The sequence below is a fragment of the Amblyomma americanum genome, chromosome 1 (genome assembly GCF_052857255.1).
Source record: "Amblyomma americanum isolate KBUSLIRL-KWMA chromosome 1, ASM5285725v1, whole genome shotgun sequence".
NCBI classification, from domain to species: domain Eukaryota; kingdom Metazoa; phylum Arthropoda; class Arachnida; order Ixodida; family Ixodidae; genus Amblyomma; species Amblyomma americanum.
In genome coordinates this window covers 357,059,205-357,131,293 of record NC_135497.1, presented here as the reverse complement: position 1 = coordinate 357,131,293, position 72,089 = coordinate 357,059,205, and the positions used below count along the sequence as shown (strand labels likewise).

At 45.4% G+C, this 72,089-nt stretch overlaps 1 protein-coding gene and 1 long non-coding RNA gene across 2 annotated transcripts; one reads left to right on the top strand and one right to left on the bottom strand.

The window, feature by feature from the left end:
• Window positions 1-15,779: 15,779 nt before the first annotated feature.
• LOC144115595 (uncharacterized) lies at window positions 15,780-18,411 on the top strand. Its single transcript, XR_013311466.1, has 2 exons — window positions 15,780-15,966; window positions 16,437-18,411. It is a non-coding gene; the product is annotated as an uncharacterized LOC144115595 (long non-coding RNA).
• A 12,231-nt stretch (window positions 18,412-30,642) lies between these two features.
• Window positions 30,643-65,384, bottom strand: LOC144115594 (syntaxin-6-like). The gene is made up of 7 exons (XM_077650013.1): window positions 65,151-65,384; window positions 63,967-64,136; window positions 59,520-59,614; window positions 54,598-54,660; window positions 50,954-51,055; window positions 32,568-32,769; window positions 30,643-31,053 (listed from the first exon to the last, which is right to left on the bottom strand). The coding sequence occupies exons 1-7, from the start codon at window positions 65,183-65,185 to the stop codon at window positions 30,977-30,979; spliced, it is 744 nt and encodes a 247-aa protein (XP_077506139.1). The 5' UTR covers window positions 65,186-65,384; the 3' UTR covers window positions 30,643-30,976.
• Between the last annotated feature and the right edge of the window lie 6,705 nt (window positions 65,385-72,089).

Genomic DNA, 72,089 nt, shown 5'->3' with positions numbered 1-72,089 from the left:
TGGGAGAGTTCTTAACGAGCTCTGCCCAGCTCACCTTTTTGTCCGTGGCCTTGGCTTGCTCGTGGTGTTGCCGGCTAATTTTCTTTTTTTGCTTGGGTGCAGGGGAAGGAGGGGTTGACAGGTTGGTGGAGATGGATCTCGATCTGCTCCTACTGCTGCAGCTTTGCCTGGATGACTCGTCGTCCGTGCTGAACCAGCGCGGCGTCCGTGTTCGGGCCTGGTTGTCTTTCCTGGACCGGTGTTGTTTCTTGATGGGTGGGGTGGAGGATCGTACGGATGGTGGCCTTTGCTTGAGTGGTTTGAACCGATTGGGGCGCTCCTTGCTGCCGGTTTCGTGTGTTCCTCCGCACAGAGCACACTTTGGCAGGCACTGATGTCCGTGAGGAGGATTTTGGGCCCCACATTTCCTGCAGGCCGCCAGGTCTGGTGTGGGGCACACATCGGAGCGCACTAGTCGTCTACGCATTCTACTGTGAGTGAATGTGGAGAGATGGACGTCCACCTCGAACAGCGTGTAAACATAAATATATGTGTGAAGCTTGGCAAGACAGCCACACAGACGTATATGAGCTCGTTCGTGACGCTTACGGCAACGAGACATTATCGCAGGTGCGAGTTTTCGAGTGGCACAAGAGCTTCGTTTCGGGGAGAACGTCGGTGGAAGACGACACAAGGCAGGGTGCTCTTCAACCTCACGGATTGAAAACAACGTGGCTCGGATCAGAGAAGTCGTACACCAAGACCACACCATTACAGTCCGCATGCTATCAGATGCTCTTGACATTAGTAGGACAACATGCCACCAAATTTCGCGTGAGAACTTGGAGAAACGAAAGCTGAATGCCAGACTTGTGCCGCACTCCCTCACACGGGACCAAAAGGACACGTGGGCATCAGTGAGCGCTGATTTGCTCTACGAGGCAGAGAAGGATGCTGCATTCGTCGACAGCATCACTGCTGAAGACGAAGCATGGTGTTTTCAATAAGATCCTTTTCGAGGCAACAACAACAACAATACAATCCTCAAACAAAGAGGCAGAGCGCCGAATGGCGGTCCACAAGCTCTCTGGCGTCGAGAAAGGTGCGGCGACAGAAGACCAAAACAAAGACGATGCTGATAGTTTTTTTTTTCGATGCCAGAGGTGTCATTCACCACGAGTTCGTCCCAAAAGGGCAGATAGTGAATCAGGAGTTTTATATCCGCGTGCTCCATCACATGCGTGATGCGCTGCGACGCCGTCGCCCTGACTTATGGGCATCTGGACACTGGAGCCTTCTCCACGATAACGCAAGGCCGCACACTGCTCTCAGCGTGGCATGATTTCTCGCCAAGCACAGCATTGCTGTACTTCCCCATCCGCAATAGTTGCCTGACCTCTCCCCATGCGATTTTTTCCTGTTTCCTCGTGTGAAGAGAGCCCTAAAATGTCGCCGGATGGGAAGTGTGGAGGCCATTCAAGACGCCACGACAAAAGAGCTAACAGCCCTGCCAAAAGAAGCGTTTTCCAACTGTTTCCAAGACCTCAAGAAGCGTTGGAAGCTTTGTATAGACGGCCAGGTAGACTATTTCGAATGGGTGCTGCACAAATGATTTCAATCTTAAACGCATTTTTTTAACGGACTTAGTCTCGGAACTTTACTGACAAATGGTGTAGACTGCATGCAAAGCCACGAAACTTCATCATAAAACTGCTTATTACCTATACACCACTACCAATTAAATGACACACCCTTTCTGGCTGGCTATAATAGCATGAGAATATGGCATGCGTTCGAAGCTGTGTGTATGAGTCGCATGTATTAGCTGCAATTGTTGTGTTCAAGTGTAACCCTCGTTTCCTCGCTCAATTGAAATTACGATTAAGTTGTGTATACTAACAATCGATTGGTTTCTTTGCTCTTTTAGCGAGAAATTGCTTAGATGTCGTTTAAATGTTTAACTAAGATTAGGCAAACATTATTTCAATGTTTGTATGTAATGTTCCAGAAACTCTACAAAAAAAGGACATTAAAAAGGATGTATTAACATCTGATCAAAACAAACATTATCCCAACTTTCCGATGCTGCCAGGGACGAATATGTAAGCTCTTCGTTAAGCATCGCTACCTATTCACTTTGTCAAGCACAAAAGTGGCATGCAGCACTCAGCTAGTTCTTCTGTCGCCAGCAGCGTACAACAAAAACCGATGCACCGAGACGGCGAAAATAACCGCGTGCGCTTGCGCTTTTACTCTTGGTCAAACATCCTTTTTTTTGTCGTCTGCCGCCTCGACATAGCTTTGAAAGCTAAAATGGTGCATTTCAACGCTTAATACAGGTCGGCATGAAAGGCCATACAGCCGGTAGTTACAAAAGAAAATGCCTAAAATATGCTTTGCAGTGGCAACTGGCATTCGAGCAGCAGCATGCGAACTGTAGCTTCAATAGGGAGGGAGAGTATAGATCAGCATGCCACCGGAGACGGCAAAATCCAGCCCACCATTTACGGTATGTGCCTCTTCGGTTTATGCGTTGCGCGACGCTCCGTGCTGTGCCCAGCAGATCGTATCGGAGAGAGAGAGAGGGATAGAAATAAAGAGAGGGAGAGAGGTGTGCGGTGGGACTCTGCGCAACATCCGTTACGATAGCCGCGTTCTCATGTTCTATTTCCCGGTTGCCTAACACGTACACTGCAGGTGACACCAATAACGCGCCGCGCTCGCTTTGTGCGCCTGTCCTCGGACGCCAGCGGCGCCTCACCCTCATGAAGTGGTACAGGCTGCGTATGCGTGGCGTCTGATCTGACTCGATATACCCACGCGACGAGCTCTAACGCGTAGATAGCGTTTTAATGCGAATATAAGTGCTTTAAGCACCCCCGCGCTGTTCTCGGGGAAAAAAAAATGGGCACATTACTGAACCTAAGCCCGCACTGGTCCTGATTAGACAGACATTTTGAGGGTTTACGAATTCGGAAAACGAAAAAGTAAAAAACAGTGGTTCAATTCGCAGTGATTAAACACAGTTGAAAACCGGTGCGCCCGAGTAAAAAGAAAGTGCCGTTAAACAAAAAATTATTAAACTAAAAATTGTTTAACTAAGGCGGTAAACTAAAATTTTTGCGAATATATTTCAAAAACTCATATCTCTGCATATACGCTCAGCTCGACCGTTGCAGTGGGATCTCAGTTTGCGCTCTTACACCACGTAAGCGAGGCATTTGTCTGGTCCCGCCAGAGAGAAAATAACTGTTCAGTGCAGCGCCTGCAGGTGGGTGCGGTGGAACGCTCAGGCTGATGACGAACAGTCTCCGCGCCATGACTCACCGCGTCTCGAACCAGGCAAGCACTGCCGCCAGATCTCCTACGTATCTGGGATAGATGATCCGGCATTTTATTGACTATCCCATATTTGGCAAGAAAAATTCTTACATCTTGGCGACAGTGCCCACTTGCGTTTCCTATTTTAATTTTAACATTAAGGGTTGTTTTGTTATTTTGTGACGCTTTCATTTGCCGTGCTCAACGTCTCGCGTCAGGTTTGTTTCTCCAGAAATTCGCTAAACCCATTCTGAGACACGAAAATTATGTTTGGCGAACAGATCGCTGCGACTGTCAAGACCAGCTTTGCCTTGCATTTCGGCATATGACTAGATTAAATGCTTCGGCAAGGTGGGCATCTCCGCTTATTTCTGGTTTTTAGGCTGACCTCCCCGTTAGAACTTTCTCCTCCCCAAAAATTTCATTTCTTCGTTCCTTTTTTACAGGGGTGTTGGTTCGTTTTTTTTTTTTACAGAAATACTACTGATAACATTTCCATATGCAAACTATTTCAAGAAAACTTTTACTGGATGCTAGAATGATAGTAAAGTTTCTTTGGACATTTGGCATTCTCTAATTAAAGACATCTAAAATATCAAAATTTCAAGCCAAGTGTCTCTTCTATAAATAATCACTTGCCATGTGTCAACAAAGAAAAGTTAGCTACACAGTCTGATTAATACATCGACCTGTCAAAAATAACATTGGAATAATTCTGTTATCCAACATATACCACTTAGATAAAATTAAGATGATAAAAACAGCTTTGTTAAAGGCTACAACCAACGTTGCCAGAACTAAGACCTCATAAAAAGCAGTAGCACTTGCTCCGCTCCTTCACATTGGTGATCCGCCCAATCCGATCGAATGAAGCCAAGCACTCCCCCGCCGCGGTGGCTCAGTGGTTAGGGCGCTCGACTACTGATCCGGAGTACCCGCGTTCGAACCTGACCGCGGCGGCAGCGTTTCGACGGAGGAGAAACGCAAAGGCGCCCGTGTGCTGCGCGATGTCAGTGCACGTTAAAGATCCCCAGGTGGTCGAAATTATTCCGGAGCCCTCCACTACGGCACCTATTCGTCTTTTCTTCTTTCACTCCCTCCTTTATCGCTTCCCTTACGGCGCGGTTCAGGTGTCCAAAGATATATGAGACCGATACTGCGCCATTTCCTTTCCCCAAAAACCAATTATTATTATTAAGCCAAGCACTCCAGTGGGAAGGGGAAGAGTATGGAAAATAAGGAAAATATGGCAGCGTTCCATGCTTATAGAATCTGTTGATCAAGTGTTAAGTGCGGGAAAAGAGTGAATCATTTTATTAACTAGCACATATCAAACGTTCAGTACACCCTGCGCCTGGATGTCACATTACACGGGATTCCCCAGAAAATGAAAGCGTGACAAAAAATAAACCTCGAAGCGCCACTCTGTACTGCTGCCAATAAGTGAAGTAAGAATTTTTCAAGCTAAATACTTGATGATCGAAAAAATTAAAAATTGGATAACTTGGTATCTCTAGAAAAAATTCTAATAGCAGGAATAAGCATATTTGCTTAATGACAACTAATAGACACACCCGCCGCGGTGGCTCAGTGGTTAGGACGCTCGGCTACTGATCCGGAGTACCCGCGTTCGAACCCGACCGCGGCGGCAGCGTTTCGACGGAGGAGAAACGCAAAGGCGCCCGTGTGCTGCGCGATGTCAGTGCACGTTAAAGATCCCCAGGTGGTCGAAATTATTCCGGAGCCCTCCACTACGGCACCTCTTTCTTCCTTTCTTCTTTCACTCCCTCCTTTATCCCTTCCCTTACGCCGCAGTTCAGGTGCCCGCCGATATACGAGACAGATACTGCGTCATTTCCTTTCCCCAAGAAACCAATTATTATTAACTAATAGTCAATAATGGCAGAGAGGTAAGCCTCAGGGTGCTTGCCAACGTTTCGACAGAAGGACTTGTCTTCGTCTATGCAAAGCGTTCATCATTGGCACGGTTTAAATAGGGCAATCACTCTGAGGAGGAAGGCGCAGTGAGGGTGAGGAGGGTGTGCAGTGGGCATGTTGTTAGGATGGGCAGGGTTAATCTTGTCCAGGCACGATGGCTGCTAACGTTGAATAACCGGTTGACCTGCAAAACTGTGAAAAGCAGAAAGGAATCCGGGGGTGTGGAGTGTGGAGAGATGGCGAGTGTGGGCTTGATAGGCTGTGTCCAGCTGCGACAGATGCCTTGGTATGGCTGGCTGTGTTGACCTGAAAAACTCACACCCTCCTCCCCCTCATGGGGCCTTCCTCCTTGGAGGTATGACCCCATTTAAACCACGCCAATGATGAACGCTTTGCCCAGATGAAGACAAGCTCTCTTGTCCAAACGTTGGCAAGCACCCTGAGGCTTTCCCTCCCTTAACGTTCACCTTGCGATTAACAGGAAAATGGTCTAATAAGATATGCATCAAACAAAAAAATCTGTTAGGCTGTATATTAGATTTCCTGAGGCTGCCCACTGAACATCAATCATGTTACTGGACAGATATAAGGCGTGTCGCCAAGGTAAACAAGTCGTGTTATAGACGTCTTGACAAGATGTGCAAAGTACACAGGGTGTTTCACCGAAGTCCTTATACAATTTTTAAAATTAGGCTGGGTTAGAAGAGCGCTTTTATCGGCACAGCATTATCAACGGTGTAGTACATCAGAATACAGCTAAGACGTGCTAACTAGCAGGTTGGTTAATCGCTACTGAATAGTTAACTTTTTAACTATTACTGTTTGTCTCCTTAATTATTGAGAGGCGTGTAGCCCACCGTAGCTAATATCCATATAAGTTAATAGAATTTCGAAAACGTGGTTACCCTCGGCACTGTGGCCAAACAAATTTCGCCCATTTCGACGAGTTACGTGCACTGGAGAAGTTGCTTTGCCTGCAAGCTTCTCGAGAGCGCGTGTAATTTGGCGCGATGTAGCCAAAATTTCCATACGCCAAGGGTAACCCCATTTTCGAAATTCTAAAAACTGATATGGATATAACTCACGATGGGTTACACGCCTCTCAATAATTAAGGAGTCTAATGGGAATAGTTAAAAAATTAACTATTCAATATTAGTTAACCAGCCTGCTAGTTAGCACAGATTAGCTGTATTCTGATGTAGGAAAAGCGCTCTTCTGACACAAAAAAAGGATATTTCTAAAAATTGTGTAAAGTGTTAGGTCGCACGCCCTGTATTGCAAGCTGCTTGCAAGGTCACTCTAGCCATCTTGATGCATTTTGTAGCTACCTTCTGGATCTGCTAATGCTCTCTCTCTTAGCTGCAAGGCGTTTTGCAAGATATTCTGTAGAAAACTCACAAGCGAATTCTACATGACTGCAAAGAGTTCTGAAATCTCCTGCAGCTGTTCAAAATTATTAGTTTATTCGTTCTCTCGATCAAAATTGTATCTCAAATAGCTCGTGTATTTGTAGTTGTTGTCAACACCACTACACTACCAAACATGAAATTAAATGTAAAACATATCTGGTAGTAGTGGGCTTTTTATTAAAATAATAGTAAAAAGGAAGGAAAAGATTTTTGCTAGCCCCGGCATCTGCCATCGATACGGAAGCACCTGAGCTGGGGCAGCGGAAATAAAGGATAGCAGGCAGAATGGAGAAATTAAATGAAAGATGTGAGGGGACAGGAAGGGAGGATAGGGGGAGAAGTAATATATACAAACTATTTACACAATAAGAAATGTGTCCAGGTTGAGCGCGTGATTAGTTCATGTTGGAGGAATTTAATAACACACGCGTACAGCACTGTGTTGGCTACAACTGGAGTGGGGCGTCCAGTTATTAATCGTTCAAGGTAGAAGTCGCGGAGCGTTCGGTCACTGCGTGTAACTACCTGACGGAGAACAGACGGGACGTCAAGCCCGTGTGTTCGAGGAATGCACAGAGGCTCACCAAGGTTCGCTCACGAGTGCGCGCACTGCCCTGCGGCCACAATAGCGTCTTGAGGCAGTCTGGTAGTATGCCCAGCGCCATATATGCCGCAAGCATATCGCGACGAGCATCGGTGAACGCGGCACAGTGAAGCAGCACGTGTTCTAGTGTTTCCAATGCACCGCATCCGTCACACACATCACTCGTCGCGATTCCGTGACGCTCCCGTCGTTCCCCGGGCCACACGCAGCCAATGCGCGCGCGGAGGATCATTACACGTTGCGACCGTGTAAGTGCGCGACAGCCGGTGATACTGTCGATGCGCTCACCTCCTGCGATGCGTGGGTCGGGGTGCTGCTTTCGGAGATGGTCGTGGATGACCGCACCCACGTCCTCCAGCACAAGGGGCAGATCGCTGGCAGGTAGTTGATATGCAGCGGTCGCGAGGTCGTCAGCTTCTTCGTTGCCGGTGATGCCGCAGTGACCGGGCACCACTGTGCACGCACGGCACATCTTCTCTGCGCGAGGCGCTCGATTCGCGAGCGAATTTCCCGCACTAGTAGGGTATCGCGGCCGTTAGATTACAGGCGGCTGTGGGCGGCGCGGGAGTCGCACAGCAGAGCACTCCTGGGTGGCGGACGGCCGAGGGTGAGCAGCAGGTCCAGCCCGAGCCGGATCCCCATCAACTCCGCCGTGGTGGAGGAGCCCAGGAAGGTTGCGTGTTGCTGGCTGTGCAGTCGCAGGGCGGGGATGGTAGCCGCCGCTGCAAGGGAGCAGCTGTCGCAGGCCACTGAGCCGTCGGTGTACACGAGGAGATGGTCCTGGAGCTCATGTATGACGGCTCTGGCCAGCTGCTGCACATCACAGAGGGGTGTGCTCCGCTTTCCCGCGATGCCGACGATCTCTCGCTGTACCTCGTAGGCAGCAGGCCAGGGCGCGCAGGAGCCGTAGGGGGGTGGGCCTTGAGTCAATTGTTCATACTCGAGCAGCGCCGCGCCCATTCGAGAGCGCGGGTGCGAGCGCATACGCTGCAGCAGCGAGCCGCCGTCCGGTGCGCGGTGAAGCCGGTCGATGTGATTCAGTGCCCTGCGCGCTGCTTGGAGCTCAAGTGGCCACGCTCCAAGATATTTCTTAGCCTCATGGCCCTCACTCCCACTGAACACTGCTACGTCTATTAGACATCAAGAATATACCTTGATGAAAAATACGAGACGTATTTATGACACTTAGCTGGCGTCAAAGGCAGCTACCAAATACCTATAAGCAGTTCTGTGAAAAGTCCAGTGCACATCTTGTCAATCCCATTCAAGAAAGTAATTAGGTGCGTATCGTCTCACAGCTGGGCTAATGTTCCGTTCAATATGGACATTCAAGAAAGTAAATATGTGTGTATCGTCTCACAGCTGGACTAATGTTCCGTTCAATATGGATAAGAAGACATGTTGCAAGATGTTTTGCAAACATTTTAAAAGCATTTCTGTTAGACCTGTTGAGCAAGATTTGTTGTGGATGTACTCCAGAATTGAAAATTGTTTTTTGAGGAAAGGAAATGGCGCGGTAATTGTCTCACATCTCGGTTGACACCCGAACCGCACCGTAAGGGAAGGGAGGAAGGTGGGAGTGAAAGAAAAAAGAGAGAAAGAGGTGCCGTAGTGAAGGGCTCCGGCATAATTTCGACCACCTGGGGATCTTTAACGTGCACTGACACCGCGCAGCACACGGCCGCCTTTCTCGTTTCGCCTCCATCGAAACACGGCCGCCGCAGTCGGGTTCGAACCCTGGTACGCCGGCTCAGTAGCCGAGCGCCCTGAGCCAACGCGACTGGTCATGTACTCGATCTTCATTTACTATCTTAAGTCTAAACTAGCTCTGAGTAACAAAGACCGCCACAGAGTTGCCCATGTAAACATACGAAACATTAAAGGGACTATGCAATAAATTAATTGAGATTACGTAAAGAAGACGAGAGATAGGCATTGACGATTAAAAAATACGCTCCTCCTATCCCCCCTCAACTCGTACACGCGGGGTACCAGACAAAAAAAAAAGAAAACAGGTCTGGGACTGGGCCCCGCCTTTGAATACGTCATCAGATGACGTTCGCTTTGCAACTTCCGGTGGTCTCTCCTAGCCCCCCAGCAGCAGCGTCGGCGGCGTGGCGGCATCTCTCCGGTCTCTCCGCCTTCCTGGATTGCGGCGCGCGTCGGGTTTCTTTGCTTGTCGTCTGTTGTAGTTAGCAGTAATAAACCCGGACCTCGAGGTGCGACTGCTCACTCTTACGGCCGTGATGGGCATCGAGCCCTATGCGTGCCCACGAAGAGCCGTGCGAGTGGCTCCGGAACTCCCGACAGGAGGCGGCAGAGGGAAATTGAAACCATATGCGCTACGGCAATGCCCCGGCTCGCGCTTGCCCGAGAGGGCCGCGCGGCGGCACGAGCAGACGATTTTCACGGCTACCGGAAGTGTGCCCGTGACGTCGTGGCTGCTGTGGCTCCAGCGAATGACAGCGTGTGGTGGCCTGGCGACGTCATGGTACAGTGACGTCTTTCTTCCACGATTTTAGTTCCAAAATCGGTCGCTACAAGCACACCAATCGGCCTGCGAATTAAAAAAAAACACGTTTTTTTAATTTTTAATAAATTGCCGGCTCAGTTACGAAGACTTATGCTTGGTGTGAATGCTCATTAGCATCATTTCTAAACATAGAAAACATTTACAAGCGATTTTGAATTCTTTGCATAGTCCCTTTAAGGAATACAAACCCTGCCCTCACCTTACTCCACCAGGAAACCTTCGCTCATCCTTATATACGCACCTCAACGGTCTCCACAACGTCCACGATGAGAACTGCCGGTCAACAAAGTTATGTAATGTATTTTTGTGGCTGTTAATTGAAAATTTTCTTGGTGCATAAGAATTATTCAGGCCTAGATGCGACGTTCTGGTACTTGAAAGTATTGATTCCTACCAGATCGCAAAATATGAACTCAAAAGAGAAAGTTACTCTATGGATACGCAGTGCGTAAAATATCTAAGAGAAACATAGTGTAGACGTCAGGAAAAGATGCCATATTTTTGTCGAAAAATTTCTCATGTGCACACCTTGTGCAGCTTTATATGTTTTAGATCACTTTAGAGTTTCTGCATGAGACGTATGTTGATGAAAATCATGTTGATGTTGATGAAAAGAAAAGTAGCGGCCCAGATGACATTCCTAATGGTTTTCTAAAACGTTATGCCGAGCCTTGTAGCAAATATCTTTGTCTTCTCTTCCAGAAATCAATTCGTGAATGTTGTATTCCCTCTGAATGGAAAATCGCCAAAGAAATCCCTGTCCACAAATCAGGTGACAAACACTCCCCGAATAATTATCGACCAATATCTCTGACATGTACATGTGGGAAAATTCTGGAACACATTATCCTAAAATTTCTGACTCAATACGTAGAGGCTAAAAAGCTAATTCAGCCTTGCCAGCACGAGTTTAGGAATGAACTATTCGCTATAACACAACTTGTTGAGTTCGTGCATGATCTTGCGCAAGGTATTAACAATCAGTCGCAATTCGATATAATTTTCCTTGACTTTTCCAAAGCGTTCGACCGAGTGTCGCACCAAAAATTGATGTATAAACTCAAGCATTTAATTGGTGATGGTCCCGTCGCAAAATGGATCAGCAGTTTTTTGTCTGAACGTTGTCAATTTGTCCAATTTGACGGACGTACCGCCGACATTATTCCCGTGGTATCTGGTGTCCCCCAAGGATCTGTACTGCCGCCTCTTTTATTTTTGCTATTTATTAATGATAATACTAACCAAAATGAAGTACAAATGAGACTTTTTGCAGACGATTGCGTTCTTTATCATGAAATTAAACATCAGTCTGACCAGATCAAACTAAATAGCGCTTTGAATAAAGTTTTTCAGTGGTGTCATGACTGGAGTATGGTCATTAACAAAGACAAGACTGTTTCTATGCCCGTCACAAAGAAAAAAATCCGCTTAAGTTCACTTATGGTTCTGACAACACTGCGCTACGAACTGTTACGGAATACCGATATCTGGGCATCCTTATCTCATCCGACCTGAACTGGACAACGCACGTTCAGTATGTAGCAAATAAGGCAATGAACAAGCTGTTTTTCCTCAAACGTGCCTTGAAAAACTCGCCTCCCGAGATAAAGCTTCTGGCATACACTACACTTATACGCCCGGTATTAGAATATGCATATTCTAATACCGGGCGTATAAGTTAGCATGCTAACATTACATGGTTCCCGTATACAGGCACTAGCGTAGCCGCACTGGAAAGTGTGCAGCGAAAAGCTGCGCGATTTATCTATAACCCGTACAGGCGCACAGATTCACCTATACTGAACTTTTGCATCGCACAGGACTTCAGCCTTTATCTATCCGATCGAAACTGCACCGCTTGAAATTCCTATACTTACTTCTGCACAATTCATTTAAGCTTAACTCTGAAGACTTCGTCATTATAAGGCACTCCAGAATCACCCGCCGCAAACATCCTCTTACACTTGAAGAATTTTTCCTTTTTTCCGCGAGCAGTGCGCGAATGGAATGCCCTTGACGCTTCGATTGTAATGTAGCCGACAGTCCTCAAATTTTTGGAGCTTGCCGAGCTGAGTATGCTGCCACAAAACTGACTAAATATTCTTAAAATGTTCGTGATATATACTGTGTTCTGTATAACTGATTACCCCGAATTGTTTTGTTCTTGTATTGATTTAAGTAGACCCATCCTTATTATTGTACAACTGCTTACTGTTCTATAATTGTTTTTATCTGGAAGATGGGTATTTTTTGACATCGGCCCACCCCTGTAAAAACCCTGGTTGGGGTTGACAGTATGTTGAAAAAAATAAAAATAAAAATAATTGTGCTCAGTGGGAGGCTAGGTAGCACTTTCATGGAGAGCCCAAAATGAGTGGCTGAGACTTCTGATTGTCATGCATATGCATGCATGTGGCGCAGGAATTGAAATGCCACGTCCAGACCAATAAAATATGCCTGCCCTAGGCAGCTAGCACGTGGGTGCGCATTTGTGAATTTAGCTTTTTCTGTTATTTTTTAAATGGTCACACGACGCTGTAGCTTTCCTCCTGCTTTAAGTGCAAAGGTTGCGCTGCAGCCCCATATACGGCCAAGTAGCCGAAGCCATCTTGCGAGGAAGCCCTCTAGACTTGGATGTTTGGAAGGCGACTTGCTTCAGCCGACTTAGCGTCTTGCGTCGCTAAAGACATAAAAATTTTTCTAAAGGCAACTTCCAACTTTTTGGGTCTATGTCTTCTAGAAACATATCAAACTGCGTCTTGAAGATATATTTTGTAGTCCGAGATATCCGTGATTATTATAGACGTTCCAAGACATCTACGAGACATTACATGCTTAGTGGGCGCAAAATTGGATTTCTAAGGGCATCACCCTGACAGAAGACTTAATTTAAAGCACACTTGCTTCACGTTCCTTGAGAACTCCTCGACACCACAAGGACATGCAGAGCACAAAACCTGTACGCTTACTGTATATAATTAGACACCATCTTCGGGGCCTTTAGCCCCCTGAGCTATGTGTACTGGTAGTAAGCTGCTGATCGGCGAAGCTGTCTAAATTATTTTGACCAGATATTCATTTCGTGTAGTGCAAAACTGAGCCGGTTTGACTGTGATGTTCCGTTAACTATAATTACTGACGTCAAAGAAGTTATATATGCTGTTTCGAATTGTACGTGTTGCTGTCTCAAGACTGAGGCAAACCATATCGGACTAATAATGGACCTATACAGCAAATACAGGAATGTGTTAGACTAATACACAGTTGAACTAGAATTTTCGCGAGGAACGCCAAGCATGCCTCATTGTGAAACCTTTCACCAAAGTGAACTTGCAAGAGTGTCGAGCTTAACAGCGTAAACAACCGCGCGCTTCATGAGAAAAAGCTTTTAGATTCGGCCTAGTTTAACGTCACATCGGGTCGTTATTGTGATTATTGCGACCATGGCTCTGAATTGTGCCTTCTACATCTGTGACTCAGCGCCTGTACCTGCTCCCAATGAGCTCATGGTTTTCCGTTACAGCCCGTAACAGACATCTCATATGTAAAAACCAATGCCTCCTGAAGATCATGCCTGAAGCCCCTGAGATCGCCAGCTTATTGCGCAGACTGGCCGTTAGGCGGCGCTAAAAGACGACCCTCAATTTCGGTTTCAATGGCTGGGAGACTGTGACGCGCGGCGCCCGATCGTGCTGTTTCATCATTTTTCCAGGTTTTGAGCAACGAATTTTATTTTATTAATGACAAAAACTTGTTTTTCAGGGTCGTAGAGTGCAGCAAATGCTTAAGAAGCGTGATCTGACTTCTACATAATACTGAAAGAGGATCATCAGTTTCGATTTCGAAATCTGAAAGCGTGCTGCGCACGCCGTTCTATCATGCCGTGAGGACCTTTTTGTCTGCTGCATAACCAGTAACTTTTGGACGGTTTACAACAAAAGGAACATGTTCGAAACATCCATATTGCAACAAGGGCTTGAAGTGGCTAGAAATGCCGCAAAATAAGTAATTACACTGCATAGTACATGGTTGTATAATTGTACTGCTGCCAATGGCAAGAAATCAATAACTACTTCGGACAAGCAAAAAGGGAAAATAATGCATGAGATAGAATGAGGACAGGGGGAAGTCCGGAATTACCTGAGCTCTCAACTGTAGCCAGGTGACCAGTGGGAAAGGAGGACTGCATGGCGCTCAATGGAGGAGACGTCGCGGTAAACTGTCTGGGGAGTTGTTGGCCCGCAGGGGGCACATCCCTCATATCTAATGTTCTTAGAACTTTTCGAAGCGCGCGTCTGTTACAATCTTGCTGCGGAGCATTGCGAGAGATGTTTCGATCGGGTGAAGCAGATCTTGGAAGGCCCAGTCTGCGCTGTTTCTGGTCATTTTTCCGACGAGCTTTCGCCGAACGGTACCTCCTTGAATAAGGTTGACAAATTTCAAATAAACCCATGCCCCTCTACTCTATTCTTTCCGCAAGAAACACAGCTCACTAGGTTCCTGTGTCATGCACACGCGCACAGTGACTTTGGAAGAAACAGCGGGCCTGACTGACCGGATTTCTCCAAATGACAAGCACGTGCGTTGATGAAATGACATGGAACAAAGGGAGTATCAGACATTGCAAGCGACTTGTGAACATACGAAATAAAACTTCGCTTGAAGGCATAGACACGTACGTGCGGACTTACAAGGAAAAATGGCATGCGTCGGTGCGATGAAGGCGGCGGAAATCGTTTCTTACTGCAGTTTCAAGAATTTTTGAGAAACAGGTTTCTTGTTGTACATCTTCGCAACTGCGTTCTTGTTGTTATGTCAAGTGCGTGGTTTGTTAGCAACGGTTTGATTAACTTGTAGCAGATGATATGCAGTGGTGCTTCCCTGTGGCCGCTATCCTTGTTCTCACAGGTCAGGACAGGCAGACCCGAGATTTTATTCACACTAATTGTAGGGCAAGCATGTGTCCAGTGGCCTTTGAAGATGCGTTCGGTCTTTGAGCATGATATCGACGAACTTCTTGAGGTCATGTAGCACTCTTAGGAGCGCTGACGTCGGGTAAAAGAGTTCACCCCTGTCTTGGTGGGCAGTCAAACTGGCTAGAGTAGCATTTCCTTGGCTGGAAATGCCAGCTACAAACTGCAGAATAATTTGATGTTGTGTTTGGCTGCCAGTTCTTTCTTCGAATTACCTTTAGCCGTCTTTCCCGGAGTTCTAAGTCGGCAGGAATTTTATGAAACGAAACACCGGGCTTCTTGTTTCGCTGACTGGACATGCAAAACGGAACGCAACAGCAACGCATTTTCGCTCGCTACTCCCTCCAGCAACTGCAGTCATCGACGCGTCACTTCTCGAAAACGGTAACACTAAACACACCACACAAATAATATAAGAAACAGAGCACCAGAAGGCATACTTTTTGCTGCAATGGTGGTGGTGGTGGTAGTGGTTTTATTAAAAATAATAGTATAAAGGAAGGAAAAGATTTTTGCTAGCCCCGGCATCTGCCATCGATACTGAAGCACCTGAGCTGGGGCAGCGGAAATACAGTCACAAGAAAATTCTGTGCTGCCTGCGTGTCGTCTGCTAGAGGGTCATCTGACAGCGCCGCCACACGGCGCACGCGCGGTCTACGGTGGGCAGAAAAACCACTGACGCTTCAGGCATGTCCTTCAGGAGGCATTGGTAAAAACATATAGAAAACAATAAACAGCCGGTGTCATTATCTCATTATATAATACAAAGCGTAAAATAGAGAGAGAAAAAAAGCAGATTTTCTTTTAAACGGCAGCGTGCCGGCTCCAAGAGTGGTAAGTTCGGGTTTCGGTTATAAGCATTTACCACAACAAGACAATATTATTTATAAATTAACCATGCTTCTTTTGCGTAGTATTGTCAATGTGGTTCTAACAAGAAATATTGTCCTAATGTTTGGAACAACCATGTATCATTTTGATATTTGAAGTCTTTTTGTTTCGCGGATATAGGTAAAATGCCGGCAACGATGGTCATAATGGCTGCAGACGCCAATGTGTTGTGCCCATTTAGCACATTTTAGAAAATTTTCGGCATGCTTTTATTGTTAATCTGCGCACATACATACGCGCAAACGCTTATCAAAATAAGTAGAACTTAAGTGAAAGGTGTGCTTCTGCAGCACACTGGATGCGGACGAAAAGAATAAGTATGTTTTGATTTTCTGTCTCCGGAGTGCTTGGTTATAATGCTTAGTGACAGCGTGTGCTCGCGTTTTCAGTGTCAGTTCCTACTTTATTCATTCGCTTTAAATATGTGCTGCTATCCGCCATTATTTGCTTGCTCTGAATGACATCGGCTGCAAACATCAGGATGTCTGATAGCCAAAGGGGATCCTGCTTTTTGCGACAAGCCGTGTCAGTCACCGTTGAATGTGCTACTGTTTGATAAGTAAAGTACACAAGCCTTGACTCACGCATCTGCACAACACACAACGAGAGTATTAAACTTATGCCTGTCACCACCTGCACTTGTCACGGCGTTAGCTTCGTGAACTTGCTCCCATCGCTCAAGGCGTCGCCCATGTAGCAGGTCTATCGGTCCGCCCCACTATTCAGAAGTTGTGGATATACGAGCGCTGCCGGTTCAACAAGCTTCATCAGGTGGTTCGTTTTTCAGGAGCTGTCTCCCAGTAGTACCAGAGGGAATGAACAAGGCGGCCCCAATTCCTGGCATTGCTGAATCTGTGGGAGATATCAAAAAGCGCTATGAAGACACGGCGCAAGTGCTGTTCCAGGAGCGTCGGGAGAAGCAGCGGCCTTCGAGTTTCCTTTCCTATGGGGAGACCAAGAAGTGCTACGCGTACAGCGGCACTGGGAAACCTTATATTGACGTAGCGGACGGAGTTCGTGCGGACCAGCAGTCGTTTCAAAGCCAGATTTGCAGCATTATGTAGTGCTGTATTTGTGTTGCACCCTGCACTGTGACCAAAAAATTTAGGCACGAAGGCAGCAGAGCTTCTAATTTTTTTTTTTTTCCGAAACGGAAGCATGCTACCGAAACAGTTCCGCCCAGTGTGATCTATGGCCAGCTGCTTTTAGCCGGCCTAATCTAGTCTTTCTTGGAACTGTTCATTTGATAGATGCTTTAGGATCACTGGCCCATCTGCGCGACTATGTTTACAGAGGCCCCGAATGGGTGTCAGCGGATGCATGGTAATCTTACTGCTACAAAGATTATCCATTGCTGCTACATTGTTTATGGTGTAGGGAAGTATCACCTGCATAAGACCTAGCACTGCTTCGTTTTTGTGTGTGTATAGAATCTTGTTCTCAGCACCCTTTTTCGGTTTTGTGCACAGGATGTAGTTTTGTTCTGTAACAGTGGAAACAGTGGCGACTATACTTCTTAGTGTTTTCATTCTTAATGCATGTACTGCTGGGTAGGGAAGACAGTATGTCCTTTGTTGCGTTTTACCGTGTTCAATGTGACCATGCCCATCTGTTCTCTGTGTACTGAGCTGCAACCACCATCTTTCATGCATTATGATATGACACTAGGGGGATTTGACTTCTCTGTGCTCACATTGTTTGTGTCATGCTTGAGGGCGTTAAACACTACAGTGCCTGGCACTGTTTTGGTATGTAGGAATGGGTCCTGGATACTTGTCTATTTGTCCAGGGTGCAGTGGTGAAAAATTTTCCAGACCTGATTTAAATTTCATATTGTTTAGCAATACTCAAATGCCCATGTGTAAACGTTGTTGCTGCAGACAGTGGAACAAGATGCCTCAGCCTTGCTGAAAGCAGAGAGTGTGTTGTTTTGTCTTCTTCCATTTCATCCAGAGATTGTCCTTTGAATAGTGTGCCAAGAAATGCATGGAAAAAGCAGCACTCATGCAGTTGTAAAATTATAATTCAAACACTGGCTGTTCAGTGACTGTACACCAGTTTGGTCACATTCATAATAATTTGCTAGCCGATCTTTACTGAAAGTAATATCCTCGAGACGGCACTTAGCTTCATTGTAGTGTGAAAAACTGGCATTGTCTGGCCGCCGTACAGAAAGGCAGTGTAGAAGTCTGACTTGTAATAGTGAGGAATGAGGTGCCGTGTCATTGTAGAAAGCCCATTGAACTTCTATAGTGATGCTGTGCTGTCGGACACACTGTCAGCTTTATAAGCGTGTAACTGTTGATTGTTGCATGTCTGTGTGGACATTTCATCTAGTGCATCTTCTTGGTATGTCAGATCTGTGGCTGTTCCTATACTGGCTTTAGCTTCCTCTAGAGGGTATATTTTCTGCACCAGTTTAGTTATCTGCAACTTTCCTCTTACAACCTGCACGTGAATCATTACTGAATGACAGTAGCGTTCTGTTGTTATGCATGCAACATGCACGCCTGTGATTTTTTTCCCTGTTGGACCTAAATGTATTGTACAGTTACTGTCGGAACCTGCTTCTCTAATATTGCATATAGGCACTGCAGTGGTAATTTCAGTTTTATGTTATGAGGAATTATCAGTCATTTATAGCTCAGCCCATTTAAATAGAAAATTGTGGTCGTTGGTGGTAGGAGGAACCTTTCCTGCACATTTTTGCATGGTCTTCTACTCTCCTCATTGTGGACGTATTAAAGGATATGGAAAAAGAATCCCCTGAAGTCTAGCAAGAGCCAATTCGCCTGCCACAACCTCTAATTGGTGCAATATCTGTGCCAAACAGTTTGTTACTAGTAGTATGGAAAATAGGGAACTAAATATGGAAGATGTGCTCCAACCATTTAGAAATAGTACACGCGTAACATTCATTAAAGGGACTAAGAAATGATACTTTCCGAAGTTGTAAAGCAAGTGAGCGATGGGCATTCCACCACACGTCTCCCCAGCACGAATTTTTGAGCTAGCTTCATTAAGACTGAAGATGTCGGCGATTAAAATCGCGTTCCTCCTCTCCCACTACAACTCATCCGATACACCAGACAAAATAAACAAAACGGCTTGAGGGCTGCACCCTGCCCATGAAAGCGTCATTGGTTGACGCTTGGTTTATTGACTTCCGGTTATCGCACCCATTTTCACCCATGTGGGTCTTTGCCTCCTTGGTCTTCCCGCACATACTTCAGTCATTGCTGCTCACTTTTTTCTCATATGTCGTCAAAAATAATGGACTCAGAGTGGACACGGCGGATGACTTTGAAACCACCGGCAGAAAGATGTGGCAGTGGCAAATCAGAACCTTGTACGTGAAGGCATTGGGATCGCGGAGCAGCATGAGCAGACAACTTTTGCGGGATACCGGAAGAGTACCTATGACGTCATGGCTGTCGTGGCTGCAGCGAATTGCACTGTGGTGACCTGTCACTCACCATGACATCACCATACTAGTTACGTAGAACTCCTAGAAGAATAGTTTCAAAAGCCATCACTTCGCGTGGGCCAATCAGCCTGCGAATTTTTAAAAACGCTTTTTTAAAAATTATTAAAAAATTGCCAACTGCAATCCAAGGACTCATAACTTAGTGCAAATACTCAAAGCATTCGTTCTACACATCAAACTCATTTACCAGCATTCTTCGAACCCACTTTCTAGTCTAGTCCCTTTAAAAGTGCCTGTTCACTACACTTATAATTGCCTATTGTGCATGTAGAGGCAGTGAACTTGAACCTGACAAAAATCACAGAATGCGCAGTGGGAGCAAGAGGAAAGGCAGCTAGACGACACTAGCAGACTCTATGAGAAAGCAGGATCCGATAAAAAAAAATCGGCTTGAACTATGAAAATCGCAGATGCCAAAGACAAAGCAGTGGCAGCAGAGCAGGCGACATTTGGAAGTATTACAAAGAGAGTGTGGAGGGAGCCGAGGAATTGTGTAAGCAGCCAGGAGGAAACTAGGCTCTTGCAGAAGTCACGTGCACAGGTGCAGCCATGAGTTGACTATGTTTTAATTTGCAATCGCGCATTTCTAAGACACGCATGTCCATGAAGAATTGTACCAATGGTGATTGAATATAATGCGTGTACCACACCTAATTTTTCATGGACAACAAGCGAATTGGACTAAAGGTCATAGCGTTGCAATTTACATCCATTTGCACCTATCGCAGTAAAAGACGTGTGTGGCAGTGCCACTTGCAATATAGGCAAGATGGGTAGCAGAAGAGGTCTTTACTGAGTTGTAATCGTTGAGCCAACCAGAGACGTTTACCTGGAAAGAAGATGTAGAAATTGGCAGCAGCTGAAAAAGTGAAGAAAGCCATAAAAACTAGGAATAGCAATGGGTAGGGTAAAGTACCTGTATATATTCTGAAGAACAGAAATGCAGTTCTCAAGCTGGCATCCCAGTAGAGGCAGAACACTAATATTGTACCAAATCATAAAAAAAGTTAATACCAAGGATAGACAAGGGAATGCAAAAAGGTTCTCATTACGACATACATGACGGAAGCCAACAGTCACTGAAACCAAGAGCATAAGGAATTTTTTTTAATTTGTGGTTTTTCATCAACCAGAAGTTAAAAAAAAAAATCCCTTATGCTCCTTGGTTTTGGTGACTGTTGGCTTCCATCATGAATATCAAGGATAGGTAGCTTATGAACAATCACATACAGGACATTTACCGAGGTAACTGCAACCTGAATTGAACTTTATGCAGTCTAGGGAACAAGCAGGTTCTTGAAAGCGGTACCCAACAATGAGGCAACAGTCGTGTCATCAATCACATTGTAAAGAAACTTGAAGCACTCCTATACAGGGCCTTCATAGACTTCGAAGCATTGTATTCAGTACAAACAACAGCAGTCATGAAGCCATTGCACAACTGAGGCACCAAGCAGCCATGCGAAATTTGCTAGAAAATATTTACCAATGACTGCACATTGACCTGGGTACTACGTATTAGAATCGAGAAAATACCAATTGAAAGCGGATGCTGGACAGGGAGACACGACGTCTCTGTTGTTATCCACTACATGTTGCAGGTACTATTTAAATAAAGAGGAAGAGTGAAGAATTCTGTTTAAGGACTAATTGATAACCTTTCATTTACCAACAGGAACCTCTGAGTTACTAACAGTGATGTCCTGGTAAGCAAGTTGCGGCGAATGATAGAGGACCTAGGCATGCAAAGTGTGATCATAGGCTTAAAAGTTTGTGAATAAAACTGAAGTTTTGAAAATTGTGGCAAACAACAATTTATGACAGTTGAGAAGGGTATCTAAGGCCAAATAATCTCGGCAGGTCCAAGTCATGAGAAATTAGCAGGTGAATTAGAGCGGGGTAAAGTGGTTTTGGACTAGCATTCCCAAATTATTTAACAGTAACTTCCCTATATCCATAAAAAAAATTAAACAAATCTTGCCAAAACTCATCTCTAGGTCCGAATTTGCAGTCCAGCAAAAACTCTAGAAACAAGACTAGAACAGTGCAATAAGCAAGAAAATGGAAAGTAATAGGTGTAATGCAAAGAGATGTAGTGGCGTGGATTGGAAAGCAAATGAGAGCTGAAGGTGATTAGCAAAAATTAAAGAATGGATACAGGCAGAATGCAATGTGCAGGATTGACAACAGTTAGAGTGGCAGAATGGATGCCAAGAAAAGGAAAATGTGGCCAAGGGTCTGGTGAAATGACAAGCTTAGGGAATTTGCTAAAATAACACGTGCAGCTGGTCCAAAATGGGTATGATCAGAAGGCATCGGGAGAGATGTGTCCTGTAATAGACAGAGTCGGCAGTGATGATGCTCATTGTTGATACTTAAGACCTTCCTGTGCGTGCAATTATAAACAGAATAGACCCTTGATAATTCAAACACAAACAGGGCCTGAAAATTTGCTTTCGTGGTATGGCGTTCAAATTAAGGGGAGTATTTTTTAATAACATTCATGATGATGGCAAACGCATTAGTTGAAGTAAAGCAGAAGTTAAAGTTAGGTGGATTTGTATTAAGATTTTACTGTTTATGTTGAAAATGTGTACACTGCTATGGGCATGCCAGAAGCCTCTGCCTTCTAAGCTATGCTGCATGTCTGCAGTGATGCCTTTGCACTTACCAACATGAGTGAACCTGCAACAAGCTAAAGCTGTAGTACTCTCTTTGTGCAGCACATTAACTTCAAGCTATTGTGTGCATTTGCAGCTTCTAAAACAGCAAATTTAAGCTGCTGTGTGCAGGCAACCAAAATACTTTGTCATGAAGGCTGTTCGCTCAGTTTACATGCTTGTGGTCATCATTTAAATTTCCAAAGCAACTGCTTGCCTGTTTGACAGTATGTTTTACATTACTCAAGCTAGTAGCCATGATCACAATTCATGTGTGCCACTTTTGAAGGGTACTGTGCCCTCTCTTTCTAGTCTCCAGTCGTCTGCAGCACTATAAAAAATCATTCTTTTTAACATTATAACCACTGTGTATGATAGTGAAGGAAGAGGGCAAAAATTCGATTTTCCAGGTTGATAATGGGTGGGAAATTGACTTATTATCTAGAAGACAGTCTGGGATTCTAAAATTTTTCAGGGACAAAATTGCCAATAAAGCTAGTGCGTGGCTTTTTGGAAGCTACAGCTGTTATCAAAATGCGGTCCCAAATCCAGCTTGCTGTCCAGTTTTGATTGATCACTACAGAACCCGACACAAAAAGAGACACGACTGCACAAAAGTACTCATGAGTTGGCTTCAGCATCAATCTTGCTTGCATGATGATGAAATTACATGACAGCGATTGCTTACTAAAATCTAATCAGTAAGAGAAATTAGTGTGAAAAAAGCTATTTAGAAGCTCCCTTGGTTTTTTTATTTCTGAAATCTTATTTATATGCCCAAAGGCCTTTCTGTTTATACTTGTCCTACATTCATTAAGCCTTTCAGACATGTAAAATTGACATTTTAGCTCTCCAGTGCACACGAATTACCTTGCAGAGCTACACAGTGCTGATGAAGGGCACTCTACATTAATATGAATACATACTGAACATGGTATATTTGTCTGCGAGACTCTTCTATCAGCAGTGTCAGAGCTGCCACGAGCACAGACACACATCAGTTTACACAAGTCTGCATAGGTTTGCTGTCATGAAATTCACAGCTGATTGAGAAACCTTTGCTATCAGTTCCAGAGGACTAACATATCTTGGTTATCAATGTTGAGGACACTGGCCACAGCATGGCCCAACCTTCAGCAGGTCTTTATACAAAACTGTTCACGCTAGTTTCCTAGTTTCTGTGCTCCTTTATTTTTATAACCCTTGCACATTAACAGAATCCTGTTTTTATGAATGAAAATCATTGGGGAAACTCAGGGTTGCATCCAATTTACTTCCTTGGGCTGGAGATGCAAAAAAAAGATTTTATATGAAAACAAAATCCCCCTAGTTTATGCAGCAAGCTTCAAGAACTCTCATTCCTGAAGCCTCGCAATGTAATGTGCCTAACATGTGAAACAAGAACTCAAGAACTCTGCATTTGTAAGCTTGGTACTCGGTGCAGCGTACATCTTACTGCAAACTAACAAAAGAATGGACCTTGTACAGTAGGCCCATTCTTTTGCGTGTTCATTACTCTCTCGTTTAACAGCTCATTACTGCCCTTAATGTGTTAGTTTCTTTCGTATGTGTTTGTTAAAGTTCTTTCGAAATTGTGACCGTTATGCAAATTCAGACCACTGCAAGAAAATGGAAATTTTGCCCTTGCAGAATACAGCCGAAGCTAAGAGTACTTACAGCAAGAATGTTCACTTCCCAGAAATTAATGCTCCAACCAATATGTATCAGCAGCAACTGTTGTTTAGCAGGTCCTTTTGTGGGAACTACTGCGCATTCAGGCAAGCAGCAGCATGCTGGCCCTTTAAACCATATTAGAGCCAGTGGCTGAAACAACATTTTAGAACTAAAGACACACAAGCTTATTCAGAACGAAAACATTCAAGAGTATAAATCCATTGGTAAACCCAGCCATAATGGGGCACTCATTTTGCCAGTCCTTGATGTACAGAACATAAATGCAGAGCTGCACTGTAGTCATGGCAAGATTTCCTGAATTTAAACAAAACATATTGAATTGAAACATTTTCCACCTAAAATATGAAGTGCTGTACAGTTAAAAATCTTAGTGAGCAAAATAATTCCTTCAGTTTCTATGCAGTTAAACTAGCACCGCAGCGGTGGCCAAGTGGTTCAGCAGCTGCCTCGCATGTGGGAGGTGCGGGGTTCGATCCTCAGTGCCGCCAGGTACCACCGGTCATACAGTGGGTACAAGCTTTCCCCTGGTGTGGTGCTCGGCTTATTCAGGGTGAAATGCTTGGGAGATGGGTCTTTGACGCCACCTTGAGAAGTTGAAAAATACCTTGCGCCATGGCGCTCTTTGACCACAGATGCCCTTGTGCCGTAAAAATCCATAATCACCAATCAGCAGTTAAACTACTTATGGTATTACCAAATCCTCACAAAAGTCAGTCGATGTACCACCCAAGCTGCGCAGTTAAAGCTTTCCTCTGTGCACTGCTCGAACAGACGGGCTTGACGTCCCGTCTGTTCTCCACCAGGTAGTTACACGTAGTGACCGAATGCTCCGCGAGTGCTACCTTGGATGATTAACAACAGGACGCCCCACTCCAGTTGTAGTCAACATAGTGCTGTGCGCATGTGTTTTTATTGCTCCATCATGAACTAATCACGCGCACAACCTGTACACATTTCTTATTGTGTAAATAGTTTGTGTATATTACCTCTCCCTCTATCCTCTCTTCCTGTCCCCTTACCTCTTTCATTTCATTTCTCCATTCTGCTCGCTATCCTTTATTTCCGCTGGCCCAGCTCACGTGCTTCAGTATAGATGGCAGATGCCGGGGCTAGCAAAAATCTTTTCCTTCCTACAATTTAGTGACGAAATATGCAAGTAAGCAAACGTGCTGCTCATGCTACTTGGTGAGCAGATGCACAAGGCTTTATCAGAAGTATACTGCACTGCCGTCATATGCACAAGTCCTGACAAGACTTGCTTACACCAAGCATACCTATCAACACAAGCAATGTGGCTGCTGATGCAGTTCTTGGCATTTCATCAACTTCACTGTCATATCAGGCGTGATATTTGTGCACATTATTGGACAATTTGTGCATTTTTAAATTATGTTTTCAGGTTTCTACCACGAAAATTTGTTCAAAACACAGTTTAGAAGCAGACCCACGGTAGCTAGAAGGCAAGGTGATGAAATTCTCGACAACACAGAACAAAATGAACAAGTGTCAAGGGGGAGCCTCAGTTTCCTCTGTCCGCTATTGTTCCTCCTCAACCCTTGTTCACAGTTAAAGTAACAAACTCTAGGCAGCACTTCAATACATTCAAGTTCTACTAGTCATATGCCACAAATAGAACAGTTCCTTCCAATGTTTACCAAAGGATAGCAAGTAGAGCTAGTTATACATTCTTGAGATGTGAACAGCACGAAGACAAGGACAAAAACATACACATACACACAAAGGCACTGCATGTGTCTATCTTTTGCTTTGTCCTCATCGTCTTCATGCTGTTGGTCATGTCTCAACAATATTTACCATTTCGCCCAGCTTCAGAACAGAGAGTGATCTACAGTTGTAATTACACTGAAGCAGTGTATACTACAGCACAATTTACATTTGCATCTATACTTTCCCAAAGATCCAGAGTAAACAGAGTCACCAAATTTTAAATTGCTTAGGGCATGATAAATTCGACACCAAAGCATGACTGAAATATGTTTTGCTGTGTTTCGAATTTACGGCTTTGTACTGGGAAATGTCCACTATAAAGATTATGAACATTTGAAAGCAGAGAAAAATCGAAACTCACTTTTAGATCAGATGGGTGCTGGTGCAAGTTGGTTGCACTTTTACAAGTGTTGCTACTTAAACATGCTTTACCACCTGTTGGAAATGCATTTGAATTTGCTTTTTCTTTTTACTCCTACCTTTCTGAGAGCTCCTGACAAGAACATAACTGATACTTTAACCTTACCCACTAGATAGCAGCACAGGTTCTAAAAGAACCTGAAAAGAACCTTTTTACAGAAGTAAACCTCCTCCCATGGCTGCTGTGCATACAATTCCATTGTCCACTATATTGAACAAATTTTCCATTGCTGGGTATTCGGAGCATAAATACCGCCACACAAATGGAAAAGTGCTCTACCAAGACATACCGCAAACAAATGTGAAAGCTTGTCTTGCAGTAACTATAGGTAAGTGAAAAAATTCAGACACACTCAATTACATTACATTACACTCTGGAAATGCAATAATATTAAAAGCTGTTGATGCCTTTACCCGAAGTGGCGCCGCCTCACCCCAGGCAATGAGTGAATTTTATGACTGACGACCCTTTTTCTTCGCAGTTACGCTTTTAGTGCTACTGAATTAAAAAAAAAAAAAAACTGATGGAAATCAGGGATTGTGTTGTGGCCAGCTGAATTCTTCGGGGTACCATAAACAGCATTACAAAGCTAGAGTTAAATTTTATTTGCTCAGCTGGTAGCCCTCCAGTAGTTGTATACATAGAAGTTGTATTTAACTACTGATAAGTGCAAGAGTATCCATTGCTTGAATTACTAGTACAAAATGCGTACTTGCGCTGATGCACAATATCACTTCAAACTAGGGGTGTGCAGATGCTGAAATTTAATACTAACCAAATATAACTATGAAGAAAAAATTCCTTTGCACATTGAATCGAATATTAGATACCTGTTCAGTATAAAAAAATTTCGGAAAAAGATAAATCGGCAAATGTTGGTGTCCTTTTTTTTACATAGTATGCGGCCTCTGTAACTGAAGTAATGAAAACCCGACCGACTCAGCGCAGACAAAAAGAAATGACATGCACAAAAATGCATAGCACTTGATTAGATAGCATAACAGTATGCAACCTGTAACGTGGTCACACAAAATGAGCAACACCGCAGTGGTGGCCAAGTGGTTGAGCATCCGCCTCGCATGCGGGAGGTGCGGGGTTCGATCCCCAGTGCTGCCGGGTACCCACCGGTGAAACGATGTGTACAAGCTTTCCCCTGGTCTGGTGCTTGGCTTATTAAGGGTGAATGCTTGGGAAATGGGTCTTCGACCCCACCTTGAGAAGTCGAAAATACCTTGTGCCATGGCGCTCTTTAGCCATAGATGCCCTTGCGCCATAGACTCCATCATCATCATCATCAACAACAAAATGAAACCATGAATTGACACGACTGGCTACTAAGCACAATATGATGGGTACTATAAAACCTCACTACTCCAAACTTCAAAGAACCAGAAAGAATACCAGAATTATCCGAAGGTAAAACTGTAAACTTTCTCTCCCCTCCCAAAAACACTGCTGAAGATGCAAAAATGTGGCACAGCCTTGTAAGGATGCTCCATTCCACAAACAGCGAAAAGCCAGTCAGATGTGGCATGCGGAAAGAAGAACGCTACCTTAAGTCAAGGGAGCTGCGAGACTGCTTATAAAAAGAAAAACAAATTCGGCAGAGAGACTTAAGACTGCTTACGTGTAGGAATGCGGAGCATTGCATTCCCTGGGTGCATTGGAACCACCCCTCACTAGACACACACACATGCGTGCGTATGACACCACCCCGAACACTGTGCAACGAACAGTTGCATTGCAACTTTGATATGAAAATTGGTTTTTGAGGAAAGGAAATGGCCCAGTAACTGTCTCACATCTCAGTGGACACGTCAACCACGCCTTATGGGTAAAGACTCTAGGAAGGCATACAGCTAAAGGTTCACATGTCATCGGTTTGAATTTGTGTTGCAAGCTAGCCTCAAACTTGACTAGCACATGTAAACTACATGCAACGAGAAATGACCCCACCCAGAACACTGTACGACAAACGGATGCATCACAATTTTTGCACGAATGTTGTTGGGAAAACTGGCGCTACATGGAGGTCAGCCAGTGGCGAGTATATATGGACGAATGACATACAACCTTTGACCGTAAAGTTTCGAGACTGATTTATTTTCTTCTCTAGAAATGATTTCCAAAAACAAATGTTGGTGTTTATGTATAGTGCCATCTTTACAGGTTAACCTCAGCTATTTATGTTAATTGTTGTGGCAGCCGCTAGATGGCACTACATGCAGAAAAATACGTCACTAGTCGTCTGCGCATTCTACTGTGAGTGAATGTGGAGAGATGGACGTCCACCTCGAACAGCGTGTAAACATAAATATATGTGTGAAGCTTGGCAAGACAGCCATGCAGACATATGAGCTCCTTCGCGACGCTTACGGCAACGAGACATTATCGCAGGCGCGAGTTTGAGTGGCACAAGAGGTTCGTTTCGGGGAGAACCTCGGTGGAAGACGACACAAGGCAGGGGCGCCCTTCAACTTCACGGAATGAAAACAACGTGGCTCGAATCAGGGAAATCTTACCTCAAGACCACACCATTACAGTCCGCATGCTATCAGATGCTGTCGACATTAGTAAGACAACATGCCACCAAACTTTGCGTGAGAACTTGGGGAAACGAAAGCTGAATGCCAGACGTGCCGCACTCCCTCACACAGGACCAGAAGGACACACGAGCATCAGTGAGAGCTCATTTGCTCTCCGAGGCAGAGAAGGATGCTGCATTCGTCGACAGCATCATTGCTGAAGAAACAGAGGCAGAGTGCCAAACGACGGTCCAGAAGCTCTCCGGCGTCGAGAAAGATGCAGTGACAGAAGACCAAAACAAAGACGATGCTGATAGTTTTTTTCGACGCCAGAAGTGTCATACACCACGAGTTCGTCCCACAAGGGCAGAGGTGAATCAGGAGTTTTATACCTGTGTGCTCCAACACGTGTGATGCACTGCGACGCCGTCGCCCTGTCTTATGGGCATCTGGACAATGGAGCCTTCTCTACGATAACGCAAGGCCGCACACTGCTCTCAGTGTGACAAAATTTCTCGCCAAGCACAGCATTACTGTACTTCCCATCCGCCATACTCGCCTGACCTCTCCCCATGCGATTTTTCCTGTTTCCTTGTGTGAAGAGAGCCCTAAAAGGTCGCTGGATGGAAGCGTGGAGGCCATTCAATACGCCACGACAAAGGAGCCGACAGCCCTGCCAAAAGAAGCGTTTTCCAACTGTTTCCAAGACCTCAAGAAGCTTTGGAAGCTGTGTATAGACTGCAAGGGAGACTATTTCGAAGGGGTGCTGCACAAATGATTTCAATGTTAAACGCATTTTTTTAATGGACTTAGTCTCGGAACTTTATGGACAAAGGTTGTATATAGGATTGTCTGAAGTGGCGGTGCTCGGCTTGTTGTATGTGTCATATGGCCGCTTGATGACGTCGCCCTATTTTTCTTGGCATTGCTGGGATTTTTTGCACCATCTGCGAGTACACACACACAAACACTGCTTGCTTTTCTCGTAATGGAACTAGTAATGCTTTCGCATTAAAGGAAAATCTGGCTAGCAACGCGCAGCTGGGTTCAGACTGCTAATGAATGTGCGGCAGATAGACGCTGTCGTCGTGGTTTGGCCACGAGGCTCGGAAACCGACACTACACAGCCAGTCCATTTCTTGGCCTAGCTACGGGGGCTCTCCTGTCTTCGTCACACCTGACATTACGCACACGTCACAGGTGCGTGGGCTACATTGCACCACACAATAGGCAGGATTTTTACACATTCGTTTGATCTGTTGGCGACACCAGTGACACCCCAACTTGGACCCCCTTCAGGAGTTGCATACAAAATCCCGCAAGTGGGCATTCCTGCATATCATAATTTACCAAAACGAGATCGCAGAGCTCTCGCTAGAAGAGTTGTAAGGGCAACATGAGTGCCATGGGTGTGGGCATGGTTTGGTTTGGTTTGTGGGGTTTAACGCCCCAAAGTGATTCACACTATGAGGGTCGCTGTAGTGGAAGGCTCCAGACCACCCGTGGCTCTTAACGTACACTGACATTGCACATTAATTACACAGGCCTCTAGCATTTTGTCTCCATCAAAATGCAACCGCCGAAGCTGGGTTCACATGCGTGTCTGTCGGGTTAGTGGCCGAGCACCATAACTACTGAGCCACCGTGGCAGCTGGTGTGGGCATGTGTGTGGGATCAAACAAAAAAAATGCATGCCTTTACATTGCAACTGCTCAAAGAGGGTGGTCGTCCATTTTGTTCAAATTTTGTGTTATGTGGGAAAGCCCCGTTGCAAAATTTCGCACGTGGCCCAAGCCTAGCCGGGTCCGAACGTGACCGGTTCTTGCAATAAACGACGGAGCTGAAAGCGAAGACGACACCTATACACTATTTTCCTGGCACTTTAAAACAGATCTTCAGTTCATTTGCCCAGATACTGTGGTTTTGTCAAGGGCGGAATTATGAAATTCGGCACGGTATTTATTGCTGGTGAATATTCGGGAATTTCCAAAAATTCTCGAATACCAATTCCTCGAATGAAATATGAACCGAAAAACGAACATATTCAATTTGTATTCAAAATTTCAAACATTCACACACCTCCACTTCAATGTCGAACAATACACTGAATGAGGGGTTCTCAAACTGGGTTCCCTAGAACCTCTGCGTCCTCAGAGATCTTTTTGGATTCCCCTGAGCACCTTTCTCTGTGAATGCATCAACCCCGACCTTTCTTTTACCTACTTTATTCTGGGACGGATCTTTGCTTGCAGCAGACTCACTGTACAGCTAGTCATTATTCATTGAATTCGGTCATATTTTGAGAGGCCGTGTGTCTGCATGAAAGAAAGCACCTTTTGAAAACTGTTCATAGAAACGCAGTTTGATAAGCAACTTCAAATCTGCTTGCAAAATAGCACACAGACAGGCATTTTCATGCTCAACTGCTACAATATCTAAACCAAAGCTAGAACTTCAGTTCCAAGTTACACAGCAGATTGGATTTCAAATTTTTTATTGAGAAATGTATAGACCAAGCCATCGAAGACAGAATGAAAAGAGAAAAAGAAAAAATAGATGCAGTTTACCCTATGGCACATGAAAAGTATAACAATGTAAACATAATGACATGCAAGAGTACAATGTTTAACTGCACAGCACGGTGTACGTGGGCAGCCACATGCATGGGTAAGTTATGTACATTCTTAATATGAGAGTGGCACCCTCTCAAAACTGTATATTTTGGTTCAGTGTCATGCTTCCTCTATGCCTCTGGTATCTGCAAGTGTCCTCCAAGCTGCAAAATTCATTAAGCTGCGGCACGCACTAGGTCTAGAGGAGGAAAAAGAGTGCCACAACAACCACCATAACGCCTGAAAGAGCTCCAATGGCCATCCACTGCCGACGATCTGAAAAACAAGTAAAGCTTGTAAGTATAAAGCTGGAACCAGACATATATACAGTTCATATACTGTATGCAGGGCAGCATATCGTATGCTGCCACCTTTTCGTTTTGGAATCGACTCCTCACGGAGAGTTCAAATGCTATCGATGAGGATGTTAATAGCCAACTAGCCTGCCAGCAAGCAAAAAAAAAAGGAAGACAAGTGCTCATGAGTGAGAAGAATCATTGATTCAACTACACCTGCTGCTGGCAATGCACAAATTTTAAATTTAAAATTTTGCTACTTGTTCTGTCAAAACTGTCAAGGAGATATGTCAAAGCAGAAATGAAACAGCATGCATAATGGATGAAACACATTCAAAGATGGTATCGATTGCCAAGGCAGGGCACTTCATTCACAAATTTAGCAACATTTTAACATTTCTTCTTGCACCAAACCCAAGTGCGCTGGAAAGGCAAGAATAAGAAATCAATGCTCATGGTTTTCTGGCTCTCCATTGTAAACCCTATACTTCTTCAAAACATGGCTTGCCTGGAATCAATATCTATAGCTGCCCTTACTCTGCCTCTGCTCTCCCCTGTAATGAAGCAATGTTAAAAATGCAAAGCACACCTGAAAAAAAAAAAGAAACCTGAGCATCCGCTACATCAGGTCAGCTTTATTTAGTTCCATATTATGAGCAAATTGCTTTAGCAGTACATTTGGCATCATACTTGTGAACAGCGCTCAAATGGTGCAGTGCCCAGCATGCTAAAGATGCTAGGTTCCAAAGACAACATTCGTGTGAAAGTAGAGCCACATAGCCTAACATGGATAGGTGCCCTGAAGGCCGCTACCCTAAAGCCACCAACAGTTGTCTAATTTCACTTTCTGTAGCAAGCTTCAGACAGTCTGACCTCTCTGTACACGAGATTAGGGGATCCGGAACACAGGAGTGGTCACCCGCTACGAAGCTAGTTCAGTTCATAGCCAATCATCGTAAAGTATTTCCTAAAGCAAAACCTAAAGCAATCATGTCCCAACAGAAGCCATTAATTCACAGACCTGTGTTCTTGAGCATGCTTAGCAGAAGTGGAACAGATTGCACGCAAACTTTTCTAATGCAGTCAATCACTCCTTGTGTACACATCTTTACAAAACTGCCCATTTCAATTTAGATTTCATATGCATTAACAAATACACCTTTGAACATAGATTATAATGGGACTAAAAAAAAAGCAACAAGAAAAATGTGTCCCAGCCAGCACCACTAAGTATAATGAGCTTAAACACCTTTGAACATTGCAAAATAAGAAAAATATACAAAATACTATTTAATAAATATAAAATAAACATGAAATAAATAAGCCTTGACCCCCTCCGCAACTCCAAGAAAAGTTCCAGAGTCCCTGCATAAAATGCACTGGTCCAACTGTCAACCACACGTACCATTTCAGATAATATGGGACTCTAAAGACTAACAGAATAAATAGTAAGGCAAACGTCATCTGCAATCACAGCATAAAACCAATTCTCACCATTAGACATGTGGAGGACTTTGGCCATTTTCTTGAGCGCTCCATCTATCTTGGACTCTGCATTGTCCATGTCATGCCCCAGGTCATCCAGCATTACCGACTGCTCATCTAGTTCATTGCCTATCTGTTTACTCATGGACTTGAGAGTGCCCACAGACGTCTGGATGCCCTCGAGTTCATCATCTTGTGCAACCATCAACTCCTGCACAAAGCGAAACAGAAGGATACAATTTCAGCTTGCAGCTACTGAAGGTGCAGGTCCCTAGCTTATTGCTTTCTGCATGAAAGGGAGGTTTCCCATTTGCCACTTTTCTTTTTTTGTCGAGCTCACTCTTCTCTAACTGCAAATATACCTAAAATGTTTCTTATCTACACGTTATTATTTGACTAGAAGGTCCTTGTCAGATCTGCACAAACTGAGATCTTTGCAAAATGCTACCTAAACCACAAATGAACAAAAAGAATTCACCAGCACACACATGATGCCAAAACCTGTGACTTCAACAATGTGCAGTGTCAATTACAGCAGACAGATGGGCTAGTTGCTTGAATCCAACGTGGAAGGGCACACTAGCTGGCATTAATAGAGATGGCTGAACAAGTGGAGAGCATAACGAATGCTGCATTTGCTCTCCCCCACCACAAATTCGTCAGGTTACACTGCACAAATCAAGCTTTGAACCACATTTTTTATCACCCCTGAATACTTTTCTACTGTGGACAGCGTATCTGAAGCACGTAACCACTTCCTCTGCCTGCTTCCTGGCTGAATCGGTGCTACAAGACTTCATGGGATCTGCATGCTGCTTTTGTTGATAACAATATAAGATACAGCACATAAAGCTGCATTCGGTATAACCTGTAGCACACCAGCCACAGGTGGAGTGTACTGAGCCTGAGTTATGGCAATACACAGCACAATTTAATGACAGGCAAAAAAAATTCATTCCAAAACATCCACGCATTTAATCTTCAGCTATATATTGCATTTCAGTGGCAACCACGTCCTGTCTTTTCAAAACACTTTGCACTCCAGCCATAGCACTTGCGTTGCAAGTCCCAATAAATGTGATTGCGTCTAGCCAACTGCTGCGATCAAATGCTGCATTTCATTGCAGCCCAAAACCAAAAACTTGGCTCTCACATGCCGCCAAGTGCAATGAGCAATTTGAACGAGGCAATTAATGTGCTAAAAATATTCTGCAATGACTTCTACAGCAGCCAGAAGGGCCAAAAAACTAATCCTACTAAAGAAGGAATAATGTTATATCTAGGGTTTAGTGCCCTGATTAATTTTGACCACTGGGATTCTTTAATGTGCCCTTACAATGTACTTCTTAGTTCCTATGCATATCATCAACAGGTGTCCAACTACTCAGCACTTTTACGGGCTCAGCAAAGAGTCAGCTCATGGAGTAGTAAACTGGCCCAGTTGGTACATGTTGACACGACTGTGTAACCAGCGAAACACAGTCACGGTTCTGCACTGCGAGCTCTCACACCCCTCAACAACAAGGCACTACTGTGCCCTATATACCACTCTCCTTGTCAGTTTTTTATCACTTTTAATCACCCTTTCAAAAAGATTAAGCTATCTTGACATCTGTGCATATAAGCAAATCCCATGGTTTTTCCGCAAAAAACCGCAGATTCTAGCATTTCTTGCAGAAGCCTGTAGGAACGATAGAATGATGGGGTTCCGATTAATTGAATCATCTGAATTCCCTTGAAAAGCAGAATCAGGTAACTAATCTCTACTGATGACTTAAAGGTACACTAAAGCGGAATCTGAACTCATCTTTTTACCGCGGGAACTCGATCTACACGTTTCGACCATTCTTAGAAACTTCGAATTATTGTCCTTGCCGGCCGATTTCCTTCATTTAAATTGGATTAAACATCTCGGCTCCTGTCCCTTTTTAAAACTCAATGCTGAAGGTAGGAAGAGTCAACCAATGCGTGGAGTGCCTTTCAGCCAGTCCTGTGGTGGCTTGCTGCTCTGCCATTGATGGAGTGATAAGTAAATCAAAGAGTCCATGCATATTTTTATTTCCGTGGGCTTAATTTGTGGCTATGTTGTCTACGACAAACCATTTATTCACAGAAACCTAAAAAACAAAATAAAAGCAAAAGCGAAGCCGCCACAAGACTGGCTGAAAGGCACTCCATGCGTTGGTTAACTCCTCCTACCTTCAGCGATGTTCAAAAAAATGGCAGGAGCTGGGACATTTAATCAGATTTAAACTATGAATATTGGATGCATAGTACAATATTTTGAAGTTTCTAAGAATGCTCGGAACATGTAGATCGAGCTCCCGCGGTAAAAAGACGAGTTCAGATTCCTCTTCAGTGCACCTTTAATGTGCTTTCTCTCCTGCCCACTCAAGCTAGTGCGTCGAGCACTGCAGCTCTGGCAGCAACATAGGAAGAGTAACCTGTCAGAATCATTACCATATTCACACAAATACCAGAGCTTTTTTCCTTAAACCATGTGTTTCAGAAACCACCTCGCATTATGTATTGAATCAAGCTAAGAATTTAGGGTGAATTTTTCTCCGCTGTTCTCAGAGATACCTGCTGACAGCTCACCCACCACACTTGTGAGTTGCGAGAAAAAGACAACTTCTCGACGCCCTTAAGCAATCTAGGTGAAGCACGCAGCACGCACTGGCAAGAAAGAGTTGCTATAAGCATGGAAAGAAAGCTGCGCAAGCAGTTGGGAAAGAAAAAAAGGCAATGAAAGAGCCACAAGGATTAGGGAAGGGGAAAAAAATGCTAATGGGCACAGAAATGTGCAGTATGAAACACAAAGCAAGAAGCAGCGGCAGCCTCTTCGTGACAGACTGAGAGTGTCAGTGCATGGGAGGCATCGTGAGGCATATTTCAGATTTTCTGTTCTCAATTCACAAAACCTAAAACTTGCTACTGCATACATGTAATTGAAGGTAACAGACTTGTTTTCAAGAACAAAAAACCTGATTTAAAATAAATATCTACAGATAAAGTTACCACTTGTTCAAAGTTTTCTATAGATGCTTGCCTAGTTGGGTTTGCTTGAAACTGCAATCCACTCTCTGGATGTGCTCTACAACAATGCTACTTTGGACTAAGTTTTAAAAAGTAGGAGAAAATATTGAGCTTCACAGCCAATGCTGCCATGCACTGCCAATTCTGTGAAGAACACTGAAAGGATTGATGAAATTTGAAGCAAATGATGTACACAACAAACCTGAGCTTAGGAATCAGGGCACTGAGCAGAGAGGCAAGACAAAAAAGCATTGTTGGCAGTCGTAACACTACCTACGAATACCATGACAACAAACCTGAGCATAGGTTCTTTCCATTCTACTCCACCTTGGGGGCTTCCCCCTAAACATTTGACCAAAACTGAATGCCATGACAGTTCAATAATACACAACACAATGAATAAACAACTGAATACAACATAATGTCAAACCCGGATATATTGAGCTCAAAGGGTATAGTCCGATATATCGATATACAGTAGAACTCGTTATTTCGAACTTCAAGGAACCAAAAAAATTTTCAAACCACAATGCCAACAAAAAAACTCAAGAACTGCCTGCATCACGGTCAATTTATTTGGTGAATGACGGGGCAATAGGCGTCTGCTTTTGAGATAAGTATGGTACGGCAATAATTATTTTTCACGTTTCCATCAATGGTCTATTGCACGCGTAACTCCAAAAAGAAAAAAAAGCAGCAGAACTGCTCCAAAATTGTAACGGCCTCCCCGGCAGCCTTCACGGTGCAACGCAGCGGAGCTTTACCATTACCGCGTCACGCCCCTTGCAGGTGGCACTGTCGCGTGTGAGAAGACCATCGCATGAACTGTGAACGGCACGTCGCAAGTGCGCAGTTCTGGTGCACTGAAAAAACGGAAGAGCTACACAGATGGAAGTGAAGGAAACCTCATCAGCACCGAAGCAGCACGAAGGAAAAAAAGGGTAGTTTGGGGGTGGGAACACTAGCGAAGCGACGATCAGCGTTCAAAACGCTAGTTGGCTGGCTGATGCTGGCTGGTCGAGCCACCGTCGTTGCAAGCTGGCGTGAAGCTCAAAAAAGTGAAACTGAAGCTAAGTGGTTAGACTGTTCTCAGAGATGGGACCATCCATTCATCATCACGTCTGTTGTTGAACGCTGTTGTCAAAGGTGCACGGGTAACAAGCAACTCTACTGCATAGAACTCAGATGTTGAGTAGAATATTTTGGCAATCTCTAGCTGTGCCAGTCACACCTTAATGCGACTTCCCTTCAGGAGCCTGTTCAAATTATCTGGTGCAGGACCCATAGCGCCTGAATTAACGAGCACACAACGCCATAGACCTACATGGGCGTTGGCTGGGACTGAGCCGGCAGTTCCAATTATCCGGATTTCAGAATTAAAGGGAGTCGAATTAATGAGCTTTTACTGTATAAAAAATAGTGATCTGCTTATCTATAACCTGGGTGCAAGAATACATTGCACCCATGCTAGTGACATGCTTTTTCCAGCGATACACCGCCTGCCGGCATACTGGCAGTGCACCACTCACTAGGCATTGTTAGACCTAACCTACTTCGCATCGAAGCCGCAGCAAATGGTGCTTTGAAAGTAGCCACTGCCTATTACAAGATGTCTAATCCTGTTATGAGTATGCTTTAAACAGAATAATCTCATTAAAATTGAGGTACACTTGGTTTCCGCGATGCGTTCAGCAGCGAAGCACGCTAGGTGATGGCCATCGCTATACTCCGTTGCATACATCAGGTGCAACAGCGTGAAAGGTACAAAAGTACTCCACTTGAAAAAGTAAATGGAGGCGTGTTATCCTGCGCTTATTTTCTGGCTGAGTGGTCTAAGGCACAAGAAAGGGACAGCATGCCATCAGCAACAAGAGCACATTTATTCCAGCCCATGACAAATGGATCACATATTAAGCCTGCAGGCAAAACATTTATTTCTTGCTCACCACAAGGAACGCGCTACTTTTTGATAGTGGATGTAGGCAGTGCAAACAAGAGCACTAGCCTTGACAGCACTGCACCTGATGTATGAAATGGAATATAAGCTTTAGTTAGGATGGATTCACGGCGTAACAGCGATGTGGCGTTAAAAATGAGTACAAGACACCGAAAGCCATCCTCACGCACAATCTATGTTCAGCTCATCAAACAGTTTCACAGCACTAGCATGATCTCATTAAAACTGATGATGATGAATTTTTATGACGCAAGAGAGTCTGTGGCCAAAGAGCGCCATGATACAAGGTTTTTTCTTTTACTAAAGGTGAGGTCAAAGATCCATTTTCCAAGCATTTCACTGTAAAGAAGCCAAGCACCAGGCAGGGGAAAGCTTGTACCCATTGTATCACTGGTGGGTACCCGGCGGCACTGGGGATTGAACCCTGCACCTCCTGCATGCTAGGTGGATGCTCAAACGATTAGGCGACCGCTGCGGTGCATGTCATTAAAATTGAGGTACACTTGGTCTCCCAGCGCCTTCAGCAGCAAAGCATGCTGTATTGCCAAAGCTAGCATGCCTCTTTGCCCTGTGCATGTACGAGCACGAAAACTAGGTCATCATATCTCCAACATATGCGCAAGGATCTATCATTGTGCTAAAGCTCAAATACCGTGACTGCCAACATCCTGCACTTCATTTTACTTCTTACCATGTTTCCATCCAACCCATCATCGAGACCTCGAGGAATAAGAGTGACATGCGCCAGAGTTGTACACAGTTGGCGTGCCTAATCGCACAGACTGCATCCAAGTGCAAAAAGTAGTTCACTATCAGTAAAAGTTATAACAAGAGGGTTCAATAACTAAACGCCTGTCTGCTTTGTCCATGATTTGCCATGTCATCCATGTCGTATTATACAGTTCAATGTCTTCGTCAAAACCTTTACTGAGGATTCGAGAAGCACAAGCGATATGCAGCAGAGTGATATGCTTTTGAGGGCACACTACTTGCGTAGCCTCTGCAACGTTGCATGCTGAGTGTGAGATGGAGTATAGGTGAGAGCCACCGTTAGGCTTTAGTTAGATTGGCTTCATCCGTGTAACAGTGATGGGACATGAAAATTGAGCACAACATACCGAAGGCCATCCTCACGCACACCCATGTTTAAGGGTAGGACTTTTCGGTTTTTGTTTTTTTAAAATTCGGCTGACTTTACAGCTTATTTCAGAACGCAAGTTTCCATTTTTTCGACGTATATTATGTTCAACAAAGAATTAGTGAATTTTTTCGGCGATTTAACGTCGCAATTCTGTGTGGTCAAAAGTTCCTTAGAGCCTATCTCGACATTTTTGTCGGCATGAGAAGATTATTTATGTGCAATTAATGAGCAAATGGTAGTACTTGGAGCTACGCTTGTAGAAGGAATTGTTATCATCATTAAAAAAGTAATGTAAGGTGAACGAGATAGCCAGCAGACGAAAACACAAGTGGATGTTTAATTCAAGAACTAGGCTGGCATGTTACCATTGGGTTGTCAAGGTGGGTTTAGCGAAAGGGTGGGGCATCACATGGTCTGCACGTTAATGGCAGCGATGAAGCTGCTCCTCAATCACTGCGGCAGCCAAAACATACATTTTCGGGAAACCCATGCACGGTTTCGTGTCAGCGTCCTACATGCAGATACCGTATTTACGCGATTGCAAGTCGACCCTTTTTTTGAAATTTAAAATTCCGAAGTGGGGGTGGTCGACTTACAATCGAAACGAAACCTTGAACTGCCAATAAAAGCAAGAAAAACAATCTATCAGGGACGCTACTGCAATGTTAGAAGTTTTTGTTTGCTCTACAGCTCCAAGCGTAGCATTCAGGTATTCTGCGGGCTTTTTGGCCAGGATTTTTCATTTTTTTTATTTTTACTGCGCACACCGTTACCCACCGCGATGGTTCAGTGCTACTGAACAGGATATCCGGGTTAGAACACGACCGCGGCGGCAGCGTTTCGATGGAAGCGAAACGCAAAAGCGCCTGTATGCTGTGCGATGTCAGTACAGCAGGTTAAAGATCCCCAGGTGGTCGAAATTATTCCGGAGCCCTTCACTACGGCACCTCGTTCTTCCTTTCTTCTTTCACTCCCTCCTTTATCTCTTCCCTTACAACTGGGTTTCCGCAGATATTTGAGACAAATACTGCGCCACTTCCTTTCCCCCAAAACTAATTTCATTTCATTTCACTCGCGGGAAGGGCCGCTGTCAAGCTGTTCCAATCGCGGAGTCTGCGCCAGCGCCCGGGAGTGTCGCTAGCTGATGCAAGAGCCGCTATTTCAGTTGGTTGCGCAATACATAACAGCGGCGCTTCTGGGGAATGCCGATGTTTGCTGGAAGAGCCGACGCCCCGACACCGATCACTGTTTGTTTGGTGGTGCTTGGAGTTGGCGCTTTTGACTCCACTGCCGGCCGCGTGCTTCGCCATGAGCTCTCCAGGTTCGAAAAGCATTCGGCGCTCATTCACTGCAGCGTTCAAGAGGGAGGCCATCATTTACGCCGAAGAAACCAACAACTGCGCGGCGGGCCGCAAGTTCGACGTTTCTGAACGGTTTGTGCGGAAGTGGAGGAAGCAGCGAGACAAAATTTTCGACTGCGACTCCAAGCGAAGAGGTTTCCGTGGGCCGAAGTCGGGACGCTTTCTGGAGCTGGAGGTCAAGCTTGTAGCGTATGTCACCGAAATACGTGATCGGTCCCTTCCAGTGACATGCGAAATGATCACGCAACAAGCCCGGGTCTTTGCCGCGGAAGCTGGAATACTCCGAACAGACTTCAAAGCCAGCAGGGCTTGGGCTTCGAAATTTATGAAGAGGGCTGGCTTCTCTCTTTGTCGGCGTACTAGTGTATGCCAGAAGCTGCCTGCTGCTTACGAGGAGAAAGTTCTCGCCTTCCATAGGCACTACCTCAAGCTCTGCGACTCGCGGCAATACCTGCTCGGCCAAATCGGCAATGCGGACCAGACTCCCGTCTACTTCGACATGACGAGCAACACAACAGTGAGCGTGAGGGGAGCTCGCGAGGTTAAGCTTCTCACGACAGGAAACGAGAAACTTCGGTTCACTGTTATGCTATCATGCTTGGCAGATGGCACAAAGCTCCGACCGTACATCGTCTTCAAAAGAAAAACTATGCCAAAGGAAATGTTCCCGAAAGGTGTGATTGTGCGAGTTAACGAAAAAGGATTTATGACGGACGACTCAGTTATTGATTGGTACCGTCGGGTGTGGCTTTTGAGGCCAGGGGCATCCCTCAAAAATCGCAATCCGAACCTCCTCGTGCTGGACTCATTTCGCGGCCACCTTACCGCGAAAGTGAAGGCAGAGCTCCGAAAAGAAGATACAGATATGCTGGTGATTCCCGGCGGTCTGACAGGGCAGCTGCAGCCGCTAGACGTTGGCATTAACAAGCCATTCAAGGACTTGCTCCGGCGTGAGTACAACGAGTGGCTGGCGGCACAAGGGCGGGAACTTAAGCCAACCGGGCACGTGAAGAGAGTCTCCCTGGCGGCTGTGTGCGGGTGGGTGATTTCAGCTTGGGCGGCCGTTCCACGCGATGTCGTGGTGCGGTCATTTAGGAAGTGCGGGCTTTCCATGGAAGACGATGTGCTGTGGGATCGCAGCGGCGACGACGACGACGACTGCAGTACCACTGAAGATGACTCAAGTGAGGATGAATAGTCCATCTATGCAATAAGTTTTCGTTTTTGAAGCGCTCCAATGGCGTTTTTTTTTCGGACATGCGATTTGGGGGGGTCGACTTACAATCGTGTAAATACAATAGTAAACCTACTTAAACAACTATAGCTGCTCTAAGCATGTGGTGATAGTGAACAAACAGTGCTGAGCGAGTAGGCGGTGAAGAGGTGGTGCTTCCCGGTCTGCACTGGCCTTGTCAGCTAGCGAAGCAATACCTCAAATCGCAGAACTGCTCTGCTTATCCAACAGTGTCACCACCGCATCATGCCCCTAGCTTCCCTGCTTGGTTAATTTTTAACTTAAACTGACTGTAACTCGCACTTAACAAATGCCATGCATGCTAAGAATACCGATCTTTTTAGGTTAAATTTCTAAAACTGAATTTGGCGTACTTTTATTGGTTTCTTTATTTCGTTTGAAACCGAAAAGTGAAACCACTACCTATGTTCAGCTCGTCACAAGGTTTCACAGCACCAGCATACTCTCATTAAAACTGAGGTACACTGGTCTCCACAATGTCTTCAGCAGTGAAGCACGCTAGGTGAGGGCCACCACTGGGCTTTACAGTAGAATCTCAGTGATACGACAAGGCTGATACAAGTTTCATGATGATACGAATTCGTAAAATTCCCCGGCTGGAGTGCATTGTGAACAATGAGCGGAATTCCAGATTTTCTAAACTCTCTCCCGCACAGTACAGATATGAATGAGCGAGCCACGACAAGTGCTGCCGATACATCACCAACGCCGTGATTGCTAATCGTGAGGCATGCAACGTGAGCAGTGAGCAGCAGTGCATGGTTCACACATCGCTAACACCAAAACCACGAGTTGCACTGTACGCATTAAGAGTAGCAAGCCGTAGCTGCACAGCCGTGAATAAATCCAGTCAGCCTAAACAGATTTGCGTGAATGCCTTTTCCATGCTTCTGCATACGAATTTTGTTTGTCTGGATGATACAAAATTTCGGATGATACGAATTTTTTTCGCAACTGAGATTCTATTGTAGTTATAATCACCGAGACTCTACTGTAGTTAGAATCACCAAGATTCTACTGTACGTAGTTAGGTTGGTTTCATCATGTAACAGTGATGTGTTGTGAAAAATGAGCACACAACACCAAAGGCCATCCTCACGCACACCCCATGTTCAGCATGTCCCAAGGTTTCACAGCACTAGAGCTGCCATCAGCTGCCCAAGGCCACACAGCAACTGACCTATCTACACAGTGAAAAGCAATCGAAGAGCGATGTTAGGAGAAGTGCCACTTGCAGGGGCATGGCGTGCTGTTCGATACATTGAATGGCCCGTTGAACATGAGTGTCATATTGCCGCGAATATTTGCAGTGTTTGTTCGTTTTTCAAATCTGCCGCCACACCACTTTATCGCTTCGTTTGCGACGCAAGACGCGACTAGATTTATCTCGATTGATCACAGCCAGGCAAAGCTGATTCTACGTTGTTCCGGAATGTTCTAGTAACTTTGCGCTCTTTATCTCGAAAGTTCGCTATCAGCTTTAAATTGAGCACGGCCGACAGCGGCGGGCATTCTGTTCGACGACCGCCGAGCACGCTTGTCGCTTCGCCGCCGCCAAGTGATTCAGTCCATTTTGGGTGCAAGTCAGCCCAATAAACAGTTTTCTTTTAGAAGACCCTTTCGTCCATCTTCATCGCTGCTTCGACTGCTGTCACCACTACGTGACATCTGGCGGAGGTGCTGGGTAGCCTTCCATGTTCCGGACGCCCCCTTCAAGTCGTGAACCCAGCCCTAAGCGCTTCACACCCGAGGACGAACCAGCAGCTCAACGAGCCAGCCGACGTCTCCAGGGAGAGGAGCCTGAGTTCGGGAAACTGCCGGACCGCACCAGACAGCGAAAAGACGCTGCTACGAGCACCGCAACCTCGCCGAAGATGTCGACACCGATCATACTGCAGCAGCCGCGGGTGCCGCCAACTTTCAATGGATCCCTAGGCGAAGACCCTGAAGAATGGTTGGACCAATTTGAGCGTGTGGCGTCATTCAACAAGTGGGATGATGCGGCAAAGATTGGACACGTGTTTTTCTCATTGGATGGCTCCGCACGCACGTGGTACGAAAACTACGAGTCGTCTCTTACGACATGGGAGCTATTTAAGAGAGAACTATTGAAGGTATTCACCAGTGTCGTGAGGAAAGAAAGAGCCGAACGACTCCTCGAGTCCAGGATCCAGATTCCGAATGAGCCCGTCCGCAGTTACGTCGAGGAGATGAAGCGCCTATTTCGCCGCACCGATCCCGGGATGACCGAGGAAAAGAAAGTTCAGTTTTTAATGCGCGGCGTAAAAGAACAACTCTTTGCAAGCCTCGTCCGCCAGCCGCCAAAAACAGTCGAGGAGTTCATGCAAGAAGCCTGCACGATTGAGAAGACCCTCGACGTCCGAGCTCGGCAGTACAATCGTCCTTCCTCTGCCTGTGCAATCCGTTCGGACACGCCGGCCACCACCAGCGACAGCTTGCGGGAAGTTATCCGCGAAATCGTCCGAGAGGAGCTACGCCGATTACTGCCATCTTCCCCACAGCCACAAGCAGCGACTCTGATGGATGTGGTACGGGAAGAAGTGCAACAGGCACTTGACACCACGACGGCCACAGAACCCCAGGCCATGACCTACGCCGCTGCAGTAAGGACTGCTCAGCCCCAGCGACAACCCCCACGTCCTCCCCGAGGTGAGCCAATTGTTCCACAACGCCGCCTCCCAGCCCCCGCCCGCCCAGCCTATGACCGACGCTCAAGCCCCAGGAAATGCGACGCCTGGAGGACTTCCGACAACCGGCCATTGTGCTTCCATTGCGGTGAGGCCGGCCATATTCTTCGTCACTGCCCGTACCGGCGTATCGGTCTTCGAGGATTTTCCGTTAACGCCCCACGACCACGCTTCAGACAACGTCCGCAGGAAATCGATGAGTACCTGCGTCGAGAAGAGCACACGCCGTACCGCTTTTTGCGCTCACCATCGCCGTCAACCTCGTGCTTTGCGTCGCCACGCCGCAGCTACGCAGCAGCGGTACGAGGAAGGTCTCCCAGCCCCCGTAGGGGAAACTAAAGGCAGCAACCTCTGGAGGTGAGGTTGCTCACGAGCTAAACGCCGAAGATCCTCCACCGACCACGCCCCACGAAGACGCTGCACCCGCGACGCCGCATGAAGAACTGACACTCGCTGCACCGACGCCGCACACAATGAGAACCTCGACCACGACGCAAGCTACCTTGAAATCGACGCCACCACCCAGAGGAGCTTCGACCACACGCCCAACCCGTGACTCGCATACGCGACGAAGCCGTGACCCGATGCCGAGAGCGACATGCAATGCAAGAGCCAGGACCTCCGACCTAGAAGTGACTATCGACGGCCGGAAAGTTACCGCTCTAGTCGACACAGGAGCCGATTACTCCGTGATGAATGGAACATTCGCTGCGCATCTGAAAAAAGTCACAATGGCTTGGGACGGCCCACAAATTCGCAACGCAGATGGCCACCTCATTATGCCATCAGGACGATGTACAGTGCAAGTGACTGTCAAAGGACATACCTATCCTGCGACCTTTGTTGTGCTACCGCAATGCTCCCGAGAAGTGATCTTGGGTATGGATTTCCTTGATGAGCATCAAGCGATCATCGACCTGCGATCCAAGCTGATCACGCTTTCGACGGAAGAAGCCATCGCTTCGATGAAAACTCGGGAAAATCTCGTTGCCCTAAGTGTCCTGGAGGAAGAAGTGAGCGTCCCACCCCGTTCAAGTGTTATCGTGACCATAGGCGCCACGAAAGCCATTAACGCTGAAGCCATCATCGAGGGGAACATGCAGTTGCTTCTAGACCGAGGAATCAGCATCGCAAGAGGCATCGCACATTTCCGCAATGGCCAGGCCGAAGTACTGCTGACTAACTTCAGCGAAGAATACCGGCACATTAACAGAGGAACGACGATTGCTTTCTTCGACGAAATATCTGACGTACGAGACTCCTTCGCCCTCTCCGACCCCTCCGCAGAAGATTCACCTGACCAGGAGAACTCGCCCACTTTCGACATCAACCCAGCCCTGCACCAGAACAGACAAGACCAGATCCGCAATCTGCTTCAAAGCTACAGTGAGTGTTTTTCGACATCGCCGAAGGTGCGACAGACGCCAATTGCCAAGCATTGCATTATAACGGATCAACACGTCCGACCTCTCCGTCAAAGCCCCTACCGTGTGTCACCGCGAGAACGAAAAGCCATCCGGGACCAAGTCGAAGAAATGCTTCGCGACGACGTCATCCAGCCTTCAAACAGCCCATGGGCGGCACCGGTTGTTCTAGTGAGAAAGAAAGACGGCGCACTTCGATTCTGCGTGGATTACCGCCGCTTGAACAACATAACAAAGATGGACGTCTACCCCCTCCCCCGCATCGACGACACACTGGACCGCCTCTGCAACGCCAAATATTTCTCATCGATGGACCTCAAGAGCGGCTACTGGCAAATTGAAGTCGATGAAAGAGATCGCGAGAAGACAGCATTCATAACTCCGGATGGGCTGTTTGAGTTCAAGGTGATGCCATTAGGTCTCTGTTCTGCACCGGCGGCGTTTCAGCGAGTAATGGATACAGTGCTGGCAGGCCTGAAGTGGCAAATTTGTCTGGTATATTTAGATGATGTCGTTGTCTTCACCTCGAACTTTGAAGAGCACCTCAAAAGACTTCGAACAGTACTAGACGCCATCAAGTCGTCTGGCCTAACCTTGAAGGCAGAGAAGTGCCACTTTGCCTACGAAGAGCTACTGTTTCTAGGCCACATCGTTAGCAAGGAGGGAGTACGCCCGGACCCGCAGAAAACAGCTGCTATTGAACAGTTTCCACCGCCGGCCGATAAGAAAGCAGTGCGCAGATTTCTCGGACTGTGCGCATATTACCGACGATTTGTGAAAAACTTTTCGCGCATCGCCGAGCCCCTGACCCAACTGACGAAAACAGACGTGCCATTTAAATGGGAAGTGCCGCAGGCAGAAGCCTTCAAGGAACTTCAGCGTTGTTTACAGTCCCCACCGATCCTCGCGCATTTTGATGAAAACGCCGATACTGAAGTTCATACCGACGCAAGCAGCGTGGGCCTAGGTGCCGTTTTCGTTCAAAAAAGTGACAGGCTGGAGGTCATTGCATACGCTAGCCGTTCCCTTTCCAAGGCCGAGGCTAACTATTCGACAACTGAGAAGGAGTGCCTTGCCATCATCTGGGCTACGTCGAAATTCCGCCCCTACCTCTATGGACGGCCGTTCGCTGACCACCACGTGCTCTGCTGGCTTGCCAATTTGAAGGATCCCTCTGGCCGACTCGCTCGATGGAGTCTGCGTCTCCAGTATTTTGACGTCACCGTCGTTTACAAGTCCGGACGCAAGCACTCTGACGCCGATTGCCTCTCACGAGCCCCTGTAGATGCAACGCCGCCGGACGACGATGAGGACGCCTTCCTGGGACCCATCAGCGCAAGCTCTTTTGCTCAGCAGCAACGCTCGGACCCCAACCTAAAAGGCCTCATCGAGTACCTGGAAGGCAAAGTTTCTTCACCCCCCGCTTCATTCAAGCGAGGACTGTCTTCCTTCTGTGTGCAGAATGAGGTCCTTGTGAAGAAGAACTTTACAGCGAACAAAACAGCCTACCTCCTTGTTGTACCTACTTGTCTCCGCGAAGAAGTTCTACAGGCTTCACACGACGAGCTGACAGCTGGACATCTCGGGTTTACTCGCACCTTCCGCCGCATTCAAGACAAGTATTACTGGCCCCGACTGTCTGCCGATGTCGCACACTATGTGAAAACATGCCGAGATTGTCAGCGACGAATGACTCCTCCCACACGACCAGCAGGATTTCTGAACCCCATTGAACCTCCCTCAAGGCCCTTTCAGCAGATTGGCATGGACTTGCTTGGCCCTTTTCCAACGTCAATATCTGGAAATAAGTGGATCATCATAGCGACCGACTACCTGACCCGCTACGCCGAGGCGAACGCCCTACCGAACGGAACAGCAGCAGAAGTCGCCAAATTTTTCGTGGAGTGCGTTCTTCTTCGACACGGTGCCCCCGATGTGCTCATCACGGACAGAGGAACAGCATTTACGGCGGAACTAACGCAAGCCATCCTGCGCTACAGCCAAACCAGCCACCGGAAGACAACTGCATACCATCCGCAGACCAACGGACTGAACGAGCGCCTGAACAAAACCATCGCCGATATGCTCGCTATGTATGTCGATGCCGAATATAAAACCTGGGATGTCATCCTGCCTTACGTCGTCTTCGCCTACAACACCGCAGTGCAGGAGACCACCCAGATGACGCCTTTTAGGCTCGTCCATGGCAGGGAGGCCACGACCACGCTAGACGCCATGCTGCCCAACGTTACAGAAGAAGAGAACGTCGACATTGCCGCCTACCTTCAACGCGCAGAAGAAGCTCGAAGGCTTGCCCGATTCTGGATCAAAGATCAGCAGCGGACCGACGCCAGACGCTACAACCTACGAAGACGCAACGCGGAATACAAGCCAGGAGACCAAATCTGGGTGTGGATGCCCATTTGCCGCCGTGGATTGAGTGAAAAGCTTTTGCGCCGCTATTTCGGCCCGTACAAGGTTCTTCGTCGGCTGGGTGAACTGGATTATGAAGTCATCCCTGACGCAATGAATGCATCCCAGCGACGCCGCGTACGACCAGAAGTTGTCCATGTAGTCTGTCTAAAGCCGTATTATGAGCGCTAAAGGCCACTGCATTTCCATGGTCTATTTTCGCAAGATCCGTTTGTTTTCCTTACTAGTTGCATTATTTGTTTTAATGCATCCGGTCGATGCTTCTTTGAAAGAGGAGTAATGCCGCGAATATTTGCAGTGTGTTCGTTTTTCAAATCTGCCGCCACATCGCTTTATCGCTTCGTTTGCGACGCAAGACGCGACTAGATTTATCTCGATTGATCGCAGCCAGGCAAAGCTGATTCTACGTTGTTCCGGAATGTTCTAGTAACTTTGCACTCTTTATCTCGAAAGTTCGCTATCAGCTTTAAATTGAGCACGGCCGACAGCGGCGGGCATTCTGTTCGATGACCGCCGAGCACGCTTGTCGCTTCGCCACCGCCGAGTGATTCAGTCCATTTTGGGTGCAAGTCAGCCCAATAAACAGTTTTCTTTTAGAAGACCCTTTCGTCCATCTTCATCGCTGCTTCGACTGCCATCACCACTACGTGACATCATACTACCAGAGTTTCCTATACTTTTACACAGGATTTTTAAGGGGATAGTCTGTGTGTTCAATATAGGCGATAATTCGAAATAGTATGCAGGCTCGGTATATCTGGGCTCAAGTGAGTACTCTTCCCCGAGGAGGAACCATGAAAGCATTACACATTTGCAGCAATGACAAACCGAAGGTACCTGCATTCCTTGTCCCTGAAGAAGGCACCGTAAACCGTATATTTCCTACCATTCATTGGCATAAGAAGCCCTAACCAGCAACATCATGCAGCCATTTCCTAATTCAAGCACTCAAATAATTTGTATTAAGGTGTGTCAGGGTTAAACTATTCAATGTTCACAGTGTTTAGCCCACGGTAAGCTTTTGGCATTCGCACACAGCAAATAAGCCATCTGTACAAGCTTTCAGCAGTTAGGCACAGTCACACCTCTTTGTATGGAGCAGTTAGATGTGGAAATTGAAAAGTAAAGAAAAAAAGAAGAAAAGGCGTTGACTATCGATTTATTATCCCCTTTGTTTCATAACCAAGCATTGTTTCTTGAACTGCTCCCCAGCAAGAAATGCTAGCCCTAATCTTGTCCTGCAGCTTCCAGGTTGGCATCAGTGAAAATGCAGTGTGAACTTTCCCATTTCAATCCAACCAAATATCCAGTTACTACCATATTTCCTTGCATTACTAACCCACTTTTTTTCCAGAATAGTTGACATCACTTTGGGGGGAGGGTTCAATACGTGAGGAAAAGAATTTGACAGATATTTTTGCAAGAGTAGAAATTTCACATCATACACCTGCCTGCCCGGCCACCCACCAGCTCACCCATCTGTCCATCCAGCAATCATGAACAAAGCACGCAGTAGGCCATGCTCATGTTGCCGGTGTTAAGCACTGTTCACTTAGAAAGCTGTTTGCTGCATCATGACGCGATGCAACGATTTTGTGATAGTCGGCGCAGTGAAATAAAAAGTGCACATACTGAACACTGACCCTGAAGGTCAGATGTGCGTTTTTTACACAAGGTTAAAAAACTTGCGGGACGGTTATGAGAGTGTAATGCAAATGTATAAGTGTTAGCTGTAGTGTGAGAGGAGTTAGACATTTTCGCTCATGATTTCGAGCTTGCCAAATCGCTTCAGGGTCTGAAGGTTCTGCTTCCTCCATAGCATTTCAGTGTAGAGGATGTTTTATAGCATTATGGCTTAAACCGCTATGTTCCCTCTAATGCTCGAGCATTAGCCGACTTTCTAACCATACACCGGAGAAGCCAGGAGCACAATAGTGCGCCGAGCAAGCCACCACCACTGGCGCTCCTGACAAGAGCACACAGTGTCTTGGCGCTCTGCCATGTTCTCCAAGTGGGTCATCTCCACAGGAGCTGTCATCAAAAGATAAACACGCTGTGATGTTAATGGCGCACATCACCTGGAGCGCCGTCAAGGTCTGCACTACGGATGGCATGAAACCGTGGATTGCACTAGGAAAAGGTGACACTTAAAGAAAAAAGAAAATTCTCAACGACAAAATTGGTGGGTGAGCTTATTATGCGAGTGGGTTCATTACACAAGTAAATACGGTAACTGCACTATTATCCGGTCATTCCACTCACACCAGCTTACTAATCATAGCAACTAGTTCTTTCAACCTATCAATATGGCCCATGTCCAGAAAAAATAACAGGCTGCCGCAACATCTTTTTAACAGCTTTCCGAGCACGCGTGTGCGCACGCACACGCACACACACACACACACACACACACAACTCTATGTGAAATTAAAGGGACTCTGAAATGATTTTGATGGCCATATTCTAAAGCAACAAATCTTACCGGTGGTCTTTGTGAACATTCAAGTCAAATTTAAAAGCTGCTCATAATTGATTAGGGCAACACCACACTGTGCTTGCTTAGCTGCCCCAACCCCAATGACGTGAATGGTCAATCTGGCCAAGCCTTTTCATAGGATGTGCCCAAATGGTGCTTGGCTGGGTGCAGTCCCGACCTGTTCTTAATCTTTTTTTTTTCTGGCACATCATCATGTATGATTTCAGGGGGAGAGGAGGAGCCCCATTTTTAATCACCAATATCTTCGGTGTTACAGAAGCTAGCTTAAAACTTTTTATGGTGCGCTGATGAGTGATGGAACACCAATTCCTCATGCGCTATTCCTAACTTAGTAAATACCATTTCATGGCCCCTTTGAAGAAAAAAAAAAAACGAACATTACGAAACTTCAGTACAAAAGCCATTCCCTACTAAGAACAAAAACTAAATTTAAAACCAAACAGAAAAAGGGTTGGCTAGAGCAGGATCATGAGTGTTTATTGCCAGTGCTTGTGTGCAACAAGTACAACAAACTTTCATGGCCCCTAGACAAGCAGCACATCACAGCTTTCTAAAAAAGTGAAATACACCACCATTTACAGACCTGCTGCTGCTGCTGGGTATGATCCAGAAGTCGATGCACAGGGCTCTCAACCTCATTTCTTAGACTTGTGTACTTGGCTGTCCGTGATGAGTTGAACAGTTCCTGCAGGCACATAGCATACTATCAGTTAAACACTGCCACAGACATGCAAAATATTGTACCCTTGTCACACAGGAATCTTCAATTCACAGTGAACTTCCCCTGCATCAAACTCTTCAAGTGCAAATGAAGCAAGCTGCCACCATACATGTTCAATTCTATGCTAACAGACGTGTTTACTACTTACCCAGCCATGTAGTGCAACCCGTATTCAAAGCAGTATGCCGCAGCTTACAGATATATTTTTGTACAGACAAGAAAGGAAGCAGAACCAGGGAGGGTCTGGGCGGGCCAGAGTTCTTTACATTTTCTTATGGTGGGTTCAACCCGTGTACATGGGCATGTACATTAAAAAAAGGTGCAAATGGGACAGGAAGTGGAGTGCATAAAGGTACTTAGTCGCTCAATGGGCCCAAGGCATCTAACAGCAGCCCTCAATCAGGCTTGAAAGTATAAATCGCAATCTGCCTTTCGCATATGCCTGTGCTCCCACCAGCTGGGATTCACGAGAAAGACAACAGATGGCAGTGTAGCTGATGACAAAGGGTGCATCATGCAAGACGTGATAACAGAGTCCAGGCAGAAAGAAAAAGCTTGGCAGAGAGAACGACTAAAGGTGCTCACTGGCAGCTGGATGTTTGATACGGGTACACGATGAAACTACCTTGGAAACAGAATGAAGACCCAAATACAAATAATGACTAACAATGAAAGTCAGGCGAGCAACATGAAAAGTTACCCATGTCCACAATGTGACTGCCTTGTCAGAACCCTAGACCTCTCAATGACAAGGAGATAGAAAAAGGGAGTAAATTGCTGCTAATATCACACTTTTCACTCTTTCTGAAATGAGACAACATTTTAGGGCTCTCCCCTGGACATACAATACAGAAAAATCAAGGCACACTGACTTAGAGTGCCTTCGTTCACTGATAATGCAGGCAGTATTTCACAGCCCACATTCTGTATCTATACATTACAGGAAAACTAAGAGATACAACCAACATCCTGTTCACCAATGCTTATTGTACAGTGCATGGCTGCTCAATCCATAATATAATGCTGCATTTAAACAGTTGATGCAAAGTTGGTCACAGCATTAGCTTGCTCATTTATCGGTGACTCTATGTAGCAACTTCCATTATAAAAGGCTGTTCACTTTTTCAGAGCACTGAAGCGCTGAATGGCAACAATGAACAATACACCTTGCTGTCGACCTGGTGTCATGTCTGCTACCCTAGTAGCATTGCCAACATGGAAGTGGCTCCCTCAGCAACAGGGATACTGCTCGCAACAGCATTTTCCTGCCATGTCACACCTCATCATATTGCTGTAATTGCTGCTCCCATGTTAGCCATTTCGAACTGCACATGAGTACGCACCGGCAACGACCCCACTTTCATGGCTTTCCACGCACTAACTATGCAAGCAGTGCAACACAGCACCATACAGACTGTTTCCATCAGTTACTGCTAAGGTGTTCCACAGATAAGAGTTGGTAAAATGTTTAGGGGAACCACCAAGGTGGAGTAGATTTGTAATAGGGGAGTAATTACTCACTGGCATCCACCCAAGCCAAATGTTGGGTGGCAACCACCCAATGTTTGACCAACACTGTTCCCGCTTCGAGTTTTTGATCGATTCGCTCTCGCCCTACCATAAGCTTGCCGTCCCGGCTAGCTCAGTTGGTAGAGCAACTGCTCTGGTAAAGCGCTGGTCCCGGGTTCAAACCCCAACCAGGACGAATTTTTCTTTAACTACAAAGTTTCTGAGGAAGCTGTATAGCTTTCCTTGTAGCCGTATGGCTGTGCATGAGTGTATGCCAATGAGTAATTAATCCCTTATTATAGATAAGAGCTGAGCATGCTAGAAAATGTCTTTGTAGCAATGCACACCACACAACATCTGATCAACCTGCATCGCCTCAAGCAGAATTGAGAGCGCCTGTGTGACAGATGTACTGGCAGGCCTATGCACAACATCAAGTTCTTAAATTTGTTGCCTGGCTGTTCTACTGCACTGTAAAATGAATTCCCATACCTGAATTTTTTAACAAATTAAGTCATTACTCACAGACCTTTGAGGAAGTTAACTTTGTTTCCTGCTCACTGCCATGGCCCCTTCCCTGACAGTCACCCTTGCCCACACACTTTGCTTCTGCAGGCATTTGAGTGGTTTCAGGCTGTATTGAAGCACCATGTCATGGTAGCACCTCACTGTTTTTTTGTTCTACTTTGCAGCAAACCTACACTATCAGCAGCCAATGTTTTATTCCGGACGTACCATGTTTTCCGGTCTATAAATTGCACCATTCAGCAAGCACTATAAAAACCCGGTGAGGATCTCTATGTCAGATAGAAGACGAAAATACTCAGTTGTGGCAGCTGCTGAGCATAGATGACTCACAAGCTCTGACCACCATACCATCTTTCTGTGGCCTGCCTTTTTTGTTGGCTTCATCGACTGGAGTGCTTTTGTGGCTTTGCACAAGTTCCAGATAATTTTTTCACTCACATTGAACTGTCTACTTGCTGCCTGGTTCCCAATCTCCAGTACATATTCAATGGCATGCAATCTGAATTTTGAATCATAGCTCCTTCGCCTCGCAAGTGGTGTCACGTTGAGCAAGAACACACTATGTGCACTAAGCCAAACCATAGCCAAACGGATACGCAGCTGAAATCGTAACAGTCAATCAAGAATATGGCTGGACCAGCTAAACTTGATGCGATGGCGACGGCATGCAGAGTGCACCGCCACAATCAATTTGGTTGTGAGATTATGCAATTATATTCACAAGACAACATTTAAAAAGTAACTTCATTTTTTTCTCTTTCACGCATTGATTTTCTTTAAAACATAGTTACTGGGCGCAGCAAAAGAAATTGCGCAGTGGTGCGTCATTTTTGTCATATATAAGCTGCAACACTGAATAAGACACACACGACGAAAAATTCAGAAAGAAAAGCACGACTTAAACACCAGAAAATACGGTACTCATAGGAATAAATAGCTTTCTCAATCCCTCACAGCCAGTAACAGAGCACTTTCAAGAATAGTATCGCAGCAAATCCATGTTGTTACAGGCAGCAGAAAGGAAAATAAACACCAAATGAGCCCACAATATTTTACGAAAACAGTTCAATTTCCTGCAAAGCACAGAGCTGTAAAACTTCATTCCAATGAAAATGGTCATGTGCAGATCACAATTCGAACTTGTTCACTCATGGTGTCAAAGCCTCTTCACAACCCCTTTAATAAGGCTGTCGGCCATGCTGCACAAAATGCTGAGTGAATATCGAGGAAAAAAAAAGAAAAAAGGAGGGGGAACGGCTCAAACCAACCCCACAGAATATCTACTGCTTTTGCTCACTCATGGCGCTGGATACATCAAGCTGCTCCAAGCAACTCCTCCCCTAACTCTCCATATGTACAATAAGCAAAATGAGGTGAAAGAAAAAGTTATTACATGGCTTGTTAAGGCACACAACATCATAAAAGCCTTTGCAGGATGCAAACGCGAAGTGATAAGAAAGGTTTCTTACCATACTGGATGGTCTCATCCTCTTATTTTTTGCCTTGCTTTCAAGGATTGCTTCTTTCATACACTGCACAAATGAAAATAACAGGTGAGCTCCAATCTCAAATAATAAATTCGTAACTTAATTGCAATGCTTAATTTTTAGTTTAAGTTTTATTTCTGCATTACTTTTTAATGGCAAACGATGCACAAGGCAGGATACAAGCTTCATACACAGTCATCTGCGTACCACAATAAGCACAAGACTTGCTGTAACTTGCATGGCGAGGTCAGAACCATGAAAGCTAACAGCATCGTTTGGCCCCCAAAGCAGTAACTTCAGATATTTCAGCTGTAATTTCGGCATAGGTATTGTGTGGGGGCAGAGACTATATTCTTTGCAAGGCATGCTAAGTGGCTTACGCTTGGAGAAAGCATGGCACCACCCCCTAAAGCAAAAGCCAGCTGCTTGCAGCCAAAAACTGCCTCAGATTATAGAACTGTTAACTAATGCATCATTGAACAAATAATTCCAATGGAAGCTTTCACCTCATTCTCAAATAACCTGCCAAACAAATAGCTTCACGATTTTCTGCACGTACGAGCTCAGCAAAAGATGCAACTCTCCTGCTTTCAAGGCAACTGGTAGAACAAGTCGTCCACAACACACAAGAGCCTGTGCCCAGGTTTAGTGTCGACAGGCTCAGTATTTAGTAACCTTTATTTGGCATCCCACAGTTTCCAGTTTGCATTATAAATGTGCCAATATATTCCCTTGAAATCACAGTGAAATGCACTCTATGTAGCAGTCACTTCATATTGCCTACCTGACCACGCATAAAAGTATGTTAAGCTTGCCTTTCTAACGATGCATGTGGCTATCCCTCTCTTGCACATGCATGCAGACACAAAAAAGAAATGAGACTGAAGGAATAGAAAAGAATTTCCTTTGCAAACCAAATGAGGATCAAAGTGACAGCTCGGCTTGCTTCTGACCCTCTTCGCCCACCACAGAAGCGAAGAGTATGTGCATCTCAAAACCTGCAAGTGCTTTCATGAGACAGCGGAGCTGTGCAAGAAGCCTCTGGCTAATGCCAAGACACACATGCATTAGCCACTGGCCCTGGCTACAATTCAAAACAAACTAGCAAGTCATACTGGTTCCACCAATGTTTGATTTGTCTCAACTTCACCGAGTTACCTTAAAAACCGGAATATAGGTTGACCCCCCAACTAACCAATTCTAAAAATGAACAAAAATCTTTTTCAATGAAAAAAGTACCGAAAGACACCCTTACCTTGAAACAAGTGCGACTCAACAGGTTGCACAATGGTGACAGTATTTATTAAATTATTTTCATTTAAATGCTGCTTGTATGTACAACCAACCAATTTTTTAACAGTATCGCACGCCCATCGACCCGCGTGTTTGTTTTTGGCACACAGAAGTACAGCGCCGTAGAGCAAAGCCCTTCCAATTCTGGATACGCTGCGGTCCGCATCTCTACCGCTTTCACGCGGATGCATTCAGCAGTCACAGGCAGCCATCTTGCATGCAGCACGACCTTTCCTTCCAATTCTGGACACGCTGCGGTCCGCCCACAAATTGATGTTTTTTTCTGGTTGCTGCAAGTTGTAATACGCAGCTTCTCCCTCCGCTAGTACTGAATGCTCTTTTCGGATACACCGAATTCGCGCTGTGCCGCCAGGTTGCCATGAGCTTCTGCATACTCAATCGCGTTTTTCTTGAAGGCGACGGTGAATTACCGTCAGCTTCCGCTCATTTTGAAACAAAATGTGAAAAAGCAGCCTTTAACCAAAACAGCTCTGCAACTAAGGAAACGCAAAATGGCGGCACTGCTGCTGATGGCGATGGTGATAGAGGCACGCTGTTGAGTTCAGCTGCCCATTGTTGCAAGACTTCCGTAGTTCTTCCGCAAATGACCAGTATATAAGACAGGGGTCGACTTTCCACCATGGTTTTTCGAAAAAAGTTCGACCTATATTCCGGTTTTTACGGTAGATACAAAGCGCTACGGAACAACACGTGCCGAAGCCTGAGATTAGTTACCATTGCTGCCTGAACAAAGGAAAAATTGAGCACACAACCATTAAAAAAAATAATTCACCAGAACTATCACAAGCCAAAAATGTGAACAGGGCCTTTATGATGCGATCAGATTAAACCTAAACCTGTCGCCCAACAAACCACCCACACAAAGATCATCGGAGATTTCAGAGCTGCACAAAAAGCCACAATACGATTACAAGGCACGAGAACTGCAGACTTGCACAAACCACACTTAGGGACTGTCAAATGCATGCACAAGTTGGGCTCTTTAGGTTCAAGATATTTAAAATTTTGGGAGCAAAAATTTATTGTTCTTTCTTTTGAGCTGCTGGCTAGAAAGAAATCAAGTTTTCGTTGGAACATTTCAACACTAAGGTATCTTTAATTTCACCAACCAAAGCAGTTAAAAAGAAACACTCACCCCTTCTAGAGCATCTATGCACGTTTTATCCACCAACAAGTAAAAAAAATGGGTTATACTAACAAAACATTTAGTCACATTTCCTTTTTTTTCTCAGTTCTTCCTGACATGTCGTATATTACCATCTGCATTCGAAGCACTGCCACATACATGCTAAACCTGCCAGGCCTCTGCACATTAAACTCAGAGAACACTCTTGCATTACAAATGCAACATGGAATGCACAACAGCAACAAGGCAGCCTCTGTCTAGTGCATAGTAGTGTGTGGCACAATTAAGCCAAGATAACATTGGGCCAATATCCCAGGTATTCCAGCTAACTTAAGCTAAGGTCTAGAAATATAACGCAGTGCAATAGGTGGACGCAACTTCAGCCATGTTGTTGACCATTATATATAATAATAAGTCAGAGTACATATATTTAAATTTTGTTGAATTGAGCAATTCAATAAATTGAAAAAATTAACTTTTAAGATATTAAGATCCCGGGAGGCAAAATTTCTAATGCCAAATTGTAGAGGATCCCCAGAAAACCTCTAATTTATCAGTTTTTATTTTGATATGCTCTTCTTTAGATTAGTTTTTTTCCACGTCCAAGAGAAAGTCCTCGAAATATGAAGAAAAAAAAAAAGCATGCGGCAATCTGCTTGCAAAGTGCCACCAGAGTTCTCTCAAACATGGGACTCGTGAATGTAGCCGTGTGAGATGGTGCTGCAAATATGACAGGGCAAAAACTGACGTGAGCACTGGTGGCCAAATTGAAAGTAAAAGCCGCAACCTGGCCGTGTTCAGTGTGAAAAATAGCCGGCACGGTGGTTTACTTAGTGGTGCTTTACGTTAGCGGCCGAAGCACTAAGCCACATTCCTAGCCATCGGCCAGCATTTCGCATCGGCATATTTACATCTTGAGGTCATGCTTTGCTAAAGAAGTTGGTGATTTCCATGCAATTCCAACAGGAGAGATGCCCGGCCAATGGCTAGGAACACCACCTAGTATATTGGCCCACATATTGGTACCACAAACCACTGCACCTGCTGTTTTCGGCACGAACCCCGCCAGGTAGGTAGCAGGTGTCACTTTCAATTTTGCAAAGCACTGTCGTTGCTTTTGTTTTATTCGTAGCACCACTATGCGCAGCTACGCTGATGGGTTCCACGTTTGAAAGCACTGGTATAATGGCACACAAGCTGACTGTCCCGTGGGTATTTTTTCCTTATTTGATGGGCTTCCTTTTCAACGTAAAAAAAAAACTGATCTGAAGCATATATAAAAATAAAAGCTGATGAAATAGAGGTATTTCTAGGATACTCCACAATTCAGTACTGAAATTTTCGACTGAAAAGCAATAGCTAAAAAGTTAGTTTTGCCAATTTATTTCATTACTAATCTGAACAAAATATTAAAACACTCGCCATATACAGTGGTCAACAAAACGGTAGAAGTTGCATTCACCTATTGTGCCCTGGTATATTTTTAATCTTCGGCCAAAGTTACCTGCGACACTGGTATGTGCGCTAAGCTCACTACTATCATTTGCCGATCAAGCTTACAGAGATGAGAAGCCATGCTTAGAGTTCTGAATGTGAACACAAGTTCGCGATCACAAGGGCGTCCTGAAATGGTTTTGGTACAGCATCAGATTTCCACTGACATTTGCAACTCTGGTACTTGATTACTGCATTTTCAGGAAGGTGACATTGCAGGGAGAGATTGGCTAATTTTCATAGAAATTCTTCTTTTCGATATGAAAAACAAAAAATTACATTTTACCAAAAAAGGGTGAGGGGGGTCTCTTATACGTAACTTCACTCTGCCCCATTACAAGTGCACACTTTAGCAGAGTGCATTCCTCCAGTGCATTTAAAAATGCCCTTAACAAGTGCATTTCACGTGACTGCCTACAAAATGACTCACTTTCATAACTGTGCATTCAAAGAGTGCCATGCGCTTTGCTACACTGCTCAAGAGGGCAATATGAATCTAATCTCAAGCAGATTACAAAATGTCATGATAATGTAAGGCATTTACATGCAATCTGCAACTGATAACGACAGCAGGAATAAATGCATAAAGCAAAACTGAAACGCTGCATCAAAACTCCATGCCACCACACAGCTGTTAAAGGTATTATTTTCGGCATTTTCACTTCCACTGCCAGTACTACTGTGTCGTTTTTAAGGGTAAAGATGTACAAAGAAAAGCACTTAGGTCTATTGTGGAATGTGGAACTTCTAGGTTAACCTTCTCACAAAAGAAAGCAGGTTTTCAGAAATGAACATTCGTAAATACTATGTAATTTTGTTTACAGCTTGTTGGTTTAACCATGCATCATACCAAGCTGGGTTGCCAGATACCTGGAATCAACATGGATCCAACGTTGGATCCATCCAGATTCCTGGATCCGTGCATGCAGAAAAGGTGTCATGATCAATGAAACAAAACTGCACAACCAACCTTTACTTCATTCCTGGATTGCTCAATGAATGCTTTCCGGCTTTTGATTTCCTTTTCATCAATCTTGAACTTCTTTGGATTCTTTTCAACAATAGCTGGAAGCACAGCAGTTAAGGATGTATGGCAAAAGGTAGAAAAAAAAAGTGAGCACCCAGCTTCAAATCCTCACTGTTTTTTTATTGTGCAGCAGCTGCCAGCCCTGAATCTTCTTTTAACAGACTGACTGTAGCAGCAATGCTGAAGCAGCTGTGTGTCCATGCTACCTAACACAATATGCCTGAAGTACTGTGAAAAACTACAGGAAAATAAAAATAACCACATTTACACATACAGAAGTAACTGCCCCCACTGACGTCATGAGCAGAAAAACACTGCCCTACATTCCACCCACTAGCTGAAAAAGATTTGGTATCAAGAACCATATACAATCGTGCCCCAATAATACAGATGACCTGAAATTTTTCTGGAAATGTAACTTTTTCAATACACTTGCACCTTGTTGATATAGAAGCTTACCGTATAGAAAATCGGCACGGTGAAAACGCACAGTGCATACAGAGGCCTATGTAGTTTTGTAGTGTTATAATACCGACGGCTATGTGAACAAGACCTCGACTTCTTGATCAGATATTTCTTTTCCTGTTTTTTTTTTTTTTTTGCAATGAACAAGTGCCAAGACAGGTAAGAGCTGAAAAGCCTTAGTGATGACTTTTTTTTTGTGAGTTCATTCTTTACCCTTCAACTGCCCAGTCAAAAACCCTTTTCATTTGCTGTGAGGTATTGTATGAACGCCGGTGAAGAAAGGTCATTCATCACCTTCTGCTACTTCAATGCATCCAACACCTCCAGTCTGTCTGGGAAGAGATATGTGCCAGTCATTTGTAAGCAGTACACAGTCTTAGTAACAGAGACTCCGTCACATGTGTCATGGCCAGCCAGGTGCTTCAAAGTGCATTTTTTAAAAATAAAGGTAACCAGGATTATGGACTTCAAGTTCTCAGGATTTTGCCCAATTTTTAACTTCATTGCATACAGCCGTGCAAAGAAGCAGACTTAATGACAAATTTTTTTCCTAATAAATAATTCGTTCCTCTTCACTATTTGTTTTGTGGCCGACTTGTCTTACAGCGAATTTTAGTCGGACACCATGTCCATTTTAATGAGGCACCACTGTACTTCCATGTCATGATCTTGCTTTAGCAAATATTTAAATAATTATTGACACCTAGCTTATTAGTATGCCAACTGATGTGAAAATGGCATGCAGAACGCAGCTCTTTGGTAACGCATGACTCTTTCACACAGTGGGGTTGCACTAAGAAGTGCAGCTTACAATACAAAGTGAGCACAACACACCAATGCTCAGAATACTCAGTTGACGGAAGAACAGCAGATGCATCACGGTCATCGCCAACTAGCCCCAGCCACTTCGGATTTCTCTACAGCCCTTCCAGTGAGCTCACACACTGCATGCATTGCAAAGGCATACAAAGCATCTAGTGCTCCCAAACACCTAAACCATGGGCTGCTTGCATGAAATCAAGAAGCAGGAAAATCTGCACATGAATGAAGGCAAGCAAAAAGCACAAGCAAGAAAGCAGGAGAAATCCAGAACCAGCACCATCCTGTGTGCATTCTCTCATGTTCATCCTTCGCGATTCGGGCGAACTGTGCGCCTTGCACAAAAGCGACACATTTCAGTTCAATTTTGCAACTTTATTCCAAGAAAACTACTTTATTGTACCATATAGTCTGATATTATATCTGGCACCTAGCAGCAGATACCTTTAAGTTTCTTCTTTGTTATTGCTGTCTCCACTGCACAGACACAGCTCTTCAACCTTCATGTAAATGAAGTCATGGTCGGTTACATCAATTACATCCACTTATAACTTTTAACAACTATGTCCATGCACATCACACTCCATAAATTCATGCATTCAAAATCCATGTGCAGACGAGCTTAAGTGGTGCTTTTCTTAGAGACTCAGTCAGCATCACTTCATGGTTGACCGTTACCATCCACTCCTGAGTACAGGTGCCTGAATTTTGCTTTAAATAGCACAGACCTGCACGGCAGTGCATGCTAGAAGATGACAATAATGATATCAGTGGGCAGCTCTTGTCATTTAACACCTCCTTGGCTGCCACACAAGGAAATGTATACATGTGAAATGCAGCAGCTCTTTGCCATTCATATTTTCAAATTATTGGCTCCCAAGTTGGGGGAGCAGCCCACGCACGAGCGCAGCCCTTAGTCAAGTGTATATGGCAGTTGGTATTAGTATGTAGGGTTTAATGTCACGAAGTGACACATGTATGCTATGAGGGACACCGTACCGGAGGGCTCTGGACTCATTTCAGACCACATGGGGTTCTTTAATGTGCGCTGACATCACACAGCACATAGGCGTGTTGCATTTCGCCTCCATTAAAGTGCGACCACTGGGGCAGGGTTCAATCCAGAGACCTTGGGATCAGGATCTGAATGCCAAAGCAACCGAGTCATCACGGTGGGTAAATAACCGAGAATAAACGAGCAATCAACTTTCGCCTCCCCAACAGACAAATGACCATACTCCGTCTGACTTAGACCATGAAGAGTTCAGAAAGGTAGAGCCTGTGGTAATTAATTATGGACAGAGCAAACAAAGCTAAATGACCAAAGAAACAACTTGTCATTGGCATTCACTTCTGAATATTGCACCACTGCCCAATAATAGACCAGTTCCCCCTGCACCAGTCATTCAACAGCTGTTCTAAACTGCAAGCGGCATCATATACCATGCTCCAAACTAGCCAATACCAGCATCAGCTTTCAGAATGCTGCAAGGTATTAGTGCACCTTTGCAAAGCAAAAAGTGCCATAAACAATTATAAGCATTCTTTCTTCGCATCATTCAGCTATAATCTTGTCATTAGAATCAAGTATAAAATCAACAAAACTACTTGAATACTCACAATTAATGCTACTGCTCACCTACTTAAACTTAATGAGCAGTTAACAGTGTTGCCACCAGTGGAAATTGCAAAAATAGAATTTGCCAGCATCAAGTGATCAATAACAATATTACATAGAAACACAGGGAACCATGGTACATATCAGGGCTGGAAGAGCGTAGAAGACATGACAAAACAGAAGTGAAGACAACAGTGCCTATATGTTTCATCCTATTATGGTAATTTCCAAGGGATCATGCATTAAAATTGAAGACTGAGAAACTTCTCACAATTTCATGCTATTTTCTTGGTGCCATATTTTAAAAGTTGACAGCATATTGAGATGCTCACAAATTGTTTTAAAACTAATTTAGCAACTTTTAACTTGCAGTAATTTTAAAATAAAAGTCAGCACATTATATGACTTAAGAAGATAGCTAATCTGACTGCTCATAATAATGACTCCATGATTGGCATTATTGCCTGTAAGTTTTGAAGAAGGCGAGATATTCAAACAGTTCATTTTGACAGATTTAACATCTCAAATAACATGTCACAGAAATGTGAACTTGCCACTCCCAGGAAATGCTCGGTCATGTATGTTGCAATGCTAATAAGTGGCTGAGACAAATACATGCAATGCATTGCACCCTTTCTGCACCTCTCACAAAGAGCTCATAACAAAAACCAAACTGGCACTATTGGTGCTGCATTGTCAAGAGCTATTTACTGTAAAGCCCTTCTTGCAAGCACATGTTAAAAAATTGGCAGTATTTGTAAATAATAAAATTAAGACACTGCAGCACTGAATGCTCCAGAATATGCAATTAATCATTGACAATTCCTACAACTTCCTACCAACTATGACAAGTTACAGGAAAATCTACATCAACATCACCATCATTAATAAAATAAGCATACCAAGAAATGCCATAAAAATCAGTGCAGAACAAGGCAGCCTATGTTTGGAGCTATGTTTCAGTTGTGGGAACAAAACCCACTTCGGCAACTAAGGTGCTCTAAAGCAAAGCTCTTATTACAGGTTTCATCCTGGCAATGGAAGCCATGCTACAATAAAAGCAGAACCCAAAGCCACCTGGTAACAAGATTTTGGTGCACCTTAAAGAGCCCCAGATAGCCAATATCAATTCAGATCCCAATGCTACATCATGCCTCACAATTCGGGTGTACCTTCTGGCCTGCAGAGATTACAAATTTTGTAACTAGCATAAATAAGTGCATCACAACAAATTTGCAAAACATGCCTGGCATGAGCCATGCAATCTATGACTAATATATGCAAACTCAGCCCACCTGACAATGCTTTTTCAGCTTTTAAGCATTAAATTAAAATAAAAACACATGCCATAAACATACACAATACTTTAATACAGGCATGTGTACACAAAACATGAACAACACACAAATAAGGGAAGCCAACAGTAACCTAAATGACTACTTTGCTTTAGCACATCATGAGGAATGCCATAATAAAATAAAAGGATACCAACAGTCTCCTCAAGATCTTCTAGGTCCCATTCTATGCTGCGTAGTCCTTTCCGGAGCTCACTTGTGGTCCAGTCAATATCTTCTTTACTTGGTAAGCTTGATGGGTCTTGGTATTGGTTCCACCTCTCAAACAGTGTTTTGTTGTTGGCTATGGCCTTGACGATTTCACTGAAGACAAGGTGTAACATGCATCAGAGCAAGTACCACAACCGCACTTAAGATTTGCAATGCATTTTGCTGTTGCCTAAAAAAAAAAAGACTGAAAATATAGTCATACATACACTTCAGGAATCAAGCATGAAAGGGTAGTAAGGTGACCCATGTATAGCTCCTACATCGACATACTTACAAAAGTCAATCAAAATAACAGTAAAACTATCCTCAGCATGAAAGCCACTTAAGTAATGCTAACAATACTAGTTCACCATACACAAGTGGCCAGCTGCAACAAATGTTTAGTTTCCTCTATTAGACAAACATTCAAACCTTCAAGTGGCATTTGTATTCGTCCAACAAGCAAAAGTCGGACAACGCCTGACGAAAGCAGGGCGCACGGTTACAGCAGTGGAAACAAGCGCTGCCTAATCTCACGCCCCATAGAATGCCTTTGTGGGCCTTTCCCAGTTATCGCACCTTCTTGAAACACAGGTGCTCGAAAACAAAAGCTGAACGATAACAGTATAGACTCCTCCTAGCTTATTTCCACGTTGAAACATGGCAGTGAACAGGCCTCCCTACCCGCAAAAATAGCGGCACTGAAAGTTCAGACCTGTAGCAGACAATTTTCAGTGCTGAAATCAAATGCTTCCTGCTTTTGATTTTTTGCTTTCTCGAGTCCATATCACGTACTGAGACATCCTTGCACGCGGCACACAATGCGAATCATAGCAGCTGCAGCGCTCCGCGATGAATCAAGAATAAAGCATCGCTAGACGACAAGAAACATAAAACAGCCTGCGCAGCAGATGTACGGAACGGAATTCCTTTGCACCGAAAATTTGCTGTCGGATTACTTCCCAATCCTAATCGTCCGGTTCACACGCAAGGTGGCTAGAAATCAAAAATAAATGTGATCGAAATACAGCTGGCCGGCTAACCTCTCTTCATAATACATGAAACATGAAAGTCACATCAAATTCAATCGGCAAAATGTTAGAGGTAGTGAGCATACAGGGAACTTACTCTTTAACGACAAAAAATGGATCCTCAAGACTCATGGCCTTTGCGATCCACTCATAACAGTCGTGGCGTCCGTAGTGGCATGTGGGGCTCTTGTGACAAGCTCGGTGCTATCGAAAGAACAACAGATACCGCACCGTGGGAGCGGCGCACGCAGTTATCAACCTCCAGCTCAGATTCCTCGGCAATACGCGATGAACGCTATGACGTCCGCGCTGAAGCAAAAAAACAAATCATATGACGCGAAACGCAGTGTTGCCTACCGTCGCTAAGGCATTGTTGCTAGTTCAATCCTGTAAACGTTGCAAAAGCGCTAAAGCTCTGAAAATAAGAAATGGCGCAGTATCTGTCTCGCATTTTCGCGACATCTCAACCGCACCGCAAGGGAAGGGATAAACGATGGAGTGAAAGAAGAAAGGCAGAAAGAGATGCCGTTGTGAAGGAATCCGGAATAATTTCGACCACCAGGAGATCTTTAACGCGCACTGACATCACAAAGCCAACGGACGCCTTAGGGTTTCGCCTCCATCAAAACGCAGTCGCGCGGTCGGGTTCAAACAGGGGAACTCCGGATCAGTAGCCAGCCGCCCTAACCATTGAGCCACCGCGGCGGGTCGCCAAAGCTCTGCCGCAGCCGATGGCAACCGCTCTGTCTTGTATTGAAGCGAAAAGCTTCACTACGCCAGCTTTTCGAGCCGTCAGCGGGCCGCAAGTTTGATTTTGAATGTAAGTAGAGGTCAGCGTGGCCGCAAGTTTCACCTTGAATGTAGGTAGAGGTCAAACCATGAGAAATGACGCCTGTCTAATAATAATAATAATAATTGGTTTTGGGGGAAAGGAAATGGCGCAGTATCTGTCTCATATATCGTTGGACACCTGAACCGCGCCGTAAGGGAAGGGATAAAGGAGGGAGTGAAAGAAGAGAGGAACAAATAGGTCCGTAGTGGAGGGCTCCGGAATAATTTCGACCACCTGGGGATATTTAACGTGCACTGACATCGCACAGCACACGGGCGCCTTAGCGTTTTTCCTCCATAAAAACGCAGCCGCCGCGGTCGGGTTCGAACCCGGGAACTCCGGATCAGTAGTCGAGCGCCCTAACCACTGAGCCACCGCGGCGGGGGTGACGCCTGTCTCGCATATCTCTGTTAACACCCGAACCGCGCCCGTAAGGGAAGGAAAATGAAATGAAAATTGATTTTAAGGAAAGGAAATTAAGCCCGTCTCACACATCTCGGTGGAAAACCGAATCGCGCTTTCTGCGGCGGCGGCTGCGTTTTGATGGAGGCAAAACGCTAAGGCGCCCGTGTGCTGTGCGATGTCAATGCACTTTAAAAATCCCCACGTGGTCGAAATTATTCCGGAGCCCTCCACTACGGCAACTCTTTCTTCCTTTCTTCTTTCACTCCCTCCTTTATCCCTTCCCTTACGGCGCGGTTCAGGTGTCCAACGATATATGAGACAGATACTGCGCCATTTCCTTTCCCCAAAAACCAATTAAAAAAGGGAAGGAAATTGAAATAAATTTGGTTTTAAGGAAAGGAAATGACGCCTGTCTCAAAGGTGGTCGAAATTATTCCGGTGCCCTCCACTACGGCGCCTCTTTCTTCCTTTTTTTCTTTCACTCCCTTCTTTATCCCTTCCTTTACGGAGTGGTTCAGGTGTCCGCCGAGGTGATCCGGGGTTGACGGGTTCGAACCCGACCGCGGAGGCTGCGTTTTTATGGAGGCAAAACGCTAAGGCGCCCGTGTGCTGTACGATGTCAGTGCACGTTAAAGATCCCCACGTGGTCGAAATTATTCCGGAGCCCTCCACTACGGCACCTCTCTGTTCCTTTCTTCTCTCACTCCCTCTATCTCCTTACGGCGCGGTTGAGGTGTCCAACAATATATGTCTTGTGTGAGCGCCTTTAATGTCGTTTCGAAGAAAGCAAGATGTTTAACAAATAAAAAAATCCCTACCAATGGGTGTGTGTCACTATGGCTATCTATGGAAACCGCCAGTCGCTCGACCACAAACGTAGCCAGGGAGATGCAGCTTTTCGCTTTCGACCAGGGTTAAACAGAGCTAAACCACCAGCAATTTTTGTTTTTTTTTTCATATGAGAAAGCAGCTGGTGTTTGCTCCGATCGAGCTCTCTTCTCAACAGAACGACTCGGCCTGCGTGCTACGCGCAGAACATAACCGTAATGTACTCATTACGGTCGAACTGATTAGCGGTACTTAGAAAAAGTAAGTAATTAACAGACGACCAATAGCAATGTGACTAATGCCAAGGGGCATTTGCATTGCGACTCCGATTGTGTGACCGATTTATGTTGACGAACTGAATTACCTCACACCAACGACAATTAAAGTTTTGATCTTACAATTCATTATTTAGTCGAGCCCGGATATATCGAACCCTGATTGTAGCGCAGTATCCGCGCTCCTGCAATGGCGCTTTTCCTTACGGCCCTCTTCGATCACTATACGCGCGCAGATCGAGACGGGTCGGCTGCGCGGCCTTGGTCACCTGCTGTCAGCGCTAGCGCTGTGACACCTTGTGTCGAGGTAACGTGGGGTGTGCATGAAGGGTGGTCGTCGATCTCTTGCACCCACGCCACAGAGCTGTCATGCGGTGTAGCCAACCTAACTATAAAGCCGGTATATAGCGGCGGCGTTTACCGGACGTGTTTCGCTGACGAGGAAGAAGTTGCAAAAACCAACTGCACCTTAATTCATGTGAATTATTATTGTAATTACGGCATACTGGTAGCAGGAGTAAACATTTTGTGATGGGCAGTGGCTATTGTTGCAAAGAACAGGCCGCTGCGGCTTCGATGCACTAGTGTGGGTGCAGAGTATTCTTGCTTCTAGGCTATAGAGTGGCTTATCTATTGCCATTTTTATGTACTGATGTATCATACTGTTTCGCGATCTTTTTCGAGCTAGATATATCCAGGTTCGATTAGAGCTCAGATCAGATATCCCTAGCCATTAATTTTCCTCTTCGGTGGTGGTTTTGAGCTTTTCACACTCTTACATCGGGTCTACAAACCACCAACGACACCGGGTTTTGACCATTATGAACCTAGTAATGCCAGCGCGTTAAAGCTCTACCCTCCTCTCCACGGCGCGCTTGATGTCTCCACCGAGAAATGAGATCACCATTGTTCCTTTCCTTTGCTAAAAACCGATTTTCATTTTCTCTTCCGGCCCCACCGCGGTGGCTCAGTGGTTAGGGCGCTCGACTACTGATCCGGAGTTCCCGGGTTCGAACCCGACCGCGGCGGCTGCGTTTTTATGGAGGAAAAACGCTAAGGCGCCCGTGTGCTGTGCGATGTCAGTGCACGTTAAATATCCCCAGGTGGTCGAAATTATTCCGGAGCCCTCCACTACGGACCTATTTGTTCCTCTCTTCTTTCACTCCCTCCTTTATCCCTTCCCTTACGGCGCGGTTCAGGTGTCCAACGATATATGAGACAGATACTGCGCCATTTCCTTTCCACCAAAAACCAATTATTATTATTTTCTCTTCCGTACGTCATTCCCTCTTTTATCCCTTGCCTAATGGCGCAGTTTAGGCGTCCACCGAGAAGGGGGACAGTCACTGCTCCTTTCCTTTCCTTCTCACCACTCTGATCCCGAGGCTTCAAATTGACACCAATATCGACGGTCACGTTTTGCGAGGATGGCAATACTAATGCTATAATGCATTAAAGAAAATACAGGGCGAAACCTTGTTTAAGAAATTGCCTGCGAGCCACCGTGGGGTTCGGCTGTTGAGAACGAGTTCATGGGTTGGTCAGCTCGTCGGCTGTATTTCAGTGGAGGCAAACTGAAAACCGTACTTAGATCCCAGTGCACGTTAAATAACCCGAGGTGGTCGAAATTAATCTGGAGCTTATCATTACGTGCACGGCGCCCCCGAAGTTGTTTTAGTACATGGAAATGCACTGATGAAACTGCCTGCGATAAAAATGCGTCTTTTGCTTCCAAGCTGCGCAAGCTGGCTCCGCTTAGTGCAAGCTGCCATTGTCGGTGCTCCTTTTTTTCCGTCTTGTGTGCTTTCTGTCATTTTCTCACGCCTTTGTTTATTTCATTCTTGCAACCAGTAACAACGTATCAGACACCAAAACATACTAGAGTGCCTTTCACGTACTTTCTCTCTCCCATAACCTCGCTTCTCGATTCTTCAACTTGCTAATCATTGAGTCCCTCCCGTTTACAACAATCTTGTATGGTATGGTATAGCATGGGTCGGGAATTTAACGTTCCGATGATATATATGCTGTGAGGAACGCCTTAATGGACGGTTCAGGATTAATTTCTACCTCCTGGGGATTTTAATGCGCCTGACGTCGAACAGCACACGGGCGTTTTTGCATTTTGCTTCCATCAAAGTGCGGCCGCCACGACCATGATTCGATCCCTCGGCCTTTGCCTTATCAGCCGAACGCTAAAGCCATCGAGCCGCTGCAGCGGGTGGTTCATAACAGTCTCATATATCTCTCTCGAAATAGAGACTATTCCGATTTCGCTCGCTCATGGGATAACAGTTCAAAAAAATTTCTGCTTGAAAAAAAAAATCTGTGCATTGGACGCGGCATGCTCGCCAGAACTGGTAGCAAGTGCCGTACAATATCGTTCGCCTGAAAATCTACTTCTTCCAAACGGATATGTCCACCTTAAAACAAAATGCAATAATTTAAACGTCTACTGCGGAGCGAAGAAGAGCTCTGCTTTGTTGTGTCGTCCTTTTGCCCCGTGGTCTTCCTAATAGCGCTACCTTCACTTTCGAAGACGTCACCAACCAGCTCAGCACTAAGTTTTATCTACAGCGGTGGGAGTCGGAAATAGCAATGCTTATTTTCGCGAACTACGTACGTCAGAAGCGGCGCAGGCAATGTGCCGCTGCGCGCTCCAGCAGGAACGCGGTTTTCACTTCCAAAACACATCTCTGTAGCTCAAGCATGCGGGACCGAACGAGGGGAGCGCAGAGAGGGCATATTTTCCGGTGACCCTAACATTTCCAATTCAGCTAGGGCCGTTTCGATGCTGTTGTAACGTAACACAGGCCAGTATTGTGCAGCCGGTCAGAAACACTGCCTTATAAAGACCGGCCTCTCACAAGTTCGAAGTGGAAACTTGGATTCCGTCATTAAGAAACGCAGCCAGCTTCTGCATTTTTTTTACTATCTTGCTATTTACTCGCCTACCCTAACGCCAATGGCGATATATACATACGTGGTGCAGGTTCTCCTTACACTGCTTTCTCCCCAGCGAGTCGCTTGCTGGTCAGTGCTGTTGAACATGTTTCTTACTGTTTAATGAACCGCAAAAAAATGAACAAAAAAATTCATGGTGTCGCAGTAATTAAGAGGCCTTATTCAGGTTTTCCTGGTGCACTTAAGCAGCAATTCCTCTCCATATGCCAAGGTTCTGCGACGGCTTCCTGCTCTATAAAATAACTTTAGTGTGCGGGAAGCCGCTCCTTTACTTGAATTCCTTTCGGGAGAGGCGCCATGCAGCTTCGACTTCGATCCTAGTCGACGCTAACGCCTCTCGTGGCTGGTTCTGTCCATATATAAAACTTGGAGTGAAATTTCGTGACCTGCAAAATAGTCTTTCAGTCATGCTTTCAGAGGACCTCGGTAGAGAGCTTATCAGAAATTATTTCAAACTGTAAGCTATTTTATTTTTCGCCAATGCGCGAAGCATGCTTCGCATGGAAACGCAGAGCAGGGCCCTCGGCCTTCGTGCATGATACTAAAGTGTCCGTAACAGTATCTCTAAGGACCCTGCACGTCTAGTCGCTGTAGACTGGAACACCGTGAAGCAGCAGCGCTACACTCTGAACACGAGCTCTAGTAGGCCTATATGTGGAAGTAAACAGGGAGTAAGCTGCCCTATAGCGCACTCACTTAAAAAAAAAAAAGGTGTGCTGTAGAGGACAGTTTAGTCTCTTTTTACTCATTTATGTCTAGGTTTGTTTTAAAGGTGTCTGCCGTCCCAAAGCGACTCATGCTATGAGGGATGCCTGGGGAGGACTCCGGATAATTTCGACCAGCTGGTGTTCTTCAACGTGCACTGATATCGCACAGTACACGGACCTCTAGCATTTCGCCTCCATCGAAATGCGACCGCCGCGGCCGGAATCGAACCCGCGTCTTTCGGGTCAGCAGCCGAGCGCCATAACCGCTGAGCCAGTGCGGCGGCTACATTTATGTTTCGAGTGTACCCACAGATCTTCGGCGCCGCATCTGTGATCTCAGCCGCAGAGGAAGCGGGAAGCGTAAAGCCCACCAGTGGTGGTGGTGAAAAACATTTATTGATGATTGTTTACAAGAGAGAGTGGTAACTGGCCTTAAGGGCCAGCCACTTACAAATAATAGGAGGGGTCCCTAGTCCGGGACCACTGTGGCCTCTGCGGCAGCTCGGGCACTAGCGACGAGAGCTCTTTGGTTGCATAACGTAGAGCTGCCGAGCAGGGCAGCCTCCCAGATCTCTCGAGTAGGTGAGGGTAAAGGGGGGTAAGCAGGGTTAGGGGGACATGCCCACACCATGCGGCACGTGTCCGATAACGCGCAAACACAATGCGGGCACTCCCCGTTAAAAACCGGATTAAAATATTGCAGCACGGCCGGGCACATTACCGTTTTGTTGTATACGCGAAGGAGAAAACGCTTCTTGCTTTTGATGCTTTTGCCCTTTCTCGGGGGGATGAAAGCTGCTATGCTGTGTTCGATATCACTGAGTGGACAGAGCGCGAACAGAGAAAGCGAATTTATTTTTCGACAGCGCGGGTCACCAGCTCGGGGACAGCGCGAGACTGGATGGACCGCGCTGCGATTGTGATCGGTGCTCATGACCGCTTATGCACTATTAAATAGGCTTCGTCTGCATCAAACGCATGTGCATTAACATTCGTGAGCTTCAGCAAACGGCTCGTGCTTCACA

Coding starts and splice junctions, on each gene's coding strand:
- LOC144115594 (XM_077650013.1), bottom strand. CDS start 65,185: ATGAGTCTTGAGGATCCATTTTTTGTCGTTAAAGA. Junction 51,056..54,597: donor GGATGAGACCATCCAGTATG/GTAAGAAACCTT, acceptor ATGTGCCTGCAG/GAACTGTTCAACTCATCACG. Junction 31,054..32,567: donor AGTCCTCCACATGTCTAATG/GTGAGAATTGGT, acceptor CTTGTTTTTCAG/ATCGTCGGCAGTGGATGGCC.